This window comes from Crinia signifera, chromosome 4 (genome assembly GCF_055691185.1).
Source record: "Crinia signifera chromosome 4, ASM5569118v1, whole genome shotgun sequence".
Taxonomy (NCBI): Eukaryota; Metazoa; Chordata; class Amphibia; order Anura; family Myobatrachidae; genus Crinia; species Crinia signifera.
In genome coordinates, this window is record NC_139220.1 from 137,740,063 (window position 1) to 137,812,151 (window position 72,089).

Genomic DNA, 72,089 nt, shown 5'->3' on the forward strand with positions numbered 1-72,089 from the left:
TCAACAAAACTTGTGTGTGCACATCCACGTATTGGCAACAGCCAGCGTTCAGGTAGACACCACCCACTATATTGAAAACTCGCCTTGCGATTTAGTGTAGTCGCTGTGCGAACCGATTTGTACGGCGGCAGATCTATTTGCAGCCAAGTGAAAATCTTCAAAACCATTGGTAAGCTGCTCACCATCAAATTATTTTTCCACTGGTCACCAGTTATCGCAGGCTCAGAGTAGCCACAGACTTACTCAGAGGCTGCCCTGAAAACAGGCATTATGGCTTTTGGTAACACCCTCCCCTAAAACGCTTGGGTATGCCTTTATTTTCTCTGTCACTACCAGCATTTTTTCATTCATACTTTCTTTATCTTTAAAGGGGAAACTATAGGGGACGTAAACCTTACAATTCTGGAGTCCCATGCAGCGAATGTCCAGGTGACCAGTGTAATAACAATCTCTGCAGTAAGTACAGTATATTTATCCAGAGATTATATGTTCTCACAAGCAGGGCTGTTTCTAGACAATTAATCTCCCAGTGTGGACACTAAAAAATGTACACCCCCCATCATATTCAGTATAAGCACAAAATATGTGCACCCAAATGGGGCATGATGTTGCTGTAGGGAATGTGGCCTCACTGCAATGGTCATGGCGATGTAGGAAAAAACTACAATACACTGACACAATACTGTCCCTTGCACCATATGTCCCACACAGTAATGCCCCTTAATCCATAATATGCCCCACACAATTATGCCCTGACACCATATTATGCCTCACAAAATGTATACACCTTGTACCATCTTATTCCCCTTAGATGTATGCCATACCTGTTTGTGGTAACTTCCGGTTACCACTGTTAGCACCTGCCTTTTACTGTAGTAAATGTTGCCACCAAAATGGTCATCACCTCCTTCTAGCATCCTTCAGAAGTGTCTGCTCTGGAGATTGTCAGGAACCCCAGTCCTCGCGATGCTCATATGCACCACTTACCGGCGCATTGGTGTATTCTGCATAGCAGAGGTCTGTGGCTACTGGCATGTGTCAGTCTCTTGTGGCTGCCTGTCACTAAGCGCCCCCCACAATACCCAAGGGACATGGGTGCCGCCATGACACCCTGGATCACCTGACCTTCAGACTCCTGTCCATTGACTCCAGCTTAGTCACATGATCCAGTTAAATTCAGGTATTCATTTCCTGGTTCTGTGTGTGCTGCTGCTGCAAGCTGCATCCAATCAACAGCCATCTGGAGGGTTCTAAGCCAGAATGAGCCTTGCCTTGAAAAACTTGTCAGTTCCCCTGCAAAGTTCAACAGCGTCAGCTCTCAAGGCTCGTGGCTTTCTTCAGCGATCCAGATACCGGTGTCCTGTTGCTATGCCTACCTGGTTACTTACTTGCTGCCAGACACTCCCACTGTTAACATCTCCAGTATGTTCCAGTCTTCTGTGCCCAGCCCAGGATATCTACACAGGCTCTGGATACCATCGGCTCCCAGTCTGCACCATCGGTTCCTTGATAAACCCTACCATCGGCTTCAAGGTTGTCCCTACAACAGCTCCCAGGCCGTACCTTTGGTTCCCATACTGGCACTACCATCGCTCCCAGGCCACACCATTGGTTCATAAACTGACGCTACATCTGCTCCCAGGCTGCACCTTCGGTTCCCAGACCGACACTACCATCGGCTCCCAGGACGCACCATCGGTTCCCAGACCGACACTACCAATGGCTCCCAGACCAAAACCTGCTATTGTCCCCTAGGCCACACCATCATTTCTCAGAAAGACCAGATACCACCAGTTACCATACGGACTCTGCCATCCTCAGGTCCAGCCTCGGCTTACTCATATTCCCCAGTGCTTTGCTATCTACAGTTAGTTCCTAGCAGCCATCAGATCCAATATTGATGGTCCAACGTCCCATCATGGTGCAGTTTCATTCTTCCTGAGAATCCCACAGTTCCTACAGAGAAACCCGGGCAGAGGGCCTTTTCAGGCACAGCACAGCCCTTGCTGGGGTCACTGAGGAAATGCCTTGGCAAGTTACACTCTGCTCCTCTATTTCGGGGTCTCACCAATTCTGTGTCCACTGTGCATTCTCCCAGAGCTCTCCAGCACATGAGCTATAACTATCTCAGACCACCTACAGTAGCTTCCTGCACCCTCCACAGGCTCACCCAGGGTCATTACCGGGAACACGATCAGACAAGTCGTGGCAGCGTGAGGGTTAGGCACTAACGGGGATGATTGGGGTAAGGCTGCAGAGGGAAGGTATCATTATTAATCCTGCCGACATCCCTATATATAAACCGCAAACAATATCATTCATACTAATGTTTTAGAAAAATCAGATCTGACCATTAGGTGAGACTAGTCATGCAGTAATTAAATACTATCATCCACAATTCTTTGTCTAAAGTGCAGATCACATAGCAGATGCATGGTCATTTTTTATTTATATTCACAGAAAATCTACAACGTGATGGGTTGGAGGGTAAGTATATTTGAATTTTATGGTTATTGTATAGACAAAGACATTATCCCTAACAAAAACTAAAAATGCATTATACCTAACAAAAACCAAACATAGACTGATTAATGAAAGAGGCCTGTGTGTGAGATACAGAAATAATGGTTTCTGTTCCCAATGAATGCTGAATGGTATAAATGTAGATTTGCATGGTTGTTACAGGTGCTTCTATGTTGCTTGTCTGGTAGGTTGTCCAACTCAATGCAGGGAGAAGATCAGCTCTTAGGTGGGTCATAGTGGTTAGATAGTGTAACAGTATTGTTGGGATTGTCATAAATTACTGGCACCAAGGTATATCGTGTATCGTGCACCATTACTCAGCCATCCTGGCTGCAGAACCCACAAGACCTGGACTGGCCTTTGTGGATGGGGCTTTCCCTGATCTCCCATCCACCCCCAGGGACCCTTATTGGTTTTCTATGAAAACCAAACTACAGGAGCTAAAATGGTTCCTACTGTCTCCTTGGGGTTTTCTAAAGTCTTCTGTAGGCAGTTTCTAGGTTGCTGTAAAATATGGAACAGATCCTATTTTTCGGTACTTGTGTAGTTTCACGGCGCCGTGAAACTACACAAGTACCTATTTTTCTTTTTGCGAGGCTCCTTTTGGCTGGTCTGGTACACTTCAGACCGTCTGGTGTCTGAACTCTCATCACAATAGTTACAGAAGGATCATATTGCTAAATGGTATAGTAGAAATGAGAAGTGAAGATGTAAAGGAATAATATAAAATGAGTGTAATAAAGATAAGTGTAGAAGACATTGGGGATATAAAGCCAATGGATTATGCCAATGAATGTGAGTAAAAAACATATTTTTCTGCATTATGTTTATAGAATCAGCAGTCTATTTCAGAGCCTTTGTAGGAGTCTAATACACAGTAAAGCATCAGCTGAATTTCCTGAAGTGCAATCACAACATAACCTTGGCCTTATTCAGAACTGATCATGTGAACCATGTGCATTGCAGGTGGGGCAGATGTAACATGCAGGGCTGCCAAGAGAAATCCTGGGCCCCGGTACAACAACTTCCCAGGGCCCCCATGGGGGAAGGGGGGGGGGGGGGGGGGGGTGAAACAGCAGTGCTATTTTTGTAGGAAAATAGGTTCAGGAACTGTGGGCGGGGGCAGAAAGTGGGCGGAGGAGATGTGGGAGGAGCTACAAAAGGGGCGGGGCATTACATAAAAAAAGGAGAGAGAAAAAAAAGAAAAACATAATTCCTCACTCTGTCACACTTATTATACATATGCCCCACACTGTAACCCTTATTATACATATGCCCCACACTGTAACGCTTATTATACATATGCCCCACACTGTAACGCTTATTATACATATGCCCCACACTGTAACGCTTATTATACATATGCCACTCACAGAGATGCCCGTTATACATTTGCCACTCACAGAGATGCCCGTCATACATATGCCCCACACCGTCAAGCCCATTATACATATGCCCCACACCGTGATGCCCATTATACATATGCCCCACACCGTGATGCCCATTATACATATGCCCCACACCGTGATGTCCATTATACATATGCCCATTATACATATGCCCCACACCGTGATGCCCATTATACATATGCCACACACCGTGATGTCCATTATACATATGCTCCACACCGTGATGCCCATTATACATATGCCCCACACCGTGATGCCCATTATACATATGCCCCACACCGTGATGTCCATTATACATATGCCACACACCGTGATGCCCATTATACATATGCCCCACACCGTGATGTCCATTATACATATGCCCCACACCGTGATGCCCATTATACATATGCCCATTATACATATGCCCCACACCGTGATGCCCATTATACATATGCCCCACACCGTGATGTCCATTATACATATGCCCCACACCGTGATGCCCATTATACATATGCCCCACACCGTGATGTCCATTATACATATGCCACACACCGTGATGCCCATTATACATATGCCCCACACCGTGATGTCCATTATACATATGCCCCACACCGTGATGCCCATTATACATATGCCCATTATACATATGCCCCACACCGTGATGCCCATTATACATATGCCCCACACCGTGATGTCCATTATACATATGCCCCACACCGTGATGCCCATTATACATATGCCACTCACAGAGATGCCCGTTATACATATGCCACTCACAGAGATACCCGTCATACATATGCCCCACACCGTCAAGCCCATTATACATATGCCCCACACCGTGATGCCCATTATACATATGCCCCATACCGTGATGCCCATTATACATATGCCCCACACCGTGATGTCCATTATACATATGCCCCACACCGTGATGCCCATTATACATATGCCACACACCGTGATGTCCATTATACATATGCCCCACACCGTGATGCCCATTATACATATGCCCCACACCGTGATGCCCATTATACATATGCCCCACACCGTGATGCCCATTATACATATGCCCCACACCGTGATGTCCATTATACATATTCCCCACACCGTGATGCCCATTATACATATGCCCCACACCGTGATGTCCATTATACATATGCCCCACACCGTGATGCCCATTATACATATGCCCCACACCATGATGCCCATTATACATATGCCACACACCGTGATGTCCATTATACATATGCCCCACACCGTGATGCCCATTATACATATGCCCCACACCGTGATGCCCATTATACATATGCCCCACACCGTGATGCCCATTATACATATGCCCCACACCGTGATGCCCATTATACATATGCCCCACACCGTGATGCCCATTATACATATGCCCCACACCGTGATGTCCATTATACATATGCCCCACACCGTGATGCCCATTATACATATGCCCCACACCGTGATGCCCATTATACATATGCCCCACACCGTGATGCCCATTATACATATGCCACACACCGTGATGCCCATTATACATATCCCCACACCGTGATGCCCATTATACATATGCCCCGCTCCGTAACAGTTATTATACATATGCCACACAGAGATGCCCATTATACATATGCCACAGAGATGTGTGTATATATATATATGTATATATATTATATAATATATATATATAGATTATATATATATATATATATATATATATATATATAGATTATATATATAATATATATATATATATATATATATTTATATATATATATATATACAAATACATCATAGAAATTAAGCCAGGCAGAGGAGAGGAGACAAGTGTACTTACTACTTGTTTTTAGACTGGGTGCACAGGGTGTTTTCTGTGTCAGTGTGTCAGACTCAGCACTTGTTCAGTGAGCTCAGCCAGTCTGAGCTCCTCCGGCTCCACACTGCACCTTCCCCTTCCTGTTGTTGTCAGACTCTCTCCCACAAACAGGCTGCAGCATCCGGTCCCAGCTGCTGCAGTCTGCAGATCCAGGCAGGAGACCTGCGAGATGATGACATCATCTCGCGAGAGTCTCTCTGCACGGAAGCTCCGCAGCGGTGGAATGCCGCTGCCTGCACAACACACTACACACAGTGCAGTGTGTGATAGTAAGAAGCCCCCCGCTCACCGCGGCCTCTCCTTTGATGTACCGCCGCCCACGCTCCAAGTCCCGACTCCCGCTACAAGGAACCCGCACCACTTGGAGATAAAAAAAAAAAAAAAAATGTTTTTTATGTGTTCTCGGGCCCCGGGCCCCCTGATAGGCCCGGGCCCAGGTAAAATGTACCCTCCCCCCCCCCCTCTCGGCGGCCATGGTAACATGTACAGAGAGAGTTACATTTGGGTGGGGTGTGTTGAAACTGAAATCTAAATTGCAGTGTAAAAATAATGCAGCCAGTATTTACCCTGCACAGAAACAAAATAACACACAAATCAAATTTTCTCTGCATGTTACATCTGCCCCTCCTGAAGTGCACGTGGTTTTGCCCATTTTGAGAACAAATTTGTACTGCGATCAGATCTGAATAAGGGCCTATATTCATTAGATTCTAATTATAATGTTGCATGTGTGCTCTCCAAGAACCAAAGGGCAAGTGAACCACTTGATCCTCATCAACATAACATGTGACATCTAGCAAGTGTAACCTGCTGGAACCCTGCGTGGTTTATGTCAGCCTCATTGCTTATCCAGCATTCGGTGTCTCTTTGCTCCTGTATTTTGATTTTTAAATATATATATATATATTTAGAATATAATAATTATAGTTATCCTGGTGATCACTTAATTTGCTTTTAGAATTTGAAGGGGTATATTTACTAGAGGTTCTAAAAATGAATAGTGATATTGCCCATAGCAATCCAGATCAGATTTTTTATGATGCAATAGAAAAAGAATACACATAATCTGATTGGTTGCTATGGAAAACATCACTTTTCATTTTTTTAGAGCATATGTAAATTTACCCTTAAGTGTTTTCGGTCTCTGGCCTCCCAAGGATGCAGGAGACATCTGTAGCCAGAGACAGTGCTCACTTCCTGTACGCGCAGATTAACATGCTGCGGCATTTAAAGAGCGAAGGCAGAACAGCACCTGACACTGTTCTTCAAAACAGGGTAAATTTGCTCCTGTTTTGAAGGCATAATTGGTCCATAATCTATATTGTCAGGTGCAGGCTTCCTGATCCCAGGTGTCCATATCCGATGGCCAGTCTGAGTCACTTTTAGCTTACACAGGCTGGCTGGTCCCTAAAACCATTGTAAATCGCGACAGTCGGTTATAATAGTGATCCGAAGCTGCGTCCTCAGATGACCCATTGTTATTAGGTATGTTTGAGATACATATTTGCAATATATCTGTAATATTTAAATTACTTACCAAACAAATAATTTAATTTTTTTCTTTGCAGATTTAAAAGGATTTCCACATTCAACTTCTTTCAATTACAATTTCCAATGGCTTATTACTGTAGTAGTACTGGGTATTCTAGAGATCTTAAACCTAATTATGACATAGACACCATTGTAGGACAGTCAGTCATTAACAAGTTAAAATAATGCTAGCTAAGTACACTTAAGTCTGTATGTACTGCTCATATAAGATATTTTGCCAACTGCAGGTTAATTTAATGTTATTTTTGTATAAATATGTTTCAGTTGAAATTTTTGTTATATGTAGAACATAAAAAAGAGATTTTATGGTTTATTTGATATAGTGATGTATCTAATAGATTAGTGGGTAATGAACTAAGAAAAAAACTCATGGCCGTGTTACAATGCCGGAGAAAAGCATAATATCCATATCTGCATTAGTCAGAAAAGCTCCAAAGAAGCCATTAAATAGTTTCTCTAATTTGTTACAAGTTTCTTCACGTGACATGTAGGAAACTGATGAGATAATGTATTCCGGGCTTGGATAGGAAGCTGCTCAGTCATATTAAGTAGCAACATAAAACATCTAGTTTACATGTAAGAAACTGAAATTAATTCACATTGTGGAAACTGCAAAATTGAGTTGATCGAAACACCCATGCTACATTATTGGTTACCATGACAGATTAGGTCATTCCTCTGACACATGTAAAAGCCTTGATACAAAAGAGGCCATATACGGTCATTGGGCACATGATCTTATGGGTCATCTGTCTGCCTTTCTGCCGCTTCCAGCATCTGACAAAAATTGGCCCATATACACCTAACTGGCTGGCAGAATAACACTGGAACTTGGAATCAAAAAATATATATATATATGTATTTGTTACAGTTAACATAAGATGTTTTCTTCAAGCAATGTTTAAAGTTAATACCTTTATGATTTTAAAAATGTTATTTGTGTATGTTTAGTCACCACATTAAACTGCTAAAATAATTTTTTTATGTTGAAGGTTTTTTTCCTGTCTCGATTGTATACTTACAACATGGGGGTGATACTGGTTGGTTTGCAAAAGCAACCTCCTTCTTTAATGGCCAAAACCATGTGCACTGCAGGTGGGGCAGATGTAACATGTGCAGAGAGAGTTACATTTGGGTGCGGTGTGTTAAAACTGAAATCTAAATTGCAGTGTAAGAATAAAGCAGCCAGTATTTACTCTGCCCAGAAACAAAATGATTCACCCAAATGTAACTCTCTATGTGTCAGTTACATCAGCCCCACCTGCAGTGCACATGGTTTTGCCCATTAAAAAAGTTTGCTTTTGCAAACCAACCAGAATAACCTCCGATGTGCAGCATTGTGACCCTCAGTCTATGACATCCAGGCTCAAGGCAGCCATTCTCTGTCAAATGTCTTATCAACTTTATAAAAATGCTAAAGTTGACCTATTAGATATGCAAGTCCACTGCTAATTTATGTGGCTAGCCAGAAGCAGGAGTGCTGTGCATGTCATATTGATAGTGGTTACATCTAAAGACAGGAGTCAAATGTTCAGATGGATAAAATGTGCCTGCCATAAGGCTGGGGCAAGTTTCAATAGTGCAACCAATAGTAAACAGAGATGGATTTGCCACACATCAAGTTGGCACCTTAGTTATTGAGATAATTGGTAATGGCAATACCATAAAGATAGTGTTCATTCTAGCACCTTCCACCTGTGACAACCTATGCATTTTATCATTTCTGCTTGGGTTATCGCTCTCTGCTCTTGTGTTTCTAGCAAACTCTGACCTGTAGCTCTGCACTGAGACACAAGCCAGAGTGTTCTAGAAGCACCAGAGCAGGTACCCCACAGGTTGTGACAGGTGCAGGTTGCTAGAATGAACACTAAAAAGATGCAGACACATCCATGGTCAACTCAGAAACAGTGCCAAGATTCCATAGGCTTTGCCATGTAAAATGGTCATGTACGAAATGGGAGAATTATGTGGAAGTCTTTGATAAAAGCAAAAACCATACAAAATGTGTAAAACTTGTACATCAGCAATCCCAGGGTTGCCCTCCCTGGACTGCAATCAATTTTAGACACCTTTCGTGATATTTCTGGTTTTTTGGTGAATTACCAGAAGACCGAAGCGATGGCCATTTATTCTGTGGCCCGCCGGGGTTGGGGGGATGCCTTCCCCTTTCGCTGGAATACTGATTACTTAACCTATCTTGGACTACGTTTCTCAAACAACATATTAGACATATATAAATTGAACTACTCATATTTCATTTCTCAAATGCTTCTGTTCTTTCGCAGATGGAAACATCTTCCTTTTTCATATTTGGGATGCTGTAGCCTATTTAAGATGATCTCATTCCCTAGGCTTTTGTATGTGGTCCAAATGCTTCCCTTTTTGCTAAGGGATCAGGATGTCTCAAACATCAATAGGGCCCTCACCAAATTTATTTGGGCAGGTAAACGACCCCGTGTTTCTCAACTGAAACTCCAGCAAACCCCATTTAACGGGGGTATTAATTTGCCTTGTATTCAAGATTATGCCCTAGCAGCTAATTTGCGTTATGCTTTAGACTGGGTGAGTGGTGCAAATAACTACACCTACAGATCTCTAGATCAGTCCTTTCTTCAAGGCTGTACACTAGACGCACTCCTCTACCTGCCGCCTTCGCTGGTACCACCCTCTGTTAAAGAGAACCCGTTACTCTATACTCCCTATCTTGCATGGCGCACTACACGTCGGCGACTACACTTACCAACCAACATATCCTTGCATACGCCACTGATCCATAACTGTGATTTCCAGGGGGGGAGCGCAGACCCTATTTTCTTTACTTGGCATCTCCTGATGGTCAGCAACATGGAGTCGCGACCCCATGCTGAGAAGGCCGGGACCCACTTTGGGGTCAGGACCCACAGTTTGAGAACCACTGGACTAGTTGATTTTGAGCTGAAAGTAGCTCACTTTTGGTGTTTTGAGCTACTTTCCGCTCAAAATCCCCCAGTGTGTATGTCCCGGCTGTGACGCCGATGCACACTCCCACATCATCTCCGACCACCATTTTTCCAGCCAAATGAATTCCTTGTACTATGGAAAGTGGTTCACCCCCTGTGAAAATCGATGGGATGGACAAAAATCACTCAGTTTGTATGCACTGAGCAATTTTGCACCCAGCGATTTTCACATAATTGCTCCTCATGCACGCTGGGCCAAAATGCCCTGTCTGTATGAGGCTTTGGTATTACTTGTATATACTGTATAGGAATACAGTTTATTGGTGAATATATGGAATTAAAAGAAAAACACAATACAATTCTATATATTTATAATTAAACAAGAATCTATAAAAAAATTATACATTTTAAATGTCATAAATTTCTTATATACACTGATCAGCTATAATAAAACCTCTGAACATTAAAGCCACTTTATGCAGGTACATGTCCAGAAAACCCCATATTCAATATTACCCTGTCTATGAAGACAGGGGATAAGGCACTATCAGATGCACATAAACAATCGAATTGACCCCACAGAGTTTGTGGTGAATACGTAAAAAAAATACAGCAAAATCATAATGTCATCAGACATAAATATAAAAAAAAATAATACAATGGCATGGATAGCTACAAGACAGAGAATGGCCTGCGTTACCGAAAACGTGGGAGTGAGGTAGCCAGAGCCGGCATTTTTAACCACAGACACCTTGGCCCCAGCAGCAACGAACAGCCCAGCCATCCTGCTTAGCTTGATGTAATGTCCACGCAAGGCTGTTTTAGCAGGCAACTTGCTAAAACAGCCTGCCCGCTTGCGCCGCATGAATAGATGCCAATGCATTGGAACAAGCAGTTGCAAAATGTTCACTTAGCAAGTAATGTGCTTCCCACTATTAGCTTTATGCAGTGGTCCAGGGCTCCATCTGGGAGCTCCACTGAGGCTGCTACATTTGAGAACAACATGTAGTAGTAAGTGTCAGGAATCACGGTAATCACAGGTGTGTCACTTACCGCAGAGTGACCACTGGAGTTGTTTGGCATAATGTACCTGTGTGTTTCTCACGGCATTGTTTCCAAACAGTACTAGACATGGGCACCGCCATGACACTTGCGATTAGCTGTCTGCTGTTCACCTATCCAGTAACCCTAGTGAACCCAGATGTGATCAGATGACACAGGTAGAACCAGGTAAATGCTCTTCCTGGTTTTGATCAAATTTCTGCTGCGGTCAACAGCCAATCAACAGGCACTTAGGGGGATATAAGTATGCCTCCCACAATCCTCCAGCACCTTGAATAATTGTCTTTATCCTGTGTTTGTTCCAGTGAAGTTCTCCCAAGGTTCCAGGCACTTTCCAGTATACCAGCTATTGGGATTCTGCTGCTGCTTACCTCCTGATTATTCTCCTGCAACCAGACTGACTAGCTTTACCATCCCTACTTAGCATTTGCAAGTCTATGTGCCCAGTCCAGGATACCTAATTGCAGACTAGCCTGTACCATCGGTATCCAGTCAGATATACCTGTGCCATCAGTATCCAGTCCGATATACCTGTGCCATCAGTATCCAGTCCGATATATCTGTGCCATCAGTATCCAGTCCAATATTCCTATGCCATCGGTAACCAGCCCAATATACCTGTGCCAATGGTAACCAGCCCAATATACCTGTGCCAATGGTAGCCAGCCCGATATACCTGTGCCATAGGTACTCCATCCAATACCACCCAGTACCATTGGTAACTACTCCAATATATTCCTGTATCGTTGGTTCTTATAATTCTACCGTTATCTGAATATATTGCTTCAAAGACTGTTTCACATACACATCCTCTTAACCAACAGCTTGAATAAGGGAGACTCTGTCAGAGGGCAGCGATCTGACAGTCAAGTGCAGCAAATTCTATAGTCCCTTGTGTGACTTCCTGGTGAAGACCACCAATGGATTTAGAATCCATGTCTCTGTCAGAGTATTCATCAACTACCTATTCACCTGTGCCCTCCATGTTCCAGTACTCATCTCTAGTATATGCACCACTATATCAAGTCTCCCTAGTTCCATTACACATCCGTGTCTACTAACCCACTTCGGTCACAGTCGGGAACAAAGCGCCCTCAAGATCTGACAGTAAGTTTGTAAATATTAAATAAATTTTATTGTAATAAAAGGGTTTATTGTACATCTTCCTTCAAATATTGCTTTGGTGAGCAGCTTATGTATTTAGAGAAAGCCAAGTGTCTACTACAAATTGATTAGCTGTTATTATCAAGCAGCCCAGCCGACAAAAGGTGTAGAGATAGAGATTTCAGATATGCAAAGCACAATGAGTGCAAGCCATGAAGACCTTCTGAAGCTGTCCCCAATACTCCTCCTCACACAGAGACACATCTCCATGGCCAGTGTCGAACACAGTGGGTAACAATAGCTCTGCAGATCCCGTGGAGGCTTGGAAAGTTTGGGCGCTGGGGGTTTGCAGGGGCTATTGCTGCTCCGCTAATGGGACCACTGTCATCGCCGGGTCTGTTACTGCTCCTCCGGGACCAGCTGATCTTCCTGTCTGCGATCCTGGAGCTCCTCCTGTTGCCATTAAAAATGCCCCTCACAAGATAACTGCTCCCTTACAGCAGACAGTTATTGAGGATGGTAGAGGAGGTGGCGGCCTCCTCTTGCATCCTTAATAACTGTGTGCTGTGAGACAGTGGCTATTTTGCAAGGGACATATTTTCATTGTATCAGGTGGGGCTCCGTGACCACAAACAGGTAGATATGCTAGTCCTGGCAGGCCATCAGCAGAGCAGCAACAGACCTGACGATTGCAGCGGTCCCGTTAACTATGAGATGGGGGGGGGGGTTTGAACATTTTTTGGAGGGTGGGGGTCCCCAAATTTTAGTTACGCCACTGCTCGGACACACACATGAAGAGCTCATTGGAGAATGTAGTATTTATGGGTCCATGCTTGAGGGGTGTGGTCAGCCGCACGCGAGTCCTAGTCTCTTGGCGGCTTTGCAGTGGGTCCCTGCCCGTCTTCACTTAAGGGAGACGGGCAGGGTTAGGGGGGGGTCAGGGCGGCAGTGGGGACCAGCTCTGTTGGCAGGGGAGGCGGCGGGGAGCTTTGTCGCCACGGGGCGCGCAAGAATCTTATGCGCGCACTCCCTGGCTGGAGCTGATGATAGTTTTTCCAGCCCCTGCAATGATGGAGCTGGCACCATCTGTATGTCAAACACACAGTGACAATAATGGAATAATGTATCCATTTTATAACTATAACCTGCAGTGAGGTAACTTTACATGCATGACCAATTATGGAGTACTAGTTACCAGGCCATTAAAATGATGGAACATCATAACAGTAATGTCAATGTTGGTGGCTGTGTTCGGCCAAACAGAACAACACTTGAATTGCCCAGTCCAGAGCCATCTAGTGGTTGCTGACACACACAAATTGCAATCCCCCTATAGAGGTGAGGGGCAGCATTAAGCATATATTAAAGTGGATGTTCCCCGGTTAATAGACAAATTCACTGGCTTTACAAATCATTAGATTTGCAGCTTAATTATACTTCCAGTGGAATACAGATTACCATCTTTTACTCTAATTAGGAAGATGTAGGAAATAAACTGACAACATGTTAATGGAAAACATATTTATAAGTATGTGCTCCATTAATTACACATTTCAGGAGAGTCAGAGCTGACAATCCTTGTAATGTGTATAGGATGCAGATACATGTGAGGTACATAGCGCTTATTTTTCACCTTGGCTATACTAGTTTTATTTAACGTGATCATAAGAAATCCCACACCTATATACTGTGTAAATAAGTTTACTTCTCATATTTTGATAGCTACTGAATCACATAAGAATATATATATTGAAAAAGGCAGCAGCTAGTTTACAGTAATAACATTTGTTCATATGAAGGAAACTAAATGTATGTTTTGCAGTGACCATAAAGTGGTATAGGTTTCAAATAATATATCAATAGCTGGTGAAAAAATTACACAATTATTATACATCACTAAAATCATGCAAATAAGAAAACACAATAAGAACAATATAGGTAAATGCCAATAATGTGAATAAGCTCCAGTTGGATTGAATATTAACTAGCACTCTGAGCAGACAGCTTACAAATACAGTCAAATATGACCAGTTTCAAAAGATCAGAAATAATATATCAGCATGTAAAAGATCATACCAGGAAGAGGATGGGAGTGTCTTCCGGGTTAGTAGCAGGGTGTTTCTGGAAAAATCCTGCTAGACATTCACAAACTAATGCTGAGTTACTACACTGGCCGATATATCGCTGGTTGAATGGTAGATATATTGCTGTCTGTCAAAAAGTTTGTACTAGTGATATGTCTTTGAATTACATCATTCGGACATATCACATTCGCTATGCAACATGGCCGATAGCCAATATATCTAAGGATCTATCTTCCTGCTGTGTGCACGGGAAACCCATCGACCACCTGTTCACCCGCTGCATCTGCATGAGTCGGGGGTGACTGACATTGCACTGGACGGGAACAAGTAAATGCCATTCTAGTTGTGACGTAAATCATGACTGATCAGGCAGTGTGTTTGCAGAACATAATGCTTAATCTATATAGAGATATATTGCAGATCAATTGATCTGCAGATATGTCTTTAAGTTTGTAGCGAAACATCTGGTGGCTGCTGGTAACTGCAGCCACCAGACAAATTTCAAGCTGAGGGTTTTATTTACTAAGATGGGTTATATTAAAGATGGGATGTTGCTATGGGTAACCAATCAGATTCTATCATTTTCTAGAAGGCTAAATAAATAAGTAGAATCTGATTGGTTGCTATGGGCAACATACCATCTTCAATATAACTCTACCTTACTAAATAAATCCCTTAGTGAGCTATTTTTCAAAGTTGCCTTGAAAACTTGTGTGAGACTGAGTAGGTCTCAGCAACAGCATCATCAATTGCAGGCACCACACTTGTGGCAAAGGAAATATGCAATTGGTGGTATTAACCATCAATGGTGTGTTTCATACCATCAATGGAGGTGACACCAAAGGCCATCAATAGCCTAGGTTGGGCATCACTGGTCCTTAAGCCAGGTCGCGACCAGGGTTATGCCCAAGACTGACCTCAGTCGGCTGCAGTTTGAAAGGCAGGCCTGGGTTATTATGTCTAAAAAGAATTTGCGGTGTCAGGAGCCCTAGAGATGACGTTTTCTCCAAGCATCCTGTGTGATCAGCAACATCCCAGGTCGCTCCAGTGGTATGAAAGTGGTTAAGTATCTGAAACCCCGGCTTCTGACCATGTTGACTTTCATGGGACAGACACAGGCTTTCAATGTGAAAGGAGTAGAATAGTGTTTCAGTCACCTGCTCTTTAGGAGAGAAAAAAACTGTAGTTAAGTAAAAGTATGCCCCTACATCCTACACTGTTGTCGCAGACAGTCAAATACCTACAAACAAACATCATTTGACCCTGGTAGATGGGAAATGCAAATATACAATGATAATTACTTTGCTTAAAAAAAAAAATGCATGCAAAAGTATTTCCATACATACGCGCCAGGGGCGCGTATGTATGGAAATACTTTTGCATGCATTTTTTTTTTTACATTAATTTGTGCCCATCTTGGAAAGATCTAGTGATCACAGTGATCCGCAAAATACATATTGGGGCAGATGTATTAACCCTGGTAAAGAGGTATGGGTAAAAACCGGACCAGGACAAGACCCCCTGACTGCCAGACCGGACATCATATTCTGCAGTCTGGTTCGGGGGGGGGGGGGGGGTTTGCCCTGTCCGGGGGTGTACTGTGCAGGGGCTGCCTGTCACTAGGGATGGCCATCGGCACATCCCCCATCGATGGTTGCCATCGATGGCTTCTAGAGCAGGAAACAATCGATGGCTATAAACCATTCTATCTCACACCATCGATGGTTCCTGCCATCGCTTAGCCGCGCATGCGCAGAGCAACGGGAAGGGTCGCTGCGGGCAGCCTGCTCGGCCGTGATCCGCGCGCATGCGCAGAAGAAACTTTAGCCATCAATCCATTTTAAGTTTCTTTTGCGCATGTGTGCACCTTCCGGCGGGGCGGGTCGCCCGCAGCAATGCCGCTGGACGCAATGACGCTGGACGCAATGACGCTGCGCACACAGTGTGCATGCGCCCACAACTTTGACCATCCACTATCGATGCCCAAAACATCGAGCACTAGGTCCCAGCCATCGATATTTTGGGAACATCGATAGTCGATGGCCATCCCTACCTGTCACTCTTGTCAACAGGGAGTGAAGGAGGGGGATAATAAAGCCTTGCCGCTGGTGCATTATCACCTTCCACTTCACGGATTTATCGTTTTACCTGTCCTGGCTTAATACATCTGCTTAATTGATTTTTGTGTAAACAGAAAATAAACAAAAAGGGTGACCTGTTGAAATGCCTTTTCTGGAGTCATGCAAATCAGTTTGCAAAATAAAATAAAAATACGTGAAAAGAAAAATTAACTATTTAAATGCTAAACAAATAAGAACCCTATTGATTATACCTATTAAAAACAGAGTTGAACAGAGTTGCACATTTATCTCATAGCAAGGCAAGCTCACATTGTGCATGCATCGTAGTATACCGGAACGTCTGTCTATTCTGTCTAACTCGCTGTTGCGAGTCGGACAGCATTTGACGTTGCACAGCTGTGCGTGTGTGTTTAGGTCACATGGTGTAGCCAGCTACCGGCAGCATGGCGACCGAGGGATCTCTGGATCCAGGATCAGGCATAGGCAAGAAAAGGCAGAAGAAACCCCAGCCCGGTGAGTATATGCCAACTCCCCGCAGCGTATAACTGAGGCAGCGCAAACTCTCACTTTTTTTAACTGAATAACTGAGAACACACAATGAAAACTAGGCTGTTGCAGTCAAGTCCATTAATCTATTCCACTGTAACATAATGTTTTGTCGTAGACTTTGTTGAATTAACTGTTGATTGGGATGTTTCTTTCCCTCAGCTGTGGATGAATCTGACCTTCTCACAGTACCAGATGGCTGGAAGGAAGAGCCATTCACTAAAGATGATAATCCTAAAGGACTGCTGGAGGAGAGCAGTTTTGCCACATTGTTCCCAAAGTATAGAGAAGCTTATTTGAAAGAATGCTGGCCTCTAGTCCAGAAGGCGTTAAGTGAGTGTGTAAGTATCTATAATAATAAAGATTTATTTATTAGCAGTTTCTTATATAGCGCACACAGATTCCGCAGCGCTTTACAGAGAGAATATTTGACCATTCACATCAGTCCCTGCCCCAGTGGAGCTTACAATCTATGTTCCCTACCACATGTACATGCACACACAGACATTCTAGGGTTAATTTTTTTGGGGGGAGCCAATTAACCTACCAGTATATTTTTAGATTGTGGGAGGAAACCGGAATACCTGGAGGAAACCCATGCAAGTATGGGGAGAATATACAAACTCTGCACAGTTAGGGCCATGGTGGGTATTGAACCCATGACCTCAGTGCTGTGAGGCAGTAATGCTAACCATTACACCATCAGTAATGCCCTACGGTGTGGTTTCATCTAGAGCAGGGGTAGCCAACTCCAGTCCTCGAGAGCTACCAACAGTTTGTTTTCTTGCTCACCTCACAGGTGCACTCATTACTAAATGACACATTTTAATAGATCCACAGGTGGAGCAAAATCAGGGCTCGACAAATCCCGGGGGCCAGGTCACCATGGCGACCAGATTCTACTTCTTGGCAAGCAGATTTTTTACAGGGAGGAAGCAGAATCTAGTCGTGTGCAGACTAACAGCCGCGCTGCCTGACCCCCAGCAGTGTAGCAGTCCTTTTGCAGGGCGCCGCACACCTGGTTTTATTGGTGCGGCCCTGCCCTGTCAGTCGGAGTGGCGGGATGCTGCTGTCAGAGCTGTGCTGACACAGTCAGAGCTGTGCTGACAGCCGCTCTCATTACAGGTCAGCGCGGCAGGGAGGGGGGGGGGCGGGACGCGGCAGGTAGTCCTGAGTGACACGCTGCTAAACAGAGCAGTGTGTAAACTCCCGCATCCACACACACACACCCCAGTGCGTTGGGATGCGGCTAGTACCACTGGCTGACACGCTGCTAAATTCTCAGAGCAGCATGTAAGCTCCTTCATTCACATCCCAACCCCCACCCCCGCGCTGACAGGCAGGTGGTGTGCCTGGATCTGGCTGACCCCGGGTCCCTCTTTTTCACCTGTGACTGTGCTCCCCGGCCCAGCTTGTCCTTCTACCCTCTGAAGTCTCTGTCTACAAGGTGAGCCTCAGCCAAGCTATTCCCAGGCCAGATATACTGTACACATGTCTATGTGTATGTGTGAGAGGGGGCACTTCCAATTCAAGTTCCGGCATAGTCGGTTGGGGGATTGAGAGGATGGAGGGTCCCAGAGATAGCTATCAAGGTATTGGACCTTAAGTTTTCTGTTACCAGCCCTGCTTCCAGGTACAAACCCTGCCACTGCCACCCCCCCACCCTGCTGTAAGTTATTGGGCAGGAAATGCCTGCGCATTAATGGGTAGGAGGAGTGGGAAGTAAATGTCTGCCCTAGGATGGGGGGGGGGGGGGGTTATGGGCAGCGATTGCAAAATGCTCGCTATAAAGCAGTGAGGGACCCCATTTTTAAAATAAAGCGGGTCCTGCTGGACGCACTGCAACAGCCAATAAAAATCCCCGGTACTTGTGAGTTATCCGGGCTGCCGATTTTGTCCTTAAGTTTGGTTAACTTAAGGACACCCGACCGACGCGATGCCCACGATTTAGCTCCAAATCGGGGGCATCGCGTCGGTCGTGGCCGTTATAAGGGGCCGCGACGCGATGCCCCCGATTTCCCATAGACAGTAATGTTAAAAGACACGATATCGGGGGCATCGCGTCGGTCGTGGCCGTTATAAGGGGCCGCGACGCGATGCCCACGATTTCCCATAGACAGTAATGTTAAAAGACGCGATGGACCCGATTTCCCATAGACAGCAATGTTAAAATAAAATTACAATGTGAAATTGCCCAATATGTTTTTAAAAAAAATGTTTCATGGCCCCCCACCACCGTTAACGCCACCCCGCTATTGACGCCAACCCGAAGCGTGGCGAGCGCAGCGGTACGCGTCCTCCGACCTTTTCATGCCCTACTATCCACTAGGGCGTGGAGTGAGAATAGAATAGTGTGGCGAGCGCAGCGAGCCACCGAGCCCGAAGCGTGGCGAGCGCACGCGGACACCTTCACAGGTATCCGCGTGTCCTTGCGGGCTTCACAGGTGTCCGCGTCCCCTCGCGGGGCTCGCTGCGCTCGCCACGCTTCGGGCTCGGTGGCTCGCTGCGCTCGCCACACTATTCTATTCTCACTCCACGCCCTAGTGGATAGTAGGGCATGAAAAGGTCGGAGGACGCGTACCGCCGCCCCTCGCGGGCTCGCTGCGCTCGCCACGCTTCGGGTTGGCGTCAATAGCGGGGTGGCGTTAACGGTGGTGGGGGGCCATGAAACATTTATTTTAAAAACATATTGGCCAATTTCACATTGTAATTTTATTTTAACATTGCTGTCTATGGGAAATCGGGTCCATCGCGTCTTTTAACATTACTGTCTATGGGAAATCGTGTCGGAAATCGGGTCCATCGCGTCTTTTAACATTACTGTCTATGGGAAATCGTGGGCATCGCGTCGCGGCTCCTTATAACGGCCACGACCGACGCGATGCCCCCGATTTCGGGCGCGATGAAAAAATCGGCAGCCCGGATAACTCACAAGTACCAAATCCCCATATAGCTGCAAAAATTATATGATAAATGGGCCCACTTTTTGTACCATGTGAGGCGTTGTGTGCTCCTGTGCATTGCACAGTACAAAAAGTATGTGCAGCATGCTGCAGCACATTGCACCGTGTATGGACACCCTTAATTTGTCTGGCTCCTAAATTTTTTAAAAATTTGTCAAGCCCTGAGCTAAATACTTCACTTTTGATTCTGTGAGGAGACCTGGAAAACGTTAACTGTTGGTAGCTCTCGAGGACTGGAGTTGGCTATCCCTGATCTACAGCATGGTTGCCTACCTGACCCTCTACTGTGGTGAAACCCCTTTCTTCTCAATTACCGAGTTCCCCACAGGTGATGGCAATCATACATTACCAGGGAAGTCCAGGAGCAGGGCATTTTCTCCCTGAAGGAGAGCGTCAGGTAGGCAACCATGATCTAGAGAGGTTTGTATTCCGTGAACCATTAGATACAACTTGCAGTAACTCAACTTCACATGCCAAATAGCACATTTGAGGAACACAGAATTCATACTACTTCTCCTGAAATTATGGGCCTGATTCTGGTTCACTTGCGAAAGCAAATTCTCTTTCTATTGCACAAAACCATGTGCACTGCAGGTGGGGCAGATGTAACATGAGCAGAGAGAGTTACATTTGGGTGGGGTTTGTACTTCAAACTGATATCGACATTCAGTGTAAAAATAAAGCAGCCAGTATTTACTCTGCACAGAAACAAATTAACACCCAAATATAACTCTCTCTGCACATGTTACATCTAACCCCCGGCAATGTACTTGGTTTTGTCCATTAGAGAGTGCATTTGCTTTTGCAAGTGAACCAGAATCAGGCCCTATATCCACTTCAAACTATACACGTCATATTGTGTTCCATGAAATAGAGTTCAGGGTGCTACTATGTCCTCCACAGTTATGACATTCCAAACCAATAGTACCTTTGTGATGTAGTAGGATAGGAGAAGTGCAGAAACTTCTGGATGCGATTGTGTCAGCATGGAAAATAATCTCTAAGGAATTTTGTTGAATTTAAGAATTTTACTGTTCTGGGTGCTAAGTAGGGGCTTACTTAAAAGTAGATATCCTTACTTAATGCTATTGCCACTGATTATTTTATTTATTTACAGTTGCTTATACAGCACAGCAGGTTATTTCGTTTTATGAATTGTTGAAATGATTTGCTTAAACTCTCATTTACTGTTTTCCAGTTTCTAAAAGCAGAGTTAGATTTAATTGAAGGTAGTATGACGGTTACTACTACAAAGAAGACTTATGATCCATACGTTATTGTCAGAGCGCGAGACTTGATAAAGCTGCTAGCCAGAAGTGTGCCTTTTGAACATGTGAGTACCTTCCTTCACATATGCTTGCATTTATGCGCTCAATAATTCTTGAAATATACTATTTGTACTGTACCCTTGTTTTGCTGAAACAAATCGTGTTCATTGCAAAAATGTATTTATCTAGTATAGTAACTTTTTTGGGTTGAGAATGGACTTATTTTGACTCAATATGGTTAGACCTTTTTATTTGGACAATATTGACGTCCCTTTTTTTTTAGATATGGAGGTTTTTATACGAGTGGGACAGGTGTTTTTAGGTTTGCAGCTGGGAGTTAGTGGCTTTTTGCTTTATTTAAGGAGCAAAGGGGGGAATTCATTTATGTTAGAATTTTTCAGCAAGCTGAAAAATGTGGCCATATTTCTTCATGGCCGGCATCTCTGCCAATGCAGATTTACTTTGGTAAAAAGTCGATAATGTATCTTTAGTGTACAGGGCAGTTTCCCTTCTCCTCTTCCGTGCGTGTCACAGCGTGTTTGATTAGGTAATCAAATATTACCAGGGAAGTCCAGGAACAGAGCATTTTCTCCCTGAAGGACAGGGTCAGAGAACCATAACAAACGAGCGCACCTTGCAAGCGCTGTTTGAACCCGGCGCTCGAAGTCTCGCGGGAGCTGAGACCCGGAAGTGACCGGGGAACACGCTGTGACACGCACAGAAGAGGAGAAGGGAAACTGCGGGGACCCACTAGGAGACTGAGACATCCCCACCAGCAGCCGCACCCGATCCCCAGCCAAACCGTGAGTCACACTGCACAACAACTGCGATGCGGGACGCCGCTAGCCGTTCATCCACATCAGACATTTGACTTACAAAAAACAGTGAGCAAGCAGAGAGGGCATAGGTGTCCATTACCTATTAGATTGTAAGGGGGTTCAACACGAATCGCCCGAAGCCCATAAGGCACCTCCCTGCGAACCACAACTACTTCAACCCCATCATCCAGACTCCATTCCTTACACAAATCACCAAGAGAGACCGTAGGTCCTGGGTCAGGACCTACGGTAGCTAAAGAGGTCTAACATAGACTGTCTTAAAGCCCATTTGGGAAATCTCAACTGGTGACACTTGTCAAAGGAATTCCCCACTCTGGGGACCCCCTACAGGTGTAATTAAAACACCACTTAATACCTACCTAGGTACCCACTTACCCCTAGGGTAATCTAGGCTCCCAATCCAAATATCCCTATAACACCAGAGTCTAGTGCACAAGCCACACTTGCATTTTTCATTTATGTAATAAACCTATATTTATTTTACCTATCTCCTTCTCTATTCATTCTTTTCGACACCAACACAGCTCATAGCTTCAACACAAACAGGATAGCGCTGTCCCACCCCAAAATCTTCTATATTTCAACTAAAAAGGGACTGGGATATCCTTAAGGGACAAGCAGCACCTGTGACTAGTCTAGTATAACATACAAGCTGAGCGCAGTTGTGTACATTTTCTCCATAGCAGGTCCCTGGGTGTCCAGCTGTCCATCCCTTGGGACTTACCTACTTAATTGTGCCCGTTTTTTCAGTCAATGCTGATTTGCTTTGTTCGACTGTAGAATCAGCATAGGTGAAAAACATCTGCAGATTCAACCGTGCTGATTTTTGTGACAGTTGACAAATTGGCACTTTGATTGAATAGGTCGAATGTACATTCAACCAAACTTCGGCAAAAAAAGTGCAGATGCTTTCAACTGTCAGAAAAATCAGCACTGATGGAATACCCCCTTAAAATGACCAAATCTATATTACCAATTTTTCCTGGGTTTTAGATTAATGCATAGAGCAGCCATTGTAAGAACCCCCACATTTTAAGAAACAAATACATGTGGTGTTGCTTGTCAAAGACTGTTTTAGTCCAGAAAGAGGGTATTAACTCTCAGCTACTTTAAGTAATTGAGTGGGTCCAAGTTCATATTATAACTATATATAATAGAGGGATTTCTGTCTGTTCTCGATATTAAGACAGACTGTTCTCGATATTAAGAAAGACTAGGCTGCAGCATGGTTTCATCCTGTGCCTTTTCATTGGGGTCTCTTGCCCTCCTGTAATACAGTACAGTCTGGAATTCTCAATGTCCTGGCACAAGGTGCCTTACATTTTCCTTAAAATACATGAACATTTAATGTATCTTTAATATATTAAACCGCAATAAAATATACCTTCCTCTAATTGTTCCTTAAATTTCCTTAGGCTGTGAGAATCCTCCAAGATGACATGGCTTGTGATATTATTAAAATTGGCACATTAGTTCGAAACAGAGAGAGGTTTATTAAGAGGAGACAGCGTCTTCTGGGACCTAAGGGATCAACTTTAAAGGTATTTTACAGTGTACAGCACCTAAAGAAATGTACTTCAATTTGTAGTTGGAACACTTCTTTACTCCACATTGCTTTCCTTAGGCTCTGGAGCTTCTCACAAACTGTTACATAATGATCCAAGGGAACACTGTGTCTGCTCTCGGTCCCTTCGGTGGGCTTAAAGAGGTATTGCTTTTATTTTCACTGCTGTTATTCTTAGGTCACTTTTTTCTTTTGCAAGGAGATTATTGATTAATTCACAATATATGAATATATAAGGGTGTTGCAAATATATATTATGGGATCAATTAAGATAGCCAGGAGTGCAGTGGCTATATTATTATTATTATTATTATTATTATTATTGCCCAACAAGGGATCCGCAGTGCCTATATACAGAGTCAATAAATGATTAAGCAAACAATTACAATACAATAGCATACAAGTACAGGGTACATAAACATATCTATAGATAACACTGAAATAAGTATCAGTGGTTGGATTTTCTCACCAGTAAAGATGGTTTATGTAAGAGAAGGAAAAGTACATAAGGGAAGAGGGTCCTGCTTGTGAGAGCTTACATACGGGGAAGGGCAGACATCTTGCCCCTGCTCACCTGAGACTCACAGATTTGTGTACACAACCCTATCAGGCTACATTAAAAAAAAACAAAGCTTAATGTCATGGGCTATATTAACTTAATTCTTAAGACTTCCAAATAACTGAATTTACCCTTCTGACAGATATTGTATGTACACACATCTGTCCCTGTCATGCAGCTGGGTTAGCATTTGAATTTACCTGCCCTGCTGGTGGTCAGCAGATATTTTGCTCATCCGCTGTGCTGCAGCACATAGGCAAAATGTCTGAACGTCGTCATTCTTGCATATCGTTGGTCTACATCTGCTGACACTCCCACAATTTATCTGCAGTTCAGTTAAACAGCCAATATATTGGCCAGTGTGTACCTAGCATTACTGCTTTTGTACAGATGTGTTGTGTCTAACTATGCTGCTTCTTGTCCATTTACTGTGAGCACTAATTTTCTGCATGATTTTTGTTTGCTTCTTTTAATAAAAGTAATCCCTTTTCTTTTTCTCAATTGTTACAGGTTAGGAAAGTAGTTTTGGATACAATGAAGAACATACATCCAATATATAACATCAAGGTAAAGTAAAATTGTGTACATAATTCTTTAACAGTCACAAACCAAAATGTCCATACATAAATAAGTTACATTGTAAGCTTATGTTAGATCCCACTATTAATAAACACAATTGCAACGTTCTGTCCCAAGAATTTCCACACGTGTAACTGAATACGAAGGGTTTCCAGTGGTGGGAGTCTCCAGACCAATGCGCCTGATGTATTTCATCTGTAGGTCTGACCCTCTGATATTAGTGCACTGGTCTGACACATTCGGTGTAGCTAGAATTGGCCAGAAAGTGCTTTTTCTATATTTATTATTTTTATTTTTTTTCTATCCGGGTAAAACAAAATCCCTGAAAGCTGCCCTGGTTTCCTGCAAGAACAGGGCTGCAACCATGAAAACACACAAGTTTCACTGAACCTGTGTATTTTCATGGAAGTGTTTTTATGTGGTGTTTTTTTGTGTTACAGGTATGCTAATAGGATTGCCCAGAAAAATATCAGCAAAAAATTTTTTTAAAAACCCCACCATGGCATGTATTTTGTCTATTTGTTCATCAAAAGCTGACGACAAATTACCCAATTATTTGGTGAGCTTGGCCTTCCAAATGTCACTTTTTGCATCGCAACTGGGACTTCATTCTGGTTTTAGCCACTAAACTTGCTTTGGTGCTCGTCTGTTGCAGACAACAGCTGACGTATTACGTTCAGATGGGAGATCAATTTAAAATGTATAACCTGTGACTCGTGTGTTGTGAATATAAATTTTCTTTTGTTAGGCTTTAATGATCAAAAGAGAATTGTCAAAAGACCCAGAACTCAGAACAAAAAGCTGGGAGAGGTTTCTACCACAGTTCAAGCACAAAAATGTCAGCAAGAGGAAAGAACCAAAAAAGAAAAATATAAAGAAAGCATATACACCATTCCCACCGCCTCAGCCGGATAGTAAGGTATAGTACTTCCAATATTTATTTTATTTATTTTAAATCAAATATATATATATTTTTTCCTAAAACCTCTAACAACAAAACATACAAACACAAAAAAATAAACCTGCTTTCCAAATGAGTGACAGCTACGATGTTAGCATAGGCTCTCACAAGAAAATAAAAAAATATGCAGTGATAATCAGATTCTAATCGAAAGTTTAAGAATAAAGAGTCCCTTAAAATAAAAGTACAGTACTCCCAATCTTACTATTTTCACACCTGGCTCTTCTATATTTCATATTTTAAAATTCCTACATGCATGAGGTTCAACATTTCTCCACAAACATTAATGTTGACTTATGTGTCTAATTTTAATTAAAACAATATACATATAATATACACTGGAATAGAGCCTTAATATGTTGGTTTTCTTGTTTCGGACTCGCATGTACTTTTCCTTGTAAAAGTAGTCCTTTGCCCTCGTCTGTTAAGAACACAGCACTTAATAAAAGAAAGTGTATCAGAATATTTTTCACGGCACCCCTAGGCCAAAAGTTGGTTACTAATTTCAGGAAAAATATTAAAAATTTGTTATTTAAATGTTTTCCTTAGGTCCACTTATATGGTGAGAAACATGATTCTCTTCTGTTTACCCACATATTCTTAATTGGAAGCCACAACTACTGATTTTGCCTATTTCACTGGCCATAAATAACTTGAATTGATTCCGGACCACCAACCTAAGGCACCCCAGGGAGCCTAGGCGCACAGTTTGGGAACCAACGGGTTACACCAAGCACATACTCCTCTTTGGTGATGTGTGCCTGCATTTCTCCTAAAGCACGGCAAGAGGGCACTATTTGTGTGAGTTTACAGAATGGACACACTGCTAATACGGGCAGTACGGATGGTGTAATGGTTAGCATTACTGCCTCACAGCACTGTGGTCATGGGATCGATTCCCACCATGGCTCTAACTGTGCGGAGTTTGTATATTCTCCCTGTACTTGCGTGGGTTTACTCCAGGTACTCCAGTTTCCTCCCACAATCCCAAAATATGCTGGTAGGTTAATTAGCTCCCAACAAATTAACCCTAGAATGTCTGTGTGTGCGTGTACATGTGGTAGGGAATATAGATAGATTGTAAGCTCCACTGAGGCACGGACTGATGTGAATGTTGAACTATACTCTGTAAAGCGCTGCGGAATATGTATGCGCTATATAAGAAACGTAATAATAATAGATTGAACAGTGCAAAAAAAGTAACTTTCTGAATGAGAAGTTTTTCAGTTAGATTTTGTGACTTTTAATTCTAAATAATATTTTTTTTGTGTTAAATTTGATAGCAATATAAATCTTTTTGTATTTAATGAACCCAAGCAGCCATAAAGAACAAGAATTTGGACTTATTCCATCAAATTTGTTCCAACTTTTGCTAGAGTTCTGTTTTGAATTAGAATCCGTTTTAAATGTACTATTTTTGCCGACAGATTGACAAAGAACTTGAAAGTGGCGAGTACTTCTTGAAGAAAAGTCAGAGAAGGAGGAAGAAATTGGACGAAGTGAAGGTGACTACCTGTTAGCGCACTTTACAAAAAATAGCTTGTTGAAAATAACCTGTTTATTTTTATATCTGTACAATTTTTTTTCTTTTTATTATATTTATTTATTTTTCATTCAGACCAAGCAAGCTGAAGCAGTTTCAAAAAGACAGGAAGAGCGAAACAAAGCATTTATTCCTCCAGTGGAAAAGTCCACTACAAAGCCACAAGAAGGTAACATAATAAAATGTAAAAACAAAACTTTTCAGCAGGGTGCCAAATATACTAAAAGGGAGTACCCTATTTATTTAAATTTATAAGTTATTTAAATTTTGTTCCAAACTAAAAATTTTGGAAGCAGGCATTCAATTTGCCACATTTTAAAAATTCAGTTGTTTTGCCAAAATGACTCCCTTTAGTAGAGGTATGGGTCTGTAGAGGGAAGGTATTGGTGTAATAAACACTAACTGCCCAGTGTTCCCTGCCATGTAAATTCACCTTCATGTATACGCCCAATTTTTAGTTTGAAAAACTTAATTACTGAGAATGAAAATGTCTAATTCAATTTTTCAGTTTCCACTTCCACCAAGATTGATGTAAATGCCATTAAAGAGAAGGTAAAGAAAGCAAAAAGCAAGAAGCTTGGAGCCCTTCCTGAAGCAGAAGTAAAACAGAAATTGTTGGTATCTGACAAAAAGAAGAAGAAGAAGAAATGATTGTACAGTTGGGCCTAAGTTACTGAAATCCTGCAATATATGTTCTTTCCTTATTCAATGGAAGATTTTATTTTTTTTTATATCTAAAAGATTATATTCTTCAAAGAAGATATTACTGTCTCTTGATTATCTTTAATATTGTGTCTTTGTTAACATGTTGCACACATTTTTTGCATTTGATATAATTCCTTTCTTTTGAAAGAGGATTTCACTGTTGAGACATGCATTTATTACGAGTTTAACCTTTTTAAAGGATACTTGTACCTAATAATTATTATTATTTTTTTGTTAACATTGCGACCCATTTGCTTGAGCCCCAAGTAGCGGAACTGCAGTGTCCTGTGTCATTGATTGCAGCATCTTGTGATTTTTGTCCTAGATCAGACAGCTAGATTTGCAAGCCACATGGGGCCAGATGTACTAAGCTTCGAAAATTGATAAGGGACCAACTAATCCGCTCCTGTCATTTTACAAACTCAGCCTGTCGTGTGGCAGTTAGGAGTTGATTTGCTGGTTGTTTATCACTTTTCAGGCTTGGTACATCTCACCCATAGTATCATTATTGGAAAGTGACTGAGCTCTATCCAATCAGCACCTGTGTTAGAAGCAGACAGTGTAGTATTTCAATCCGAGCCAGCCCTCCATCTATATTTATTTCTTTACCAGCATGAGAAGCAGTTAATTGAGCATTTGTGGGAGTGATCATTTGCAAACTATTAGCACTCGCACAGTTCTGATATTTGGGCACTATGTGGGCTGAAAAATAAAAGACTGGGTAGAGTTCTCCTTATATCTGGTTATCAATGTTGAGATGTTGCTCCAGATGTTTTATAGTTAACATTGATTTTTCATTAATAGAAAAACCACATGTGGCATTCAAGTCATAATTAAATAATGGAACTAGTACTGTATTATACTCCCAGATGTGCTTTATTTTTAAACGTGTGTGTGTGTGTGTGTGTATATATCTATAGAGATCTGCAGTATCTAGATTTCTAATATTGTATCAAAGATGTGGAGTAGCTTTGCTTTGGGGCTTAAGTAAATAGTGCATTATACGTTTGCAGTGCATTTGCAATAGTCTATACTAAGTCCAGACTTGGTACATTGAAGGGTGTTTTAAAGCAGATAAGACCTATTTTGCTTCTGCTAAAAAACATATAATATGCTAAAACATACTAGGGCATAGGTTCCCAAACGCGGTCCTCAAGGCACCCCAACCTTCCAGGTATTAAGTGTATCCATGCTTGGCCACAGGTGACTTAATTAGTAGCTCAGTCAGTCTGATTTAACCATCTGTGCTGATCCATGGATATACCTAAAACCTGGACGTTGGGGTGCCTTGAGCACCACGTATGGGAACCTCTGCACTAGGGTCATTCAGATGCAGTTGTGCCTGCCTATTACACACAAAGTATCAATGTTTGGTAGTTTGCGCATGTTCAGGACCAGTTATGTACATGCTCTATGCATCCTGGGACTTCTGAAGCAGTACAGCAGCAGACTGTCAGTGATTTAGAATCTGCTGCCATTGAGCAAGGGCAGGTAGGGAATGTTACCAACATGTAGGGGGTTTGAAAAGGTCAGTGCTTTCCGCCTTAAGCTGCACAATGCTGGGAAAGAGAGCTGATGCTGCATCCTAGGACACCATTTGGTAGCAGGAGGCGTCTGCTTGTAATAGATGCCTCCTGCTGTATATCCGTATAGTGGTAGCAACTAAAACCGCTCCTACATGAGCCTTACTATTCCTATCTATACACCCTGTTCTATGACATTCAACACTTTATCTCTTCCAGCTGGCCTGTGGTACAATGTTAGACTGTTAAAAGTAGATAAAATGCGGTACTCTTTACCTAGAACGGCGCCCGCGATTAGTATCGCGGGCGTCGGGGGTAAAAAATCGCGGGTACATAAAAAACGGGTGCAACGCGATGCCCGCGATTTTCCCATAGGGATCAATGTTAAAAGTCAGATTGGACGCGATTTTAGTGTTAAATGCCTCAATGCCCGCGATTTTTACATAGGAAACAATGTTAAATGGGCCACAGAGCCCTAATAGTCCCCCTGAAGTCTTAAATGGCCCCCACAATTTTTAACGCCACCCCACGATCAACGTGAACCCGAAGCGTGGCGAGCGCAGCAGTACGCGTCCTCCGACCTTTTCATTCCCCTACTATCCACGTCGGCGTGGAGTTGAGAATAGAATAGAATAGTGTAGCGAGCCACCGAGCCCGAAGCGTGGCGAGCGGACGCGGATACCTTCACAGTTATACGCGTCCCCTCGCGGGCTTCACAGGTGTCCGTGGCGACGCGGACACCTGTGAAGCCCGCGAGGGGACGCGTTTACCTGTGAAGGTATCCGTGTCCCCTCGCTGCGCTCGCCACGCTTCGGGCTCGGTGGCTCGCTGCGCTCGCCACACTATTCTATTCTCAACTCCACGCCGACGTGGATAGTAGGGGAATGAACAGGTCGGAGGACGCGTACCGCCGCCCCTCGCGGGCTTGCTGCGCTCGCCACGCTTCGGGTTGACGTTGATCGTGGGGGCCATTTCAGACTTCAGGGGGACTATTAGGGCTCTGTGGCCCATTTAACATTGTTTCCTATGGAAAAATCGCGGCCATTGAGGCATTGAACACTAAAATCGCGTCCAATCTCACTTTTAACATTGGTCCCTATGGGAAATCGCGGGCATCGCATCGCACCCGTTTTTTAGTGCATTCGATGGTCGCGATGGGCGCCGTTCTAGGTAAAGAGTACCTAAAATACTGTATAGAGATTTTTATGAGCATTTGAAACCAGCTATGCCTATGTTGCAACAGTTTTAGGTTTACAGAATATTATAACCCTCCACCAATGTTGTCCTGCTGTTAGTGAAGTGAAGAAGAGCCACTAAGAGGAGCAAGCTCTGTGCATGCTGAAGGCAAGGTTAGAGGTGACTGAGGGGAAGATTTATTTAGCCTGGAGAAGTGCTAAACTTTTTAAAGTATCATGAAGGGAAATATGAAGAGGTTCCAGCCACATGCAATAATTTATAATCAATGTATGAAGCCCACATGGATTGCTGACACTGCAGGGGTGATATAACTGTGGTAAGGGTTCCAGTGACACGGATTTTGTTTTGGTGCAATACACACAAATGTAAAATTTGAATTAGTGAGTGGACTTAATATCATACAGTTTTAATCTAAATTTCACATGTAACTAGTAAAAGTAGAACAAATAGTAGTATATTAGCATAAGCACTGTAGCACCAATGTATATAAAGGACATAATGAACCAAAAACAAATATTGTGTCAGTTACTAAATAAATCCTGCAAGGTTTATGGGCGATGACAGTTTATACAATCACCTGGTGTGTGTAGGCAGCCAGCACTGTCTGTGGCAGTTACTGTAACTACAAAATTGTACGGTCAGAGACGCTGGGTTAATATCACCAAAGATGGGATGTTCCACGGGGATGTGCTGATGGTGTACTTCCCACTATCATCCATGTGGGAGCAGGAAGTGTAAGCTGCAGGATTGTAGGCACTGTGGTACAGGGCATGGAGCTGCTGGAGGGAGAGAAATTTGTATTTGGGGCACTACTGTAAGCATTATGTTTCTAAGGGAACTCCTCACTAGGGGGGTGATTCTCGTTGATTCAGTAAGTTGCAAAGCTAATCTAAATTGAAACCGGACCAATTGGAACAGATACAAGATATGCAAAAGTTGTTCTCAACAATGCATTGTACTCTTCACACAATGAAATCATTATATATATATATATATATATATATATATATATATATATATATATATATATATATATATATATATATATATAATGTTGTTCATGTAGGTAATTGAAATATATTATTGCAATTATTCCCTACACGAATAACAAATTAATCACATGTAAATCACTAAACATACATAAAACAAATAAAAACCTATTAATTGATCAGCTTAAAATGAAAAAAAAAAAACAACATATGGATGATGAACACAATCTCAATTTACAGATGCATTTATATAAACGTGGCCTTTTAAAAAAAAAAAAAAAAAAACAGGTCCCCTTAATGCGTAAATTTTGATAATCAGCTCTTCGCAAAGGTATATGCCGGTATATAAATCCCCATATAGGGTGAAACGTGTCTGGGGACACAGAACACCAACATTGAACACCAACATATGCGTGAATTCTCCTGCCGTTATTGAGGACGGAGCTCACCCGCACCTATATATCAGTGGATACCGGCAAAACAAAGCTGGAAACGGAAGGCAGCAACGCTTGTATAACAGCTGATAGCTGCCCACAGCACGTCTCTCCATTGTGAGTTAAATTTACCTGTGAGGATAAGTGCTCGTGAAGTGTTGCCATATCGGCTCCAACACCCAGCACCACCACATAAATGATCCTGGTGGCGGTTTCGGCACACCACATTATTAGCGGTAGCCGCATATTATCTGAATACAACTGTGCCTTCATCCAAGCGCTTCACCGTCCCAAGGTTGGGAAAGGTAATATACCTGCATACAGAGCCGGCCCTAGCCTAAATGATGCCCTAGGAAAGATTTTGGTTGGTGCCCCCTACCACCGCCACTAGTTCCGCCTCTGACCCTGCTTCCCTTTCCCAGTACCATCAACAGTCATCATAGCAGTCATCATTTTGGTGCTCCTACCCGCAATATTTTAAATAGAAACAGTGCACACATTTGGTGCGCAGCCCAAACAGGGGTGTGTTTTTGCTGGGAAGGGGCATGGCCACACAATAGTACCCCCAATTCACATTATGTCACACAGTAGTGCAACTTTATTCACATTATATCATGCGATGGTGTCCCTTATTCACGTTACATCACACAGTAGTACCACTTTACCTTATATACATTTTTCCTCACATTATTCACATTATACCCTTAGAAAAAAATCCTGAGAAAATATTGTATTTTAAGCACCTCCATGGCCACACTGCAACCCAGCACAAAGCAGTGTGTGCTGGGCAGAGGAGAAGAGCTTCAGCTGCTGCTGACTTAAGGGGAGGGGGCCCGGGGCCCCCACTGGGTCCTTCCATCAGACGTTGGCCTGGGTAATTTGTACCCCCTACCCCTTTCTCTCAGCATCCCTGATAATACCACACAGTAATGCCCCTTACACATGACACACATTATTAATGTCCTTATAACCATAATGCCCCTTACACATTATGCCAACCTTTATTAATGCCCTTCATACACATAATGACACACATAATGCCCCTTACACATATGTTGCACATTATTAATGCCCTTATACACATGACACACATAATGCCTGTTACACATATATCGCACATTAATAATGCGTTTATACATGACACAAATAATGCCCCTTACACATACGCCGAACACTATTGCACAGCCAACCCACCCGCAGACAGCACTCGCACAGCCGCTAACACTGTGACCTCTGCCTCTGCTTGTATACAGATGTTTCCTCATACATCTTGACTCAATAGGCCATGCAGCTCCTGGCCAGTTCTGCTAACGTTGGGTGTCTTTTTTGCTGAAAATTCGTCTTATTTGCATTGTTATGACCAGCACACACAAGGAGTTTCCAATGATTAAAATTATATGCGGCATGCCTATATTCTGTGAGCGACTGTGGCTGTACCTGCATACGGAATGCTATGTTACAGTGATTTCCATGAATACACTATTTCATATGCAGATACAGCCTCACTCACACACAGAATATAGGCATGCTGCATATCATTTTAATCAGCAGAAGCTGCTGATGCCCCTAGGCATTCCAAATGCCCTAGGCAATTGCCTAGTTGGCCTATGCCTAAGGCCGGCTCTGCCTGCATATATCTTTGCAAAGAGCACATTATTCATGTTTGGGATGGTGCAATCCAATTTATGGCCATGTACCTTAGGGTTGAAAGTTGGTGTTTTGAGTGTGCGGCCTCTCTCTCATTAGTACAGTAAGCCAGCCTGATGGACCATCTGTGCTGGCTGATTCTTTCAATGTCCTCAGTCTTCCCTACATACATAAGGCCACACGGACAAATTAGATAATAGATCACATGATCGAGTTGGCAATAAAGTCGATGTTCTAAATATATATTTGTCACACTATGCAGGTGACAGAAATATGTCCCTGTAATAAGTGCCCTACAGGTCGTACACCCGAGGCATCCATTATTCTTCGATAACCACATTTCACCGTTATTCTTATTAGGTCATGCATCTAGTTGTAATAGGCAGTACGGATGGTGTAATGGTTAGCATTACTGCCTCACAGTGTTGAGATCATGGCTTCAATTCCCACCATGGCCCTAACTGTGCGGAGTTTGTATATTTTCCCAGTGGTTGCGTGGGTTTCCTCCGGGTATTCCAGTTTCCTCCCAAAATCCAAAAATATACTGGTAGGCTAATTGGCTCCTAACAAATTAACCCTAGAATGTCTGTGTGTGCATGTACATGTGGTAGGGAACAGCTTGTAAGCCCCACTGGGGCAGGGACTGATGTGAATGTTCATCTATCCTCTGTAAAGCGCTGCAGAATATGTGTGCGCTATACAAGAAACTGTTAATAAATAAATAAATAATAGTCCTTCAGATAATGCCCTCTCGTGACACTCAATAGTGGCAGTTCAGAGCTCAGGTTTTAAAGGCTGAATTAGTCAATATCAGTGGCCCCTTATATTTTTTGGTGTAGTTTTTGCATTAGAATTGCAGTGTATATTCAATATCATCCTTGTGGAGTTTTTGGCACTTGTTTTTAGCCCATGTGAGGAATCTTTTTATTATCTGTGCTATAGCTTCTTTCTCGAAAGCGTTCTAAACACTTGTATAGTTGTCTTTCTGCAACTACCAGATATTAGTTGTTCCTTAGAACGCATAAGACTGAGACTTTGTTAAATTCGACTTTAAAGAGTCAGGGTGATGGCGAGAGGCCCATAAAGGGGTTTTCTATTGGTAGGTTTCTTGTAGAGAGTATAGCCCAGGAAACATTCCTTTTTGAGGACGATAATGTCCAGAAAGTTCATGGCCTTTGAGTCAAATGCCGACGTGAAGCTGGAGACTGTAGATCATTTAAGGTTTCAACCATGTCCTGGAATGATACTGCATCACCCTGCCAGATCAAAAATACATAATCTATGTACCTTTTAAAGTACAATAACCTCACTGAGAATTGCTGTGGAATATATTTTTGTATTTATACAGATTTACGAAGGCTGGGGCTACATTAGAACCCATAGCGGTCGCCGCCAACTGTATGTGGTACTAATCCTGGAATAAAAAGTGATTTCATTCTAATAAGAGTCCTAACAAATTCAGCATGAATTCAATCAGGGGTCCTGTATAAGGGCTTTAAGCATAGCCGTGTTCACTGTGTCTATACCTTCCACATCAGGGACAATCGCATATAATTAAAGTCTAAAGGGCAAAGGAGATTCTCTTGATCTAATACACCCAGGGGCAGATGTATTAAGCCTTAACAAGAGATAAATGCAAGGGTGATAAGGAGAGATAAACATCCAGCCAATCAGCTCCCTACTGACTTTTTTCAAACACAGGCTGTAACATGGCAGTTAGCAGGTGATTGGCTGGATGTTTATCTCTCCTTATCACCCTTGGATTTATCTCTTGTTAAAGATTAATACATCTGCCCCCCAGTTTGTTATCTTTTAGAATTTGCGAGGTGTCTTCAAGATACATTTCAGGGGGATTGATGGGAGACTTGTTGACCCTTTGGTAATGTAAAAGTAATTGGACGAATCTCTGACACGATATTATTTTGAAAGTTTGCGATAAACTCCCAGAGAGGATAAATATGGTGGTGGAGCGCACACGCATTCCCACAATGCGGTACTGTGGTGATGCCATAACTAGAAGTTCAGTATCTGCGGCGGACGTACATTCCAACTGAGTAGAACGTTCTATATGAAACCTGCTTTCTGTCTAAAACTATGAGAATGTACGAACATTGGACACGCTGAAAATTAACTCCATCTTAAATTATTAATTTTGTTATTAAAGTATTTTTATTGTTTCTTTTTGATATTGTCAAGTTTACTGTAACATATGTACCTGTACAAATTGAAATCTGTGGCGGTATTCTAACTTCCTATAGGGCCCTCCTGGTTATAGTCCAAATGGTACGCAGATACTATGTCATCAGTTAACATATTGAAATTCAAAATGGTAAAAAATAACTAATCATTAATGTTGACCGCTAAAAAAAGCTGATCAGTCTTAGGGTTGCCGTTAGGGTAATGGTTGATGCCTGTGATAACATTGGGGTTAGGATAACATTGAGTTAATGACATAAGAAGAAAACACTGCTTGGTGACATGTTCAATGCTGAAATGAGGACCCTGTCAACACTCATGTTGACAATATTACTGTCTAATACACTGTGCCAATAATGAATATTATTGTTGCCAGTAGAAAAGTGTGGTATGAATTTCTTAGGCGTGAGAGACCGATGAAAGAGAAGGAAGAGGTGAACAAAATAAAATAAGCAAAAGGAGATATCTATAAAATAATTACGATTTGGGTAATGTTTAATATCCGAAACTGTCTATGCTATGGCCACATATAGATCATTTTTAATTATGTGCTAGTATTAAATAACTGCCTCATATTTAGTAAAGTCTTCTGCAGTTTGTAAATTAGTAGGTCTGTTAGCTTTGTGAGTTTTCAAATAATTTAAAACTTGTATATTTTGAGAAGTATTTACTGCTCACAGCAAAATCTATAGTTTACTAGTAATTGTCACTAGATGGCGCCATATACACATTTTTTGTGTCTCATGATCAGCCATTTATAAAAAATATTAAAAAAAGGTTACAATTTCCTGTGCCTGTTTTCAATTTTAGAATATAAGTGTGAATATTTGAAAAATGTCCTGCCCTGTATTATAAAGCTTTACTTCAAAAACGTCTTTATTCTTTCCTCCAAGAAGTTCTGAACTGAAGCTATTGTAAATTTTCCTAAGCAGGGCAATGTCTACCCTTAATACCCTTTTCACACTCGCAGAGACGGGTCATACCCGGGAATGTGTTCCCGGATGCTTCCAGGGACACTGCCCAGGAATTTACCCTTTCACACTGCACTCAGACCTGGGATCGACCCGGGACAGCCCCATTCACACTGATCCCGGGAATTCCCTGCAAATACATATATATATGTCATTAGAAATGGATTCCTGGGCTCTAAAAGATGACATCAGCATTTGTGAGCCCAAGAAAGCTCCAATCAGCAGCTTTTTTTAAAGTCCCGTGTACACGAACCTGGGTACGGGACCATTCCCACTGACCGCATCCCGTGTCGATTCCGGAATGCTCATCCCGGGATATTCTTTCAAGACCCTTTCACACTGAGTTAAATCCCGGGTTGATGCGTGTTCATGTGCAAAAATACGGGATATTTTTGCAAGTGTGAAAGGGATATTAGCCACCTCCTCATCTATATATAGGTCTAGTATCTGTGTGTCTCCGAAACCCTGCCATCTGTTGTCAGTGAGTGAAACTACATCTTTCTCTCTCACATGCACAATAAGGTAGCAGACTAGCTTTCCAAGCATTTGCTTTGAGCGGGCTTACTACTATCTAAATATACTGTTAACCTTTTCTGTTTTTGTCCTTATTCTATGTATGATTTATTATACTACGATGATAATAATAATGGTTTATCACCCACAATCCACTAAATAAAATGCAGCTGTTTTCTAATAGGGAGGTCCCCACCGTCCCACAAATAGGGATAAAAAAGACAGATCCCAGTGCTTCTAGATAAAATAATACAAAAAGCAAATAATTAATAATTAAATATTAAATATATATAAAAAAGTTGAAGCATGTTTCACAGAAGTCCCATTATAATGTTTTTTCCATAGAATCTTCAATACCTTAAACCAGGGATGTCCAAACTTTTGTGACGAGGGCCAGATTTGGTGAAGTGTAAATGTGTAGGGGCCGACCATTCAGTCTGACATTCTTTGAATCATTAATCACATCAGAATGGTCCCCCACTCTGCCCCCATTCACTCTATGTCCCCCAGCCAGCCCCCTATTCACGGTATGTCCCCCAGTCTGCCCCTCCTTCACTGTATGTCCACCATTCACTGTATGTTCCCCACTCTGCACCCATTCACTCTGTCCCCCAGCCTGCCCCCCTTCTCTTAATGTCCATCAGTGCCTCCATTCATTGTAAGTCCCCAAGCCTGACCCTCCACTGTATGACCCCCATTCACTATGTATCCCACTTTGCCCCCATTCTCAGTATGTCCCACCGCCTGACCCTGCTCCCCCTTCTCTGAATGGCCATCACTGCCTCCATTCACTGTATGTCCCCCAGCCTGAACCTCCTTCACTGTATGTCCCCCACTCTGCCCCCTCCCTTCTCTATATGTTTCCCAGCCTCTTGTATGAACCAGAGGAAGGAGAGGCAAAGCAGGAACTGCAAGGACAGGAGATGCTTGGGCTCCCGCTGCTGCCCTCCTCCGCTCTGCATGTTACGGGATCAAGCTTCCCCCTTGCTGCCCCCCTCCCCAAACACTGCTGTCACTGTGATTGTGGTGTAGGGTGATATACGATTGACGCAGCAGGGGTAGGACACCAAACACATCTGACTGTGGCGGCCGGCACCTCCTCACTGCAGCAGACAGTAAGGTAAAGGCACGCTCGCCAGGGCCCTACCTTTAGTGTCCTGTGCAGGGCCGGTGCTAGGGTGTCTGGTGCCCTCCTGCAAACCATAAATTTTGCCCCCTTTCACATTGCCATTGCAGCAAACTGCAGCTCGTTTGTGGGAGCGTATGCACTGTCCACCGTCCCCGCTGCCTATGGCCTGTTGCGGAGGCATCACTTCAGCAATTCATGCAAGCCTCCGTTACCACCCACCCTCCCCGCCGCTGATGGCCTGTTGTGGGGGCATCGCTTCAGCATTTCATGCAAGTGGTCAAGACAATGCAGGCATGTCAGGTGGAGGGCTTCGGCGGCTGGGTGACATCGCACACAACCCAACACATGGCTGGCCTGCATCTGGCTTCGCAGCTACTGTAGGCAGCGCAGCCAGGATGCTGCTGATACTGTGCAAATGTTTCACTGTGTAGCAAACCGCTCGCATCTCAGTGCTATGTCTGCAAAATGTTGTAGGCATTATTTAAAAAGTGTCTAAATGAATATTAAAAAAATATACAATTATTAAAAAATATGTTATAAACATGTATAATAAAAGTCCCTCCTCTTCTATCTGCGTAGGCAGGATGCTGAGGACGCCATTTCCACTCTTGTGACTGAGGGGGAAAGGAGGGGAGAGAAGAAGGAGATGGAAGAAGAGGGGAGGAGATAGAGGGGGCGGAGTGTTGAGGACTGGGCTGCACTGCACACTGAGAAGAGGGAAGGAAGGGAGGCGGCCTGTTCATCATTTGATTGACAGGCGCAGGGAGCAATGGGTAGAGGGTGGACCCAGACATGACATCCTGCTCTTCAGGCTGCTGGCTGCCTGTCAAAATATCCGACAGGCTGCGGCAGCCAGTAGCCATGATTAAAATAATTATAAAAAAATATAAAGTTTAGACAAGCGCAAGGCACGGCACTGCCTGCGCAGGCTGTACAGAGACTGGGCAGGGGGGGGGGGGGAATCAAGCACTGCCACACCGCACGGTCACCGCTGCTCTTTGTTATTACAGTGTTGCCTGCCACAGCACAAGAGTCTGACGACCTTCCGTTGAGGAAGAGGTGGCAAGAGGAGAACTTTTGAGGACGGACAGTGTGTCTGTGTGCACTCGGGGTGAGGGAGCAACTTTTCATACTGCCGACCGCTGTTAGAAGGCGCTGCGGGCGGCGTGCAGGCAGTGACAATGTGGGCTGAGGCAGCTTTAGTAGAGCAGGGAGAGAGCGTCTTTTCAGCATGGCGCCTCCCTGCTTTGCAGGAGCTGCTGAGTGGGTAGCGCCGGCCCTGGTCCTGTGCTGTGCTTCCCACATCTGATGCTCTACCCGCTTCCAGCTGGAGGCTGCGGGCTGCTTGAAATGACAGCACGGGCCACAATTGGCCCCCGGGCCTGACTTTGGACATGCCTGCCTTAAACCAACAGAAAGAATACCTCATAACAAGATCTCCCAATACATGGTGAGCTCTTAGCCAATCAGAGAACAGCCAGTCATTTGACAGGTTTTTTAAAAATCTAATACCCGCCACTGCGCGTCCCGCAGCGCTGCTGAATGAGAGACTGTGATCATCACACCGCCGGCCAGGTCAGCACTCGCCGGCGCCGCCAGCCAAGCGCTCAGGGACCCGCTGCCCTTCACACTGCTCCACCCTGATGATGATGACCGCCGCCCCCCTGCACCTCACCGCCTGCCCCCTACTCCACGCAAGCGATTTATCACATGTCAATTTTGGCTCATCAAGTGCCAAATTGTATGTGAGCCTCCCGGGGAGCTCCTGGGCGGCTCACAGGAGAATTGGGTCCGACTTGTCCTAAGGACAAGTCGGCCTAATGTATGGGGGCCTTTACAGCATACTTGCCTACTTTTATCTTCACCTTTCCGGGAGAAGCCCGGAGAGGCAACACATCAGGGGGGCGGGAGCAAGGCTGACATCACTTGGCCCCGCCCCCCATGACGGAAACCTCCGTGATTCGCGGGCCGTGAGGGAGGGGGCGTGGCTTAAATGCCGCGAAATGCCGCGATCGCGTCATTTAAGCCCCGCCCCCTCCCCGCGGACCCGCGATTTCATGTAATTTTAACCAGCGGGCAAGGATGGAGCGGGGCAAATCCCAGAATGCGGGAGACTTGCCCACCTTCCCGGGGGGCCGGGAGAAGGACCCGATTTCCGGGAGGCTCCCGGCCATTCCGGGAGGGTAGGCAAGCCTGCTTTACAGTAGATTCTTAAAGCCCAGCCAGAGTGAAATCCCGAATCTGGAGATACACTGGGAAACTAGGAAGACAGCATGGGACTGGATCCTCACTGTGGGCCATACACAAAGAGGAATGAGGCTGGAGAGATACAAGTGGAGATAAGGTTGAAGTCAACTAAAGGATAGTAGCTGATGTTTATCTGAAATTGGCTGGATCATTTTATTTGTCACTGCAACATTAACCTTTGAGTGCCAACAGTTCTTTGAGAGATGCGCAAAATATCTGCTAAAATTTCCAGCGTCACTTACAGTACATTTGTTATATGAAATTAAAATAAAAATGTTGAGTAAAAAAAGGCTACAGTGTTTCCTATATAAGGTAAACATTGCAGGTCATTATGCGGAATAAAAATGTTTGCTTGGCAATTTTCACACTGATTTTGACAAAGTCACTTGACACTCAAAGGGTTAAAAAATGTACAAGTGAAATTACAATGTGATCTCACAGCTCTAATAAAATAATTACAAAGTACAATGAATATTTAAAAATGAACTGGATTACTGGCACATCAGCTGTACTACTGCTCATACATCGGCAGAGCCAGTGGTAGGGGACACCACCAGCTATATTTCACCTCTGGGCGCATGTTATACATGTACACCCCTGTATAAACCCAAACTATATTGCACCACACTAGAAGCAACCAGTCCAGACTGAGCACTAACTTTACCTTGATGAGTAACGGGTGCCTCTGGTTTGCATCTGCTTGGAGATTAATGCTGATTTGTACAGAATTTGCACATTCCGTGAATACAAGAATTTGCAACATGTATGTTACATGTATGATTTAAATGCAAATGTACTCTAAAAGTAATAAACGTTGCATGCAGGAACTTGAACATTTGTATTTGGTTTAATATTAAAGTCCATTAACGATCAACCTATTAAAAGCTGATTGATCACACAACAAGGTGATGAGTATAAGCAGACAGGCACTAAAAGCATGCTGGAAGGTAACCTGCATTACTAATTTTAAGTTAGGTCTGTTCAGTGTCCTTTAGCAAACATGTTAAAACATCTGTGACTGCAAGTTATTTATTTAACCAGAGATGTGTACACCATGCCTATATATGGTACACAGTGCTGAGAACACTGACACAAATTGCATAATAAACTCATGTTTAAAACTAAGACACATACTTATTTTGTTGGTTGCCTTGCTAGCAGTTAAGGGCAAAAATCGCACAGGCAAAAATCGCTGGCAACATGGTCGCTGAGCAACCATATTGCCAGTTATTGGAGTGTGCACTGGCGATAAATCGCCGGGTGCGCGCTCCCGTTTTCAGCCCCTGAATGGTCGCTGGTCGGAGGAGCATGCTCCTCCGACCAGCGACTTCCCCTGCCTCTTCTCCCAGCAGTGTGACATTTTCATCAGCGACCATCTCTGGTCACTGATGAAAACGAAACACTGAGCAATATGATTGCTGAGCAATATATTGCTAGCGATCATATTGCCCCATGTGTACACGCCTTTAGCCTGTTCTTGGAAATAAACAATCATGAAAACTCACTCTTCTGACAATAATGCTACATAGCAAGGGTATGAGAGCTGGATTAAGGCTCTGAGGCACACGGGGTACTAAAAAACAAGGGGGCCCTCTCAAGGGGGGGGGGGTATTCGTTTTAGGAACTCACAAGGGGGGTTAGGATTAGACTATGGGGCATGGGGGTTAGGTTTAGGTGGAAGGGTGTGGTGGTTATACACTAATAGGGAAGGTTAAACTGCAGATGGAGGGAGGGTTTGGGGGGCAGGGTAAGTGTACGCACCTGACCCCTGTCAAGATTCCCTACTTTGGGATGCTGGTGTCAGTATTCTGACTGCCGGTGGTCTGTATGCATCTCATATATACATTATATATACACGCAAACATACATAAACAGTGGTCGATGTGGAAAATTTAAAGTGGGGATATGGAAATATCAGGAGGCCTTTACTTGGCCCTATCCATTATTTTGCAGCATTGCACTGCACTGCACTGCACTACACCACCTACTCCAAAGTTATCCTCTGCACTGCAGCACGGCTCAGCACACTACACAACAGTTTTCACTTACTACACCACACCACAGCTCCACTCACCGCACTGGATAATGCCTTCATGTCGCACAGTTATGGCACCATTCAGGCAGCAATGGGATTCCCACTCACCTCCTAGCCATGGACCCGCACCACTCACTCCTGCAGGTGCTGCCAACAAATCAACAGCAGCACCTATGGGTCCCAGTGGGCAGGGTTGTCTTTAAAGAAGTGCAGGCCCATGGGCAAAGCAATGCATGGGGGCCACTATTAACCAATCCTCCAATGTGTGTGGCGGGGGTTTGGTGGTTTTTATGTAATCCTGGGCAGCACTTCTATAGTGCAGCATGGGACCCAATGGGGAGCATTTTGTGCCCCCCATGTGTACCTAAATAGGGACAACCCCCTGGGTCTGGGCACCCTGCTCACCTGCATAGGCGTCACCCCTGTGTAGCTGCAGTGGGAGCACTCACAGCTACTCCATGAACCTCTTCTTCATGTGAGCTACCAGCAGCTGCACCTCATCCAAGATGGAGAAGGACTAGTGTTCACCAGGGGTAAACCAGTGATGATCAGGCAGAGGGCAGGCCACTCCTCCTGCCGCATGGATCTCTGAACTACTGGTGCAGCAGGCACCAGTGTGGGAGGCTGCTGTGGACAAGGATCGCATAATACTGACTGCTCTCTGGGAAGGGCAGAGGAAGAAGAAACTGCACTCCCGGGATCCCGCCTCCAGCACAGCCTGTGCGCCCAGCCACTGATTGAGCAGGCTGCTTTACACTTTTCTACAGCTGAGCCATCATACTGCTATAGGGCGCCAACGTCGCCCCGCATAATGCATACTTGGGACTGGGGATGCCGCTGAAGAGGATTTCGATGGCTGCGTGAACACTGGGGGGCGAGGAAAATATCAAGAAAGAGGGGGGACGGACGACATACAACAACAAAAAATCTAAAAATATTCTGAAAACCTACGGTTCTATAAAAGGTCTATGTTAGAAGTCTATATTTCCTATTTGTTAGTCAAGGAGCAATAACTGTACGGATGTTCTTTGTATTGCGCAATTATTTTAATGGTGGATTTTGTGGATTCTCTTTCTGTCCCACGGTGTGAAAATACAGGGAAAAAGGGAATTAGGAATTCTGCACTGGTAAGTATTCACAGTACTCTCAATTGATTTATTTTGGTATATGTCCAATCAATTGTATGGGGGTGCAGCCAAAGTCAATAAGTATAGGTACAAGCAAAAAAAAAGACTGTGCACCATAGAAGAGATAATATTTTCATTGTTTATGCCATTGTGTCCACTGACCTGCTGCAAACTTGAGGCTATGTTTTCATATAACTATTTTCCAGTGTGTCTCGGCAGCTCAGTCCTCATACCATGTCATATACTGTATACATCAGATATCAAGAGCAAAGGAGAAGGTTAGTGGTAGCTTACATGTAGTTCAGGATCACCCGTGCATCTGCTGTATTGCCCGATGTTCTAGTACCGCCGGATCTTCATGAAGTGTTAGTGGGTTGTCGGTTATGAGTTGACAATGAAAACACTATTGCTTGTGTTTAAAAGCACATGGGTATATTACGATTACACATACATAGACATCAATGATTCATTGATGGTGAACAATGATAGTTTAAAATGATGATGTTACCAATTATTTGTTCCTGATATGCATTTCCCTGATATCTGAGGTACATGACGGGCTAGAGGACTGAGGCCCCAGAGACACATTGGACACCCAGCTTTAATTTTGCAGCAGGTCAGTGGACACTGATACAGAAAGAGAACCCACAACATCCACCATAAAAGAATTGTGCAAAACAAAGAACATCCCATCTACAGTTATTGCTCCCAAACGAACAGATAGGAACTATAGACTTCTAACATAGACCTTATCATAGACTCCTACACCGCAATTCTCTACCACCCAACCCCACGCTACCTTTACATAGCTCCTAACATGAGCCATCTCGGGGGGGGGGGGGGGGCAAACTGCTTTGTTCCTAGACACCCCTCTCAATGTATTGCTGCTTTCACATTGCCTAACGTTTAAGACCCTGTATTTCGAAACAATATTTAAAACGGGTCTGAGCCACTAAACCCCTTTCATATTGCAGGTGAAAACCGTTTATAATATCATGTATTGATATACCATTCACACATTCAACCCGTTTAACCCCCAAGGAACACGTTTCAAGCCATAGAATTAGAGCCGTTCACAATGCCAAAAAAATGGCTCTGAAATGGATAGAACACTGCTTTTTAACCATTTAACAAATACTGGTATTTGTTAAATGGTTAAAGCACCCTGGAGCTTTCACAGTGCAGCTCTACCTGTTTCAAAAGGCTAAAAAAAGGCAATTTACCGTTTAAGAGCTGCAGTGTTAAAGGGGTATATTGCGTTTACCTTTGTTGAAACACCTCTTTTATCAGTTAACTAGTTGAACTCCGTTGACAGCAATCATACATTGAGATACAATTCCAGGAACAGAGTATTTTGTCCCTCCAGGACTTGGTCATGTTGGAGGTATCTCCATTGTGTCAGTTATGTGGTGGTGTACAGTTGGGTATGGGACAACCAGTCGGCAGCAAGTAGGTCGACAACCATTCTATCGACATGCATTTAGGTTGACATGCAGTAAGGTCGTCAGGGTAATTAGGTCGGCACAAGCATTAGGTCGACATGGGGAAGGTCGACAGTCAAAAGGTCGACATGGTTTCAAAAAAATTGTCCCAAATATCGGCACAGTCGACATGGACACTAAAACGTAGCACCGCGTCTCCTCGCTATACTCGCCACAATATTTTATTCTGCCACCATGCCCTAGTGTATGACAGGGCATGAAATACCATCTGTCGGCACATGTCGGCTCCAAAAAAAGTTAAAAACCCCATGTCGACCTAATGCTTTTGTCGACCTAATGACCCTGTCAACCCTGCATGTCAACCTTCCTGCGTGTCGACCTTCGTGCATGTCGACCTTCCTGCATGTTGACCTAATGGTTGTCGACCTACTTCTGTCGGCCCGGTGTCTGGATACTGTACAGTTGTACTCCTGATTGTGCACATGGTTTATGATCTGCACCATCATTTGTTTTTTCTGTTCTCCTGGCTGTATGTCAGGATATTTTCACAGGGACAAATCATTGAAGAATCTGTGCTCTATTTAAAGGGACAGTACCTTTTATTATTATTTACACATTGTGTTACTTTGGAGCGCTGTTTAAGTCTTTGTTTCTTTTTTGTTACCCACTAGCACTGGTTTTGCTTTCCACTTTGACCATAAATAATTTGATTTGGTGCTGAGCCACCAACCCAGGGTACCCATGCAAGGTTCTCACGGCACCCCAGGGTTGGGAATCATTGGATAAGGGCTGTCCAACCACAGAGAGTGTCATATAAATCAGCATAAGCATAAACATCCCCATTTTCTTTTGCGCACATAATAATGAAACAAATATCAGCTTACTGTAAATTCAGCTCTGCATCATCCCCTAAGCTAGTATCTGCATTATCTGTAATTAGCATGTAGCACTTCCTTATGTCTAGTACAATCATTCTGATTCCCCAGCTGTAATAAATACGATCTAGAATTGAACATCGTTTATTAATAATGGCCCTGACTTGTGACACTTCCATATGGTATTAAGTGCAAGATATATGTATGCTGTCCAAACTCAGCAATGAAATCTATCAATGGAGAATAGAAAAAGCAGTCAAGCACACAAGCAGCGGCAGATCAGAGCATCTTGACAGAAGCGATCTTGACAGTAATGATGAGTATTTTAGCACTAGGCAGCAGTTCTATAAAAAGCAGTATGTTTTTTTTTTTTTGCAGATTTATCAGTTATTTATAATGTAAACAGCACAAGGGGCAATGTAAATACAATGGTAAAATGCAATGGTAAAAAGAAATGTTTTTTGACTCCTACCATGCTGCCGGTAATGTGAAAGCATTTCTCTGTGTAGCAAAGTGTTCGCAATTTAGCAATGTACCTGCAAAATTTTGCGGATACAATGCAGAGAGGGACCCGGCAAGCTGGGTGCTTTGAGGGGGATCTGAATCATGACCAAAATTTGGTTCGGAAAGGTGGAAAAATTACATTTTCATAGAATCGGATCTTATGTGTTTTGGATATATAAAGTATGTGGTTGTTAAAAATTGCAAGATCTGCTCTTTCTGGGAAAATATTATTACCTTCTTTACAGATCTGAACTTGGCAGGAATGAGCAAGTTGACTTGGAACCCATCATGTCCATTAATATTTTTCTATAGCTATTTGCCAGTCCCTCCATTGGTTGCCTGTATACAGGGCCGGCGCCACCACTAGGCAAATCTAGGCATTTGCCTAGGGCGCCGGCCACTGGAGGGCGGCATTTCGTCGTCCCCCCCCCCGTGCCGCGGGGGTACCTGTCCTGCGGCTGTGTATATAGAGCTTGCGGCAACGGGGGTCCCTGCAGTCCATAAGAAATAGCGCTATCCGCCTGGCTACGCGGAAGCGCTTCTGTTGTGGAAACACTGGCCGCACGCTGATTGGCTGAGATTCAGCCAATCAGCGTGCGCCGTGCGGCCAGTGTTTTCACAACAGAAGCGCTTCCGCGTAGCCAGGCGGATAGCGCTCATTACTTCTTATGGACTGCAGGGACCCCCGTTGCCACCGCCGCAAGCTTTATATACACCACCGCAGGACAGGTACACCCCCCCCGGCTCCGGGGCGCCCCCACCCCGACTCGCCTGGGGCGCTTGGGTGCCTTGCACCGGCCCTGCCTGTATACTGTAGTACCGTATTCAATATAAAATACAATATAACATACTTCTACTTACATACAAAGCCATCACTCTGACTACACCGAGCTATATCTCATTGCTTATCTCAAAATATATCCCCACCGACCTCTCCGCTCTGCACAAGGTCTGCGTCTCTCATCCACACTCATTACTCGCTCCCACTTACACTTGCAGGATTTTTGCCGGGCAGCACCCACCTTATGGAATGCCCTTTCACGTACACTAAGACTCTCCAAAATATCAAGCGTTCCCTGAAAACTCACCTCTTCAGGCAAGCTTAGCATATTCAGGACCCCCCACACAACCTCCAGTAGCATTCTCATCTAATTGCATCCCATCAGGACTGTCCTGTAATCTGGTGGGACTGCCATGCTCCGGAATTCTATCCTTATGTATCCCTCCTATTATCCCTATAGGTTGTAAGCTTGCAAGCAGGGCCCTCCTACCTCCTTTTCTGTTTGTATCTACCCAGTTTGTTTATTCACTGTTGTTTACAATTGTAAAGCACAATGGAATATGCTGCGCTATATAAGAAACTGTAAATAAATAATAAATAAATTTGCTCTAAAATAAGTTTAGACAAAAAATATAAATGAACAGAAAAAAGAAAACCTAACATAACAGCTATCATCAATAATGCAGTAAATTGACGGATAGAGACTGATATCACTTTCAAACAAAGCAAATGCCATTTAAACCTAAACCTCTGAGTTGCAAAAGGTTTGGGATTCATGTGAGTCTGATCAATAATTTACAAGAAAAAAAGGTATATGTGGTATTTCAAGTTACCGACTTCTACAACTTCTACATTATTAAATTGTAAAAGAAATTCATATCTTAAAAGAGGACATTGCCTTGTTTCAGAAAATTATATGGGCCAAATTATATGCTTACACATTTGTAGTGAATCAACATTTACATCACATTGTGAACATAGGTAGGCTAATTTTTCACCATTGCTAATTTGCTATATGTAATTTCTATATGTAGTCATCTTAATTGGTATGTACTTCTTGTCCAGCTATGGTATTTCAAAGTGCTCTTGGAACTTCAACAGGAAAATAATTCCTTTTTGCACACTGCTTTGCAGGGTTGCACCCAGGATTTTGTATCCGGCTCAGGATCAGAATGCCAGCGGGCAATTTTCAGCATCAAAATCCAGACCAGCAGCCACAACATCGGAGCTGGAATCCCAGCATCACTGGAATCCTGCTGATACTGGAATCCTGACAGCCAGTATCCCGATCATAAGTTTTCTGTGGTCTCTTAGCATTAGGCCCTGTGTGGGCTAGGTTTAGGCACTAGGGGGGTTAGGGTAAGGCTGTAGGGAGGGTTAGCACTAAAAAGGGGAATAGTTACTAAAGGGAAAGGGTTAGGCACAAATTGGGAGGGTTAAGGTTAGGCTGCAGAGAGGAGGGTTTGGGTTAGGCAGGAGGTTGAGTTAGGATTAGGCTGTGGGTAGGGAGGGTTAGAGTTAGGCACTAAAAATGGGGGGATAGATACTAAGGGGGATGGTTAGGGCTAGGCGGTGGAGGAGGGGGGTTAGGCACTAATGGGGAGGGTTAAGGTGAGGCTGCAGAGAGGAGGGGTTGTGGGTAGGGAGGGTTAGAGATAGGCACTAAAAATGGGGGGATAGATACTAGGAGGAGAGGGTTAGGGCTAGGCTGCGGGGGTTCGGCACTAATGGAGAGGGTTAAGGTTAGACTGCAGGGGGGAGGGTTTCTATTAGGCATGGGGCAGAGTTAGGGTTAGGCTGTGGGTAGGGAAAGTTATAGTTCTGCACCACAAATTTGGGATTAGGTATTAGGGGGGGGGGTGTTGGGTTAGGCTTTGGGAGGAGTAAGCCCTTATGGGGAGGTTAGGCTGCGGGCAGGAGGGTTTGGGTTAGGCATGAGGTACAGTAAGTGATAGGCTGTGGGTAGGTGTCGTGGGTAAGGATATTTGTGGACCTGGATGAGACTGGAGTACGGGGCCCTGACTACCACAGACGAGTAGGTTTTATAAAAGGTTTATTCATATATTAGTATGAATATGACAAGATAAGAGAATGTCAATGGAGAATGTCTTGTACTGCAGGGTGGGCTGAGAGAATGCAGGCCAGACACACTAGCACTAGTACTACTGGTGATGAGCTGGAAGAATGCTGCTGGGATAGAAACACAGTGCTTGAGCGTTGCAGGCCAAACACACTGTAGCAGAGTAGTACATTGAGCATTGAGTCTAATGGTGAGCTGGAAGAATGCAGGCCAGAATGCAAAGCGTTTACAGCAGGTACAGGTAACAGGAGTGATCCGATGAGCAGAGCACAGCAGGAGCAGGTACCGGGATCTGAACCAAAGTGCAGCCAGCGGTGCAGGTTACTGAGATTGAACCAGATGAGCAAGATCATGGCAGGTGCAGGAACCAGGATTAACCAATGAGCAACAGCAGTGTAGAGCTTGTGTACCTCAGATATCTGATGGTGATATAATGCAGGTCCTGGTTTTAATGATACACTGTAGACATCAGATTATAAGTGGCAGCATGATGCATGTAATGTTTCACTGACCATTTATAAATCAGAGTGTGGGGTTCAACAAGTAGGGATCTAGTACTTTGGTGAGTGGGCACATTTTAATATACAGTAATGAGCATCTGGCATTTAGACTGATACCTGCCCAGTGCTATCTATCAAACAGCGCGTGATATAAAAGCTTTTCAGCATAGCCTACTAGTTTTCTAATGCAAACTCTACTATAAAAAAAATCCCCACTCCCAGTCTTGCTTTAATAGCAGAACAATAGTCGGTACTTATGTATTATCTGGGCTCCCATGTTAAATGCACCCCATTTTTTCATACCCCTACTATCCAACTACGCATGGAGTTGATTTTATATAGTGTGGCGAGCGCAGCGAGCCACCGTGCCCGAAGCGTGGCGAGGGGACGCGGTCTCATAAGAAAAACGGGAGCCCAGATATTACATAAGTACCCAATAGTCAATACCATTATGACTGGTTAATTAAAGAGATTGATGGAAATAGTTACTAAATGGTTATTAGCATATTTATTTAGCTATCATTCCTTATATGACATGGACACCTCCTTTTGCAGTGACACACTTTATGATATCCTAAGAATATGGGAAATAATGTGTCCCTTGACTAATAAATATGATATTGAATTCTATGAATACATTTTCTGGGAGGTCATAATTCAACATATGCTGCTGAATAAATTATGAGTTCTTTTTACAGGAGCCAGTCTAGTCATTTAAAACGAAATTAAGATTTTATTAAATTAGGTTACAGAGGGTAATAAAATACAGACTCCCATTGTTGAATATGTCAACTCAATTTAAAGGTAATTTATCAAAAACTATGGGCGAAATGTAATAGGGTGCGATTTTTTTCGTAAGAAAAAAATCGCACCAAATCGCACCTTTAAAAATCGCGTTTTTTGCCGCGAATTCGCAAATGTAATGAGATGCGAATTTGCTGCAAAAAAGCGATATGGTGCGATTTCTGGCGATTTTTAAGTCCTGAAAATGTGCGATTTTCAGTACAGTGCGCTGTGTTGAAAAAAAACGGCGTGCGGTCCCCCTCCTAAGCATAACCAGCCCCGGGCTCAAAAAGCCGGTGCTGGTATCATAAAATCAGAGGGACAAACAAATAGGGGTTCCCTTGATTTAATGAAACCAGCGCCAGGCTCAAGGTCCAGCGCTGGTTCCCAAAATACGGGGGACAAAATGACTAGGGGTCCCCCGTATTTTAAGAACCAGCACCAGACCCAACCAGCCAGCAGGGTAATGCCACAGCCGGGGGAAACTCATTATATAAGGTCCCGCGGCCAAAGCATTATCCCCGTGGCTGGTCAGCATGGGCAGGGGTCCTGGGGAAGTGGGGACCCCCCCCAATGAAGGGGTCCCCCCCCTCCAGGACTTACCAGCCCATGCTGAAAGTCCGGGGGTGTCCCCGATGCCCCTGGGCGGTGGGCATCGGGCTGATGAAAAGTGTAAAAAAAAGAATAAAAACTATTGTCTTCTACTGTAGAACTATGAGTCCCAGCAAGCCTACCCCGCATGCTGGGACTTGGAGAACCACAAGTCCCAGCATGCGGGGCATTAAAGGGCCCGCTGGCACTTGTAGTTCTACAGTACAAAAAATTGTTAAATAAAACACACTGACACCCTGAAAAATAAAAGTTTAATACATACATAACACACACATACTGATACTTACCTACCTTGAGCCCGTAGGTCGGTCCCTGGGTCCGGAGTCCGGGGCTCCAGGGCTGAAGAGTCCGGTTCCGGGGCCTTGGTCCTGGTTCCGGGGCTGGTCCGGGGTCCGGGGCTCCAGGGCTGAAGAGTCCGGTTCCGGGGCCTTGGTCCTGGTTCCGGGGCTGGTCCGGGGTCCTGGGCTCCAGGGCTGATGTCTCCAGGGTCCAGGATCCGAAGTAATCCAAAAGGGGTACCTAAGGAAGGAAATCCTACTCACCTGGTCCCCGGCCACGACCCCGGCATCTTCTCCGGCAGACGCGCTGCTCCCGGCTGGTACCCGCTCACGGACTGGAGAGGCGCAGAGATGTTTCATCTTCCGCACCTCTCCTCAGACTGATTCTATTGGCCGCCTAGCGGCCAATCAGGAGCCGACTTTCTCGGCTATATGTGATAGTGAATGGGAGCTAGTGATCAGTGCAGAAGAGAGATGCAGATCTTGTGCAGAGCTAGGTGGTCGAGTTGGGAGATATTTTTAGATAAGTAAAGAGATGTATGCTGGTGTAGTATGGTTAATAGCTTTATATATGAGTAGAAGTATTTTATATTGTATATGGTAAAACACAGGCAACCAATGAAGGGACTGACAGAGTGGATCAACAGACGATGAGCGTCTTGCTAGGAAGATCAGCCTAGCAGCAGCATTAAGAATGGATTGCAGTGGCGAGAGTCTGTTCTTGGGAAAACCATTGCAATAGTTAGTGTGGGATAATGACCCTTATTCTGATTCACTCTCAGAGGCAAATTCCTTCTCAAATGGACAAAACCATATGCACTGCAGGTGGGGCAGATGTAACATGTGCAGAGAGATTTTGATTTGGGTGAGTTATTTTGTTTCTGTGCAGGGTAAATACTGGCTGCTTTATTTTTACACTGCAATATAGATCTCACTTTGAAGTAAAACCCCACCCAAATCTAATTCTCTCTGCACAAGTTACATCTGCCCCACCTGCAGTGCATATGGTTTTGTCCATTTGAGAAGGAATTTGCCTCTGAAAGTGAACAAGAATAACCCCCATAATGATTGCATGGATAAGAGATTTAGTAGTGTCTTATGTGAGAGAGGGTCGTATATTGGATATGTTTTTAAGATGCATGTACAGATGGAGCCGGTCTCTTCCATCCAGGGGTTGATGATCGGATCGCCAACCACCATCCCCCACCAGCCGCCGGAAGGGGACGCGCACACATGAGACATGCATGCATCCCCTTGTATTGGAACTCCGTCACTGGTCCTCGCCGTGGTCCCCCATCTCCCTGCTCTCCCCCCTAACCCTGTCCATCTCCCTGAAGTGGATACGGGCAGGGTTCGCGTCCCCCACCGCACGGTAACTGGGACGGACGTGCATGAGCGACGCTTGCGCATCCCAGTCAGATGGAGCGGCATCTCACCAACGGATGACCCCAAGGCAGCGAGCTTGTGGGGTACATTGCAAAACTTAATTTCACATCTTAAAATTTCCAAATTTTATTCACTTCCCCTCTTCCTTTGAAGAAGCCACATATATAAATTTACACGCACACACATCTATTTCTTTTGGATATTTACTAACAATTTCTAGACATTTAATCTACCAACTACTTATGGAGAGCTTCTTCATGTGTATAACCTTTTACCCACATTATATCCATTTATTATCCATGGAATAACCAATGCATTTATGATGTTGATTATAATTGTTTTAGATTGATTTTGGGAATGCAGCCTGTGATCCTATATAATAAAAGCCTAAAATTGCTTCTCACCTCTATGGTACACCGGTGCCCACTAGATAGCATGGTCTGTTCGGATGCACACACACACACACACACACACACCCACATGCACAAGCTTACATGCACACACCCACCTACTCAACTTAGCATGACATAGTCATTTGTCATTTTTATGGGCTGGTGACTGGTATTATCGTAGTCTCAGATGCAAAGTTTTTTGTTTTGTTTTTTGGCACCCTGCTCCTCCATAAACAAGCAAACATCTCATCCATCAAACACCATGAGAAGCTTTTGCCATGAGTTTCTCTAAGTATGGAGAATAGATGAAACCATTGTACACTATACTATTTTTTATTATAAAATTGTGTATCTTATAATGCAAATTTGTTGGTTTACTAAAAAATCATTGATCTATTTCATTTACTGAATTTATTCTTAAATGGCTGTGCAGATCACTGACCCATGGTTTTCCAACTCTGCTGCTGATCAAAACAGGTAGGGGGCGCTGTGCACCTTTTAGTATCAGAAAATAATGGCTCAAATATTTTATATTAGCTATTGTGAGCAGATTCATGTATTTATATATAAAACAAGATGAAAGAATTATATTTTATCTCTTAATATTTAAACATTCAACGAATAGGAAGATTCTTTGCATCAAACAAGCAGATGATCTCTTCAGATTTCATGTCTGTAAGCAGTTACACCTGTAACATTACATCCATTCATACAAAGCATGGTAGGTGTCAATGTTTCCAATATTCCATTTTTTATTTATCCACAATTTCTTGTGCAAAAATGCACATAAAACTGAATTATTACAAATGTGATCTGTTTGCTCAAAGGGGCTAATTTGGCTTATTGTGTATGTTTTTGCATTTTTTATAAGTTAATCATACTAAAAAAATGATAATAGATAGACTCTTATAATCGGGTAATTAGTACCCCTCTCCCCCTCCTCTTGGTGCCCCTGAATTTACCCTTAGAGCTACCTCTGACATGTGTATCATCTCCACTATTATAACTAGAGTTGGACTGGTGAGAATGGGCACTGATATATCTCCTAGTGCACTCCACGGCATGAAGGTCTTCCTGTATGCATCAGTTACTTGTTGCAGCAGAACCATGTAATTGTGGCTGACGTGCCACTACTGTAAAGATTCCCCCTTTTCCCCTTCATGTCCCAATCCAACACTGAACCACTATGCATTGCCACCTACAAGACATGTGCTGTGCCGCTACCCACCTATAGAATTTCTTTCCATTGTTTCTTCAATCATTTAATGCTTTAACAATCTGAAAACCCACCTCTTTACAAGACTCTACAGGGCAGCAACATACTGGCAGTCAGATTCCCGATGGATCACCATAGTAAGTACCGGGGTTAGGGTTAGGCACTAGGCAGAGGGTTAGGCTATGGTAGTGTCGGAAGTTTACTATAAGCCTATGGGAAAGGATGGTTAGGATTATGCTAATATTCTTGCTGTTTTTTGGGATTCTGAATGCCGCTGTTGGCATTCTGACAGTTGACATCCTGTCCAGGGCCAGATTAAGCCTTCGGGGGGGGGGGGGGGCAAAGGGCAATTGCAAGGGGGGGGGGATGATTAATATAACCATGAATAAATATATATATATATATATATATATATATATACACACACACATACAGGTGTGCTCATAAATTTACATACCCGCCTAGCGTAATTTGTAATTTTCTGGCCATTTGTCAGAGAATATGATTAACTCACAAACTTTTTTTTCACTCATGGTTGGGTGAAGCCATTTATTGTCAAACAACTGTGTTTACAATTTTTACATCATAATGACAACAGGAACTATCCAAATGACCCTGATCAAAAGTTTACATACCCTGGAGATTTTGGACTGATAACATGCACACAAGTTGACACAAACAGGTTTGAATGGCTACTTAAGGTAACCATCCTCACCGGTGATCTGTGTGCTTGTAATCAGTGTGTGTGTATGAAAGGTCGGTGAGTTTCTGGTCTCCTGAAAGACTCATGCATCTTTCATCCAGTGCTGCACTGATGTGTCTGGATTCTGAGTCATGGTGAAAGCAAAAGAATTGTCAAAGGATCTGCAGGAAAAGGTAATTGAACTGTATAAAACAGGAAAGCGATATAAAAAGATATCCCAGCAATTGAGAATGCCAATCAGCAGTGTTCAAACTATAATTAAGAAGTGGAAAATGAGGGATTCTGTGGAAACCAAATCACGTTCAGGTAGACCAACAAAAATTTCAGCCACAACTTCCAGGAAAATTGTTCGGGATGCAAAGAAAAATCCACAAATAACTTCAGCTGAAATACAGGACACTCTGAAAAAAAAGTGGCGTGGTTGTTTCAAGATGCACAATAAGGAGGCATTTGAAGAAAAATCAGCTGCAAGGTCAACTCACCAGAAGAAAGCCATTACTACGCAAATGCCACAAAGCATCCCACTTACAATACTCCAAACAGCACTGAGATAAGCCTCAAAACTTCTGGAAGTCATTTGGAGTGATGAGACCAAAATGTAACAACCCTAAACATTACATTTGGAGAGGAGTTAACAAGGCCTATGATGAAAGGTACACCATTCCTACTGTGAAACACAGAGGTGGATCGCTGATGTTTTGGGGATGTGTGAGCTACTAAGGCACTGGAAACTTGGTCAAAATTGATGGCAAGATGAATGCAGCATGTTATCAGAAAATACTGGAGGAAAATTTGCCCTCATCAGCCCGGAAGCTGCGCATGGGACGTACTTAGACGTTCCAACATGACAATGATCCAAAACACAAAGGACAAATCGACCTGTCACTGGTTACAGCAGAATAAAGTGAAGGTTCTGGAGTGGCCATCTCAGTCTCCTGACCTCAATATCATTGAGCCACTCTGTGGAGATCTCAAACGTGCAGTTCATGCAAGACAGCCCAAGAAATTACAGGAACTTTTTACCAAGAAGAATGGGCAGTTTTACCATCTGAGAAAATAAAGAGCCTCATCCACAACTACCGTAAAAGACTTCAAGCTGTCATTGATGTTAAAGGGGGTATATCAACTTTTGATCTGGGTCATTTGGGTAGTTTCTGTTGTCATTATGATTTTAAAAGAGTAAACACAGTTGTTTGACAATAAATGGCTTCACCCAACCACTAACAATGAGTGAAAGAAAAGTTTGTGAGTTAACATTCATATTCTCTGACAAATGGCCAGAAAATCACAAATTCTGCTAGGGTATGTAAACTGACAGGCTCAGCACTGCCTCTGATTAAAAACCTTCCCATGATGAGGCCGCTGCTGCTGTCCTCCATGGGCCTCCATGGACCTGAGAAGCATATGATGAGCTCCACCAAGCAGAGCTCAGCACAAGCCTCTCAGCCTCTGACCTCTTGTGCAAAGTCTCATGGGACTTAGTCAACCCTCAGTAATGCACTGCACACTTGTGCAGTCAGTGTGCCTTCACTCCTGATGCTCAGCACCATTAATCATTTTCACATTGGCAGATAGGTGAAGCTGCAGCACTACCCTACTCCCATGCACAAAACCTTTAGCTAAGGAGTGTGAAAAAAACACTCTGAAGTCGAGGGGGGGGGGGGTGTTATTGTGTCACACACCCCCCCAGCAGCAGCAGCACACACCTAGCATGTGCTGTGTTTGGCATGAGCTCTCACGCTGTCAGTGAGACGCTCATGCTGAGCCTGCTGTCAGCACAACACATGCTGTAGAGGTGTAGCTGCTGCTGCTGCCCGGGAGGGACAGAGGGGGAAGGAGGGACGGAGGGGGATCGGACCAGGGCCCCGCCAGGCCCCTCTAGCAAGCAAGGGCCCGGGTAATTAGTACTCGCTACCCGTTCCTCTCAGCTGCCCTGCGTATCGCAAGCAGAAAGTCTTGGCTGCCTTCACTATATAGTGCAGATCTGCACTATATAGTCAAAGTTGTATACTATGTATACTATATATACTGCACCATATAGTCAGATTTTTTACTTGAAACTATACTATATCAGATATCAAATATATTTGTTTATACCCAAACTTAAAAGTTATATCTAAATATTTATTTTTCTGATATTTATTAATGATCACTTGTATTAATTCTGATTGTTTCGTTTTCATTATCATTCTACTTTAAGGAGTTAGAATACTCTTGTGCACCTATAATAACTGTATGCCATAATCATCATTATTTGCATTAGTTTATTTAGTTAATTGTAGTTATAATGACATGTGCAGACCGAACTAGAATCGTAATAATATAAAGAAAGCCAGTAAAAGAAGAAGTGCAGTAAACCTCTTTTATCAAAGTCATGAGATGTATATATTTGTCCCGTAAGGAAGAAGATATAAGAAATGTCTTCCATTAGAGGAATAACATGATGGTAAGATGACACTTGTATAACTGGAAGGCCGTGACAAGTCAGTTTCTGAAGTGTTGGATTTCTGTGATCTGGTGTTTGTCATCTCTTCTCTTAAAAATTATTAGTTTTATTTTAAAATACACATACTCTGTACATACTGAATGCTGGCTGGCAATGTAAATGAACCCATATAAAACACACATTTTTGGTATTTCTTTTTGCCATGAGATCTAGAATGTGCTTCCCCTTTTATAATTTCTCCAGATGTTGCACAAATGAATTATTGTTCTCCTTGTGTCTAGGAATGAGCTTGCTCAGCAGTCTGACCTGTGTGGGTGGGAACAAAGAACTTAAACACGCCTGACTTGAGTAATGTTTTACTGTATGTTGGGAGAAAAATGTTAAAATCAAGAACGAGCTCAGTGTTTGCACATTTGATATTTACTGCATCATTTTTATGTTTCTTGTTGTTGTTTGTTTGGGATGATTATTTTCATGTATTGAGAGTTATCACCAGAGATGTGTGTTTGGTCCTTGTGAATGAATATGCTTTACATGACTAAAACCCTACTGTGCATCTTGCAATAGCTCCATACATTTCAATTAAAGACTTAATAGCTGTCATACATTAAACTTGTGAAATCCTTGAAAAACAAACAAGATACTGAAGTACCCGGCTTCACTTTAATATATATCAACCAAAGGAATGGAGGTGCGCTAGCTTTACAGCCTCATAATTAAAACCTGCTTCAGCTTTTTAGGTTTCAGTTCCCAAAGTTTGTGTCAAACAGTCCAGGGATTTTAGGCACTAGACCTTTGTTCACTCCAATTCCGCTGCTTTCCAACCTTTACAATGGGAATCCGGGTCCCACCGGGATTAAGACAGATCTGGAAGGGAAGACGGAAGGAAGCGCTTCATAGTGCTTTTTATTCAAAGGTTACAATCACTTTGTAAAATTCAATTACAATGTACAACTCATACCCTGTTCTACATCATTGTGGGCTAGAACTACCACGTGGTTGTATTGTATATTACCGCATCCACCGCCAGTCTCTCCTCAGTGCGATTGGGTTAGGGCTGCCGCGACCACAGGTTTTGAATATGGAGCTGCAATGTAGCCTCAGGCTCACTCAGATGGCCAATGGTTTCACAGACTGATACAATGTTGTGTCTCAGGAAACAAATGCCAATTACAGAAGCAGACAGGGTGTGTCTATTTACACTAGACTCCTCCTGCAGCAGTAGCATATTTTCACATTGTTGCTGCATCCAAAGATGCATGTCTGCAGTTGTGCAGTATGTGAAGTGCTACAATGTAGTGGCCGTTGCTTTTCCTATTGTGCTTCTTATACATATTCAGACTCAATCGCATATTTCCGCATCAAAGAAGCTACACTGCTAGGCACGCTCCAGGTATCTCGCACCCCATGGAGTATTGAGGACACATCTTTGGTATATAAAACATACATTTACATTGAACAATGTAACAGTGACGAATAACAGTTAAGTGAAATCTACTTATATTATTTTGAAATGACAATGGAAGTGAATTTACAGGACCACTTCTAAAACAACATGACATAAGATATTGTTTAACTAGTAAGCACGCCCGAAATGCTTCGAAAGCTATTAGATGTAGTTTCACTTGCCTCTGTGAGAGAGAGAAAGAGATGTAGTCTCACTTGCTGCCAAAAGATGGCAGTGTTTCGGAGACACAAGGGGGCAGATGTATCAATATCCTTTTAACGTTGATGAAATAACGGGTCCCGCTTCTCCTGCATAACGAGGAGAAGCGGGCACTCGTTATGGGGAGATGTATTAACATCCCCAATCCGATAAGGAGAGCCGTTATGCCCAGTGTTAACGGCTCTCCTTTTCGTCTCCCCCGGCGCCCCGCGCATGCTCAGTGCGCTTCTCCCCCCTGTCCGGCTCTAATGGGCATGCGCGAGATCTCGCAAAAAACGCGAGATCTTCAGCGCAGCCCGAGCCAGACGCAGGGCTAGCGTTGTCCCCATAGTGGGGGATAGGACAACGCTAGCCCTGAGCTGGTGAAGCGGCCGGGGCGAATTAACGCCTTGAAGGCTGTTAATACATCGCCCCGGCCGTTAATCCCTGGGGGGATTGCAGGGGACAGCCCCGCCGAGCGTAACTCGGCGGGCTGGCACTAGTGCACTGATAAAGCAGATATTTATCTGATAAGCTTAGATATGATTAATAACCCAAACCAAATTTATTTACTTTATTACCCTTAAATATAACGGCAACGCTGAAATGATTGCACACCCACACAACCTTGTTATAAAAGGTATGACAATGCTTTACTTAAAGAATAGCTTCATTACAGATATTTGCAAATGCAGACTAACACAAGAAACATAAAATTGATTAGCTAATACTTAAACAGTAATTCTAAATCAAATCAAAATGGACACCTTTCAAGGACAGTGATCAGCCATGATTAAACCTCCTTCATAATTACCTCCAGCCCCCCCGTGCTTGCTGGTTCTTCCTCAACTGCCTTTTCCCTCCTTCTATCACTCTGATATTTAAACCTTTATCACATTAATTAATTAATTACTCATAAGCATTGAGTCTTATTGGAAAGCTCTGCTTTCAATCATGATGTCATAATTAACCCAACACCCAACTTCAGTGGCCTTGTGGGTCTACGCATGTGTGGCCTTGTTCCCATATTATTCAGTTTGTGGAGTCTAGGTGTCTGTCCTTGTTCTCTGTTACATCAATAAGGCATTCTTAAACCCAGAAATCCAAAACAATATCTCATAAGAAATCACTTATTTCAGCAGTATTCTGACTCCACACGCCATCTTGTAACGAGATATGCAAGTCGTGCCTAACAAAATGGCTGCTGCTTCTAACATATAATAACTGTTTAGCGCAAAGGGAAGGCCTCATACGCAATGAATAGTACATTGTGCAACAAGCTAAAGTCATCTGCAGCAATAATAACAATATTTGAGAAAACAGAGTATAACAAAAGTATATAATTATTGATGCGTTATTTCAGTTTTAACAGTCCATCCTCTGAACTTCTCCAAAGAAAGTTCATATCTCTTGCAAAACGCATCATTTGTTTCTCTCTTAATACATCGGAAAACCTTCTTGAAGCATTTCACTAGTATACAGAAAAATCAATAATATTATCTTGGCAAAAACATTAAACTTCTTAAAGCATATATAACATTGACTTATGCGAACCAGTTATTGGGGTTCAACCAAATAAACCAACTGTAGGGAATCACATCACTCACACCTGTTCAATAAACTAATTTTTAACCCAAATAATTTCATTCAACTTTCCTTTTAATGTCACCATCCGTTTAGTATTTGTGATGCTTGTACCATATTTTAATTTTATTCACAAATTCAAATACAATTTTATAAACTTGGGATAATGTAAATAAGTGTGTTTCTTTAATATACCATGTGTTACTTTCAAATCTTCATGTTGAATCACCACTGTATTAATTAGTAAAAGTAAAATTTATTACAATAGATCCTGTTTGTAACCATTTAGAAACCTTATAATCCTTGTGGTAATGTCCATGGCTTATGAGACAGTATGTTTGAGAAAACATCATAAGAAACAATTCAATGAGTACCCCTTTTTTTTATCTAGATGTTATACTAGCACACCCAACTCTGTCACATAACTACATGTTTTGTTGTACTCCAAAATATCTCCTGTTATTACACTCTTTACCAATTTTAAACCTAGGGAGAGTCAGTAACCTTATTGTTCTTTTTATCAGCTCATGATGAGCGTCTTAAAGAAGAAATGTCAGTTTGCATATAGATATTATATTTGCACCATTGTTACCATCCTTACTCAGAATGCCTCTTCTTTACCGATACCTTACTAGATGTATTCTATCAATGGTTCCTGTGTGGGCGTTCTCAGTTACTTTTATGTTATTACTCATATATTTATTTTAAACCTTCTAATTAGTTTAACATATTGGCTATCAGTATTTTATCACCATCCTCTGATGCATACCGAAACCTGGGAGCATCAGTAGTATGATGTATATGTGTGTCTGTTATGATTATACTTGTGGGATTAAAATTAAAAGCAGAAGTAGAATACACCATCATGACTCTAGTAATACCTCTTTGATAACTATACACACTGTCCTTGCCAGCAACCAATCCCTGGTAACCCTCATTCACTATAAAAAAATGAAAACTTAAAAAAACAAAAAAATGACTTCTTCAGTTAGTTAGTGTATGGGAAACTTGGTCACTCATGGGGATCATTGTTTTACACCTTGTCCACAACCCGCAGGGACACCACTAAGGGTATCCCCCGATTCCGTGGACCTCTTCTTGCCCACAACCCGCAGGGACACCACTAAGGATGCCCCCCGATTCCGTGGACCTTGTCTTGGTCTGTGTGGGGGCCCTGGACAGGCCCATCATCAAATAAGTTTATTAAGTTAGAATCACAGTCACAATATTTATCTGCATCAGTTTATTTTTCTTTCAACTGATATCACCACCAGGTCGGAAACCTTCTTGCAGTGAGACGCATTAATTCAATTGGTTTGTTTCACAGGGACGGGTCTTGCCTTTGATCTACGAGACTTTTAATTGTAAGAATTTTCTCACCATTGCATAGTCTCCAGGCTGGACCTTATAACAACATCCCTTCATAAGCTTGTTTGCTTTTCTGGTAAAGTATTTAGATGATGTGAGAATTAGAGTGACAAGTCTGCTGCTGGATGTTGAATAGGGTTTGCTGGTCTCCCAAAAAAAAATGTATATATCAATTAAAATAATGATCTTATAAGGGGACAGGTTCAGTGGCTGCTGAGGAGTAGTGTGAATGTCATACAAAAGTGAAGACAAAACTTCAAGTCAACTCATGGTAATTTCCACACCCACCCTAAATTATGTGTTCTCAATATGCATTTGTTAACATGTTCAATTTTGACTAAAACCTTTTAGTGAGTGGTGAGTGCAACCAACCTTCAATACCCATATATTGATTTATTCCTTAGAATACCTTTCCTGTCAAATATGTACCTCTATGATTTTTTTTTAATACCATATACCTTATGGGATAACATATCTGAACACAAATTTCTCAATAAATTTCTTTGCTGTAAAGGATGCTGTACATGGGACAGCTGGGATGTTCCTTATAATCAAGATAACATATCAGATACCATTTAAATATAATGACAATTTTATATGCATGTAAATTCCAAAAAAATATTTTTAACCTTAGGAATGGACCAGTGGTAGGAGAAATGTTTGATGGTTCTATAGGAATAATTTTCCTGAGTCCATTCTTCTGCAGATGCGTTTGGGCCTCTGCATAAGATGAAATCAACATACATGCCCTCTCTCTCCTTACATGGGTCATCCCATGGGCAGCTTCCGCATATGCCAGGAGGAGGGGTTTGAGGAGCTACTGATCTGCCCCCACCATCTTTACATAGGCCATTAGCCTTTTGACTGCATCCATTCATCATCCATTGGCACATTCCTGTTGATGCTTTATGAGCTTCTGCTAAAAAAACATTAAATTGTATAGTGATGTGATTCACAACAGTGGCAATCTTATTTTTGTTACCAAGTGCAACAAGATCACTTTATAACATGTGAGCTTGACACTTAACAACTACTGCCTTTGCAGGGAGTTGCACAGCCTCAATGAGCTCCTTTACTTGCTGTGATATTAGCGTATTATATCATAGCAAAATCACGATGGAAAATGAGGATCTCTAAATCCAATACTACCGCATATCCCGTATATGGCCATCCTGAGTCTCCTTGTTGGTGACAACTACAATCTTTGTAGATGGTAGTGGCGTGTCAGAGATATCAGGTCTAATTGGAGAAATTTTGCTTTAAATATTCCTCACAATCATGTTCTAAATCCTGCCTCTATTCCATCCTCTGGGACTCCCGGGTCCCACCAGGTAGCAGAGTAGCAGGATTTAGCGTACCACACCTGACAATGGTCAGGTCATGTGGCGCTGGGAGCAAAAGTTCCCAACGAGAGAACCATGCACTGGAAATGTGTCTTGTCCGTGAAGAGTTCATTAGAAAAGATGTAGCATTAGAGACACATAGTGTGCGGTGTTCTGTAATTTCTATACAAAGGCTGCAGCAGCCGCCACAGTCCTTAAACATGTTGGTAAAGCAGATGCCACTCGGTCAAGTGTGCAACTGTAGCACCTGATGGGTCTATGTGAACCCCCATGTATATGTGTTCAAACTCCCAAGGCCGCTGCTTGTTGTTCATTACAGTAAAGACAGGTATATGATAAATCTGATATATCCAGTGCTGTGGCTTCTGTCAGTGCGTGTATCAGAGCCTCAAATGAAGCAATTATGTCAGTATATTGTACTTTGTCAGCTCTGTGTCAGTTAGATTTAGTAGTAGTAATAGAAAAGGTGTCAGTAAGAGAATCCTGTAAAGAATTTAAACACATCATTTGGATCATAAACATATTGAATCAGCATTGTGGTAGCAACCATGCAACTAATTGAGGGACATAGTGGGGCTGTCAATAAAACTTTGGCTTAATTGAGTCCACGTATATTGGACTGTGCTGTAAATAAATGTAGTAAGTCCTGACTATCTGCTATATGATAGTAAGAAATATGCAGATCATAAATCAATGATTAGATGACTGTAATACTTCCATAACTGTAAAGTGAATTGATTTGCACTAAAAAAAATAATCAGAATAATCGCATTGGGTAGATAACCTACAATAACAGAGTGTTGCAAATACTATGGGTATTAAATAGTATGCGTTGTTGTAAAATTTGAAAAAAAACTATTTCTTGTGGTCCATAGATGTTTAGAAACTTGTGATATGATTAGTAATTAAAAACTCATCAAAATACTAATTGCTTAATGCCCTATGAGCATCACTCATATCCTCTAACCCCGTGAGGGTCCTCATATCGGTCAGTGCCTTCTGACAGCAGTCTCTCATGGATTCCTGTTAATAATACACAATTTCTTCCAAACCACTCTGAGAAAAAAACAATCATTAAATCATTACAAATATTTGAGAGAATATCATGATTAGTTGTGCAGCAAATGCGATTTACTAGTAGCAGAACCCAGTAGTGCTGCACCTAATTGTGACCTCCATTCCTTATTTGTGGGCTCATATGCATGACCAATGGATCTAGTAAAGTGGCAACATGCAATCAGATAAATAAGTAAGCATAAAAATGCAACTCAATATGCATCTTATAATAATCACTATAAAATCTGCATTTTTCAATAAGGGCTTTGATAAGGATCCTGCAGAGGTACCTGCAGACTCAATATTTTTTCTAAATAATTTCTAGTGGCTCAGTAATAATAATAATAATAATAATATTTTTTTTTTTTTTAAAACACTTGCTTTTTCTGTGCAAAATTAAATGCATCAATTTGTAAATTAATCTTTTCTCTGGAATGGTCACACCTCTATTGGCTGGGATTTAATTAATAAAACAAGCAAAAGCAATAGCATTATTAAGCTCAGACATCCTATTAGCATTTGTCATTTGGGAAAAAAAAAATGGCAGTTTTTAAACAGATGTTGACAAAACAACATTATCACTTGAGGGAAGCAATGGGGAGGGGGCTGGAGGTCATCCTTGGGTATGGCTGATCACTGTCCCATACAGAACATTGCAATAACTTTAATCTATTCATTGTGCTTTTTCAAAAGGGTAAACAATATCTTCAATTTTAAAATCTTTCATGTCCTTGTTATGGAAAACAGTTCTGTAACACTCCTTGGATATTTCACATCATTTAGGAATAAAACTTTACTCTCTTATCAATCTCATTAACCATTTCCTGCCTTTAATCTCCTACAGAGTTATTTCTGATGTTACTCTCACCTCATCACTGAAAAAAAAAACTTCTTCCCTTCTGCTTTTTCAAAAATAAACAAAAAATTTCAAAATTATTCTTTTTTTTTTCCCCATTTTTCTTTTCTCCCTAAGGCTCTAAAAAACATATCACCTCTCCTCACTTCTCACTGAACAGAATTAACCCCTCAGTGGGACAGTACAATCTTTCCAAACATATGTGGGTTAGTGGGATATACTATCTCAATTCTTGAAGCTTTCACCACCTGTCACCAGACCATTGCGCGTTCACTCTCATCAAATAATCATTACCTCACAGGTGCATCATCATCGCCAATTCCAACTAACTATGACCAGCATAGTATTTTCTATTCCTTCTCACTTGCTCACACTAGTCACATACTCAGAGAACTTTCTGTGATCCCATACAAATGCTTAAAAAGGTGTTACCTCTTTCAAAGACAAAAATGTAAATAAAATAAATGAAAAATGTCCCCAAAAAACCTAACCTAGCGTTATATGTCACCCAAATGTTATCATACCTACGCTGCGTTATGTGTCGCCCAATGTTATCACACCTACGCTTTCCACGCTGCGTTATGTGTCACCCAATGTTATCACACCTACGCTTCCACGTGTCCCACCCCCACCCTGTCTTCTTTTATTATGTTTCCCCATATATTCTACCTTGTACGTAGGTGGCAGATACCCCCTGTGAATCTCGCTACCGGTCAGCACTCTTCACAGGAAAAAATCAACTCATCAAATCAGAAAAAAATTATATGCAATATGTCATTCTTTGTTACCATATCTGCACATTGTCTAAGTGATCATTACACGATTAGATCACTATCTCCCCTTGTTATCTAGCTAACTGTGGCCACAGTATTAACCCCTTAAGATACTCTATAAATTTAGTACCCTCCCCTTTCAAAACAAACAAAATTAAATTAACACAAATCAAAAACAAAACAAAAATTGGCTTAAAGAAAACCCCACAGCCTTGAGTCAGTTATCACTGATTACCTTCCATTCATAAGAATAAAAATAAACCCAGGATTTATCTGCGCATTACTCAAGGTATATCTGATTCAATATATGTATCCAGATCAAACAAATAGGCAATAGAAATTGCCAACAGAAAACACGGTCTAATATGTCAATATGAACCTTTAAGAATAGATGTTATATTGGACTTCTATCTCATCGATATATATCACTTTTCTTATCCAAAATGTATTACTCATTAAATGAAAAAATACATTGAATTCACATGATCATTTCCTGTTTCTTCACCTAACATGGACAACTCCTTATCTCGCATTACATCAACTGAATCCATCACTTTAGAGTTTCCAACTCACAGCTGCTTTGTTTAATAAACCCAAAAAAATTTAATCAAAAACCCATAGCAGAAAAACATCAGTCCTACATTACAGACTTCATCTCCGCAAGACAGGAGACCAAAAAAACTTTACAATGAGATAAACTCGATCTTACTTTCTTTGTTATAAACAATATTCCAATTAACTTTATTTATTCTGGTGGTAAAAATGAACTGTTACTTGGCTTACAATATTAGCGTCTACTCCTTTAAACTCTGTATTTTAACTGACCTCTGTCTATGGATATAAAGAAATTATCTCAAATTGTTATTGTAATCCGACTGCTTGCTAGCTCTAACAATGCAACGTATACTTAATTATTTATTAACATTTTCTTATATAAACCATATACAGTAGACAATCCGGGGGTTTCCAAACAATACAGATTATGGATAAATCATGCATTCCATTTCTTCCACATGTTGCTGGCCAGACAACCAGAAAGAGACGTAAATGCACAATCTCCTCTACCTATCTCTAATCACCAAATTATAAGCACGGAAAAACCTACAACAAATATATGCAACTTCTTTAAAATGTATAGATTGGACAAACAAAGAAACTCTAATTATCAAAACAACCGCTACAGATTAGTTACTTCAGCAATATCCTCAGCAGACAATATACATCAAACAATCTAACCGCGGTCAAAAAATAAAAACAAACAAAAAAAATACTGTCATTTAAAGAATATTTTTTTTTTTAAAAAGTAGAAAATTTATTGCCAGCATAACCTTTATACCAATATGCTTGCTATAGTCTGCATGCTTTGCAAATAAACTAAAGAAATACTCTTCCTGACCCAAGCAATGTTGTTTACAACTTCTTGCCAAGTTTCTCGCAGCTCTCCTTATCTATTCTCTGACACAGAGAAGAAATGGGCGATGCGGGGGGGTTTAGCAAGCTGACAGTCTGCAAAATGCAGCGTTGTCTTTCCATGCCTTAAATTACGATCTATTTGTTTTATAATTAAATAGCGAATCTGCTTCAAGTAATTGTGGATTACCATACCTTAACAGATGTTTGAGAAGATTAGGGTACACAAATGCACCGACTTTAAAAAAATTCTACACATTTTTTTTTTTTTCCAATAGCTAATTTTTTTTTCAAACTTTGATCTTCTCAATAACTGATAAAATATGGACACCAACCATCATTGAATCTCGCTGGGGCCTCCAACTGATAAAGCAGATATTTATCTGATAAGCTTAGATATGATTAATAACCCAAACCAAATTTATTTACTTTATTACCCTTAAATATAACGGCAACGCTGAAATGATTGCACACCCACACAACCTTGTTATAAAAGGTATGACAATGCTTTACTTAAAGAATAGCTTCATTACAGATATTTGCAAATGCAGACTAACACAAGAAACATAAAATTGATTAGCTAATACTTAAACAGTAATTCTAAATCAAATCAAAATGGACACCTTTCAAGGACAGTGATCAGCCATGATTAAACCTCCTTCATAATTACCTCCAGCCCCCCCGTGCTTGCTGGTTCTTCCTCAACTGCCTTTTCCCTCCTTCTATCACTCTGATATTTAAACCTTTATCACATTAATTAATTAATTACTCATAAGCATTGAGTCTTATTGGAAAGCTCTGCTTTCAATCATGATGTCATAATTAACCCAACACCCAACTTCAGTGGCCTTGTGGGTCTACGCATGTGTGGCCTTGTTCCCATATTATTCAGTTTGTGGAGTCTAGGTGTCTGTCCTTGTTCTCTGTTACATCAATAAGGCATTCTTAAACCCAGAAATCCAAAACAATATCTCATAAGAAATCACTTATTTCAGCAGTATTCTGACTCCACACGCCATCTTGTAACGAGATATGCAAGTCGTGCCTAACAAAATGGCTGCTGCTTCTAACATATAATAACTGTTTAGCGCAAAGGGAAGGCCTCATACGCAATGAATAGTACATTGTGCAACAAGCTAAAGTCATCTGCAGCAATAATAACAATATTTGAGAAAACAGAGTATAACAAAAGTATATAATTATTGATGCGTTATTTCAGTTTTAACAGCACGTTAGGTGCGCTAGTGATACATTAGCAAAATCGTAATCCCCCCCAGTTAACCAGCGTTAAGTGCATTTTTGCACTTAACGCTAGTTGATACATCTGCCCCAAGGACACTAGACACTATATATATATATAGAGAGAGAGAGAGAGAGAGAGAGAGAGAGACGGTACATCAGAGCAAGAGCAAAAATGGGGTATTTGAAGGAAGTAGAGGCGGGAAGGACAGAACCCAGTATTAAATGATCAGGTGCAATATTAATAGACTCCAGATTATCTGAAAAATGCTGGATTGAAGTAGAAATTCCATCTACTTATTTGCAGTCAATTATTCCCCAGAATAGGAGAGAAAACATGAAATTTGGCAAGGAAAGAACCTAGCAAAAAAAGCATCAGAGCTTTTAGGTGCAAATAATAATATATATTATTTTAATGAAAAATGTAGCAAGCTAAAAATCAGGAAGAGGAAGAGATTGTATACAATATTAACATATTTCCTTAGCTACATATACAGTACAGTCAAGATGACTATTAGCAACAGCTTGTGCTGACCTATGAAAGGATGTGGTCGCAATACTAAACTTAAAGAGAGAAAATTCAATATTAAACAAACTACCATTATACTGTATGTACAGTATAAATTAGGAGTTCCATTTAGGATCAGACACTTTGGGCCAAATGTAATAGGGTGTGGGAATCAGAACGTTTTTGGGAGAGTTCTCCCTTTTTTTTTTTTAAAGCGGCAATCATTTTCATGGCAAAATCAACCTGGTTTTGCACTGTAAATGATTGCTGCCTTAAAAAAAATTAGAGAACTCTCCCAAAATCTCTCACTTTCTGGTTCTCACTCCCTATTACATTTGACCCCATGTATGAAATTACACAGTCAAGAATAGTGAAAAAAATAAGGTGCTTCGCAAGTGAAAACCCCATGTAAGCCTCTAATTCAAAGCAGTGTAATTACTGTATTGTACCCACTTCCTGGGATAATATATCTCAAGTTTCATAAAGTGAAACCAACAGATGGACACAAATGCCTGAAGAGGAAATAAAATCTATGCACGACAACCAACCTGGTTACTCACTGAACTGTCAGCAGGGACGAAAGCCATAGGCTGCAAATAGCTATATCAAAGACAAGTGTAACACAGATGGCAAAATCCAACATTACAAAGCCTCAGCTGTTGAATAGAAGTATTGGACTATAGCAATAGCTGCAGGCTGAGTGTGACATGAGATGCTATACTTGATGGACAGTAAGTGACACTGTATCCTATGCTATTACTGTCTTGTCTGTCTATACTCTCTTGTTCTTTCTACAATTTTGTCATTAATCATCCATGCAGAAATGAGATAACAATAAAATAGATTTTACTGACTTCTAAATTTGAAAGGTATTAGTTATTTTTGCAAAACCTACCTTTTTAGTTATTTTTTAATTATTGCAAGAACATGTATTTTTAGTTAACAATATAATTATGTTCCAACTGTAGATCTTAGCTAGTCTAGGACAGAAAGAAGTTTGCCACTGTGTGGTGCACGACACAGTGACAAACTTCTTTCTGTCCTACTCTAAATAATACTTAGCTTTGTCCATGGTAGCACACCCCTGCAATTAGCAACTATATCTATAATCTTTATCTAGCAGGGGGCCACCCTAATGTGATTATTGAGACTCTCCTGGTCTTGTGCGATGGACCCCCAACTATAAGCTGTTGATCTTAGCTAGTCAAAAGACGTGTGGATATATTGGAAGTGACCTATGTGAGACTGCACTTAAACAGAAATTCAACATAGATAGCCATTGTACATAGTTACATAGTAGGTATGGCTGAAAAAAGACTTGCGTCCATCTAGTTCAACCTAGTATAGATTATCCATTGCTGATTTGGTAGGTTCTGATATTTTACAGACAGATTATATTTCTTATTTGTACCCATGGATGTTTCTATCCAGTAAATGTTTGTCCAACTTTGCCTTGAACGCATTTATTGAGCCAGCCGATACCACCTCTTCAGGAAGAGAGTTCCAGAGTTTGACTGTTCTGACCGTAAAGAAATTCTTTCTACTAGCTGAATGAAATCTTTTTTCTACTAATCTGTACTCATGCACTCGCGTCCTAGATTCCTTTCTAGTAGAAAAAAGGGTGTGTGACAGTTCCTTATATTGGCCCCTGATATACTTGTACATGTTGAGCATGTCCCCCCTTAAACATCTCTTTTCCACTGTAAATAGTCCCAAATTGCTTAATCTCTCCTCGTAGCTTAAATTCTCCATTCCCCTAATAAGCTTTGATGCTCGTCTTTGGATTTTTTCTAATTCAATGATGTCCTTTTTATAGTGTGGGGCCCAGAATTGCACTCCGTACTCGAGGTGAGGTCTCACCAATGCTTTATACAGTGGCATAATTACCCTTGAGTCCCTAGTTTCCATTCCCCTTTTAATACATGCTAAAATTTTGTTGGCCTTTTTTTGTAGCTACATTACAATGTGCACTACACCCCAGTTTGCTGTCTATTTGGACTCCTAGATCCTTTTCAAGTATGGAATTACCCAGTTGCTCTCCGCTAAGGTTGTAACTTGCACACTGGTTGTGTCTCCCGAGGTGCATAACCTTACATTTATCTAGAGGTATCTTTCCTAAAGCAATCCAGCAGGACTTGAGGAAACACCCGCACCAGTCAA

At 42.3% G+C, this 72,089-nt stretch overlaps 2 protein-coding genes across 2 annotated transcripts in view; both read left to right on the forward strand.

Annotated features, from left to right (window-relative positions):
* LOC146072435 (glioma pathogenesis-related protein 1-like) overlaps nucleotides 1–8,328 on the forward strand; it is an 18,627-nt gene extending 10,299 nt beyond the window's left edge. The window contains exons 4-6 of the mRNA XM_083179680.1: nucleotides 371–456; nucleotides 2,461–2,487; nucleotides 7,362–8,328. Coding sequence (XP_083035806.1) covers nucleotides 371–456; nucleotides 2,461–2,487; nucleotides 7,362–7,468 — 220 coding nt within the window. The 3' untranslated portion in view covers nucleotides 7,469–8,328. The remainder of the gene's footprint in view (nucleotides 1–370; nucleotides 457–2,460; nucleotides 2,488–7,361) is intronic.
* Nucleotides 8,329–16,945: 8,617 nt separating this feature from the next.
* KRR1 (KRR1 small subunit processome component) lies at nucleotides 16,946–28,998 on the forward strand. The gene is made up of 10 exons (XM_083182576.1): nucleotides 16,946–17,127; nucleotides 17,323–17,501; nucleotides 21,322–21,456; nucleotides 23,646–23,771; nucleotides 23,855–23,938; nucleotides 24,864–24,920; nucleotides 25,681–25,851; nucleotides 27,321–27,398; nucleotides 27,512–27,605; nucleotides 27,945–28,998. The coding sequence occupies exons 1-10, from the start codon at nucleotides 17,058–17,060 to the stop codon at nucleotides 28,085–28,087; spliced, it is 1,137 nt and encodes a 378-aa protein (XP_083038702.1). The 5' UTR covers nucleotides 16,946–17,057; the 3' UTR covers nucleotides 28,088–28,998.
* The last annotated feature ends 43,091 nt before the right edge of the window (nucleotides 28,999–72,089 follow it).

Bases quoted from the DNA above. Each gene is read 5' to 3' on its own strand.
- KRR1 (XM_083182576.1), top strand. From the start codon at position 17,058: ATGGCGACCGAGGGATCTCTGGATCCAGGATCAGGCATAGGCAAGAAA. The intron at 17,502-21,321 runs GTAAGTATCTAT...ACTGTTTTCCAG, and splicing joins AGAAGGCGTTAAGTGAGTGT to TTTCTAAAAGCAGAGTTAGA. The intron at 27,606-27,944 runs GTAACATAATAA...TCAATTTTTCAG, and splicing joins CACTACAAAGCCACAAGAAG to TTTCCACTTCCACCAAGATT.